The sequence below is a fragment of the Henckelia pumila genome, chromosome 2, assembly GCF_033568475.1.
Source record: "Henckelia pumila isolate YLH828 chromosome 2, ASM3356847v2, whole genome shotgun sequence".
Classification (NCBI taxonomy): domain Eukaryota; kingdom Viridiplantae; phylum Streptophyta; class Magnoliopsida; order Lamiales; family Gesneriaceae; genus Henckelia; species Henckelia pumila.
Genome location: NC_133121.1, coordinates 141216907 through 141288504, shown reverse-complemented (window position 1 = coordinate 141288504; position 71598 = coordinate 141216907). Strand labels below are relative to the sequence as shown.

Genomic DNA, 71598 nt, shown 5'->3' with positions numbered 1-71598 from the left:
CAAATTGAGTTCATTTAACAAATTTTGGAAGGTAAATCATTCTTTTTTTTTTTTATTGAGATAATGAAATATTGATATAGATTTTATATATTCAATTGAGCAAACTTCATTTTTTATTCTTTAAATATTTATTTTAAAAAAAATTAAAAAAAATAAAAGGTTGATCCAAACTCGGAACCGACGAGTAACCAGGCCCGGACCGCCGGTTCCAAGACCCGGACCGTAACCAGCCACGGTTGGGCCGATTAAGGGTTGGTTTTTTGTCGACCCGAACCCAGGCCGAACCCGGCCCATGGCCAGGTCTACCTCGAATTTTGCAGAAATAATCTTTCGTGTATGAATATTTTCTGGCTATATCTATATGGTTAAGAAAAATGAAGTTTATTATTTTCGAATAATTGGTTAGAAAAAATTTATTAATATGGGTATGTATTTGAAGATATATATATATATATAATTTATTTTGAGGCCCTTTTAAAAATAGTTTATAAGTCGACCGAGTCACTTCACGAATCTGTGTGCCGTGTGCGGTTGAGGTCGTATGATTGACTTAGAGTGTTCCAAATATCATTAATTGTATGCTCATTCCTCTCCAGGGGCGGCCGTATGTTGTTTTGTTTTTTTAAAAAAAAGATAAAAATAAAAATAAAATCAATATTCAGGAAAGCGATTATGAGTAATTTAGATATATTGTGCACATCGTTGATATCATCATGTATATTTGGATTGACTAATGTGAACTTAATAGAAAGATCATTTGCTTTGAGGAAGTATTAGTTTCAGACAGTAATTTCAACGACAAACATCTCAAATATATTTGAAATATGTCGCAATTTGATACAAAAATAAATTATGATACTCACTAAAATTTGATGATCGACTCCAACCTAAGTCCAAAGCTCCAAGTTCATAGGTGAAACTAAAACCAAGCAAAGATTGTTAGAGGAGTCCGGAAAAGTGTCCCGACGTAGCCCCTCCGACGCTCAAGTCAGAGTCGAAAATGAAAGTAATGGGTTGCAAATTAAGTGAACAAACCCGATATTTATAGAATAGAAAGTAAGGGACCATACATATTTCGTAGGGGACCACGTGAGTGAGACATCTCAAATATATTTGAAATCTGTTGCAATTTGATACAAAAATAAATTCTGATGCTCACTAAAATTTGATGATCGAATCCAACTTAAGTCCAAAGCTCCAAGTTCGTAGGTGTAACTGAAACCAAGCAAAGATTTTTAGAGGAGTCCGAAAAAGTGTCCCGACATAGCCCCTCCAACGCTCAAGTCAGAGTCGAAAATGAAAGTAATGAGTTGCAAATTAAGTTAGCAAACCCGATATTTATAGAAGAGAAAGTAAGGGACCACACATATTCCGTAGGGGACCACGTGAGTGAGACTCACGTGCTTGTTCATTCGAGACTCACTCTTCTAGGACGGTTCAAAGCATGGCCTCGCCCTTGAGACGAAGCTTAGGTTATGGGCTCACCCACCTCAGGTAGACTTTATCCTAGCTACTTTCCTCCGCTATTATCATTCTCAACTCCTAGACTCATCCCCACCTCTTTAGCACCTCATTTGCTTCTCAACTTCAACATGTCTCACCTCCACCACCTACCGTCATGGGTCAACCTTACCACTTAGACATGGATCCGAGTCTTGTTTCTTGTTTATGGATTTGAATTAAACTTAAACATGTGATTGACCCATTCGTGGGATATCAAATTCGAAATTCACTTCATTTTTATCGGTCCAATAAACAAGTAGAGGAATTTGAAAAATATAAAGTAAAAATCGATCATTATCGATCTGAGGACAATATATTAAAGATAAGAAAAGACAATCGAAAGTATAAAATGGTGTTTTAGGTATCTTAATGAAATCAAATGATCAATTAGATAATTGACATTTCAATAGAGTAGAATCCAACATGTGGAATCCATCGATCCAAGGACAATATTAAATAGAAGAAAATGAAATCGATAAAGCATAAAATGGTGTTTTAGGTATCTTAATAAAATCAAATTATGAATGAGAGAATTGACATTTCAATGGTGTGATGTGAGAAAACCGACTTAGACGAGAAGGTAAACACGTTTTCGGTTGTGTTGCGTCAGTTGGGTGGCAATATTAATCAAGAGACAATCCGCGAACTCAAAAAAATCCCTCTCACAAAAAGCGACATTAATATTGGCCGACACCTCAGCCCACATTTCTTTTAGCATTTAAAACGTGCAAAACGTGTTCGTACTATATATGGATCCTTTAAACACCATTTTGTGTGTGTTATACATAAAGCCCCAACCCTCGACCTAGTACGCTTTGCCACTTTATTTCTCACGCGTTGTTATATATGTCCAAATCAAACTAATTATATCCATCTAATTAATATATTCCAATGTAATGTATGTATACACATATAAATCTAATATATATTTATAGAGTTATTTGCATCAAACACCCCTGTGAAATATTGAAAATGCACAGTTCTTCCCTGTGAAATTTTAATAGGCATCTTCAACCCTAACCTTTTAAAAAATTAGCACACTCTCCCCTTCAGATGAGTGATTGTTGTGCACGCGCCCCTCATTCGACTGAGCAAAGATTTTGATATTTTTTTGCACCAAGTACCCCTGTAAAATATTAAAAATGCATATTTGACCCTTGTAAAAATAATTTTTAAATTTATTCAACCCATAATAAATAATTTTATTAAAATCTAATTATAAAATATTTAGCAAACAATTTTTTTTTTATTAATTTTATTTTAAATTTTAAATTTATTATGATTATATAATTATTTTCTAAAAAATATTATTATTTTATCTTGTTATCATTATTTTATTAAATTTTCTTCTTGTTTCCAATTTTTCCATTAAACATGCATTCATAAATAAGTATTTAAATAATTTCAAGTAACAAAATATTGAACTAAACCAATAAGTTCAAACATATTGCTTTTTCGATTTAGTATTATATATTATTGAACCAAAATTTAAATTTTTCGATAATATGCATTGCATAATTTGTAATAAATAATAAAAAAAATAACATGCTTCTATAATTTTAAATCGAAAAAGTACCATTCATGAACTTATCATTTGGTTCAATATTTTGGTATTTTTAGATATTTAAATTCTTATTTATGAATCATGTTTAATAGAAAAGTTGAAAATACGAAATGATTTGATAAAATAATGATAACGAGATAAAGTAATAATTTTTTAAAAATAAATTAATTATAAATCTAAAATTAAAATTAAAAATAAATAAAATTAAAAATGTTTGAAAAATATTTTATAATTAGATCCTAATAAATATTGTGTATTATTATTTAATGCAAATTATGTAATGCATTTTAAAAAATTTAGATTTTGGTTCAAAAATCTATAATCCTAAATTGAAAAGTAATATGCATGAAATTATCATTTTTAATTTAATATTTTGGTACTTTTAGATATTTAAATCTCGTTTATGAATGCATTTTTAATTGAGAAGTTGGAAACAAGAAGAAAATTTAATAAAATAATGATAACAAGATAAAATAATAATATTTTTTAGAAAATAATTATATAATCATAATAAGCTAAAAATTAAAAATAAAATTAATAAAATGAAAAGGGTTTGCTAAATATTTATAATTAGATTTTAATAAAAATTATGTATTATGGGTTGAATAGATTTAAAAATTATTTTCACAGGGGTCAAATATGCATTTTTAATATTTCACAGAGGTATTTGGTGCAAAAAAATATCAAAATATTTGCCCAGTCGCATGAGGGGCGCGTGCGTAATAATCACTCATATGAGGGGGCGAGTGTGATAATTTTTTAAAAGGCTAGGGTTGAAGATTTCTATTAAAATTTCACAGGGGAGAAGTGTGCATTTTCAATATTTTACAGGGATGTTTGGTGCAAATAACTCTATATTTATATGTGTATGTATATATATACATATATGAAATTAAAATGAATTTTTGAATTTGTAAAAAAAAAAATTATTTACATCGAAAGTAACTGTAAGATAGAAAATTTATACTTCATTTATCAAATATATATATATATATGTAAAAAACTTTAAAAACCATTTGAGAAACAAATTTAACAAACAAACTTCCTATATTATTTTTTGTTTGATTCATTTAAAAATGGTTGTTCGTTTTTAAAAACTTAGTTTATAGAAATATATAGATAAATTTTTTTTAAAAAAATACTACTAAATGTAGAAATTGTACTATATATCTTGAACATTTGAAAAGTAAATGAATGTTATATAATTGAGCTGAAATATTTGAAAAGAGTTAGAGACTAATATGAAAATTCTGGGATAATACCCAACTACGTCCTCAAAGTTTCCTAACTTTCCCAAAAATATACTAACACTTTATTCGTTCCTAATTATGTCCCTTATTTAACAAATAGTTTTCTTAATATGTCCCTCAAACTAAAAATTGCCTATAATACTTTTATTCTAACAATTATTATTAATATTTCCTTTGGGCTCAAAAAATGGTATCAGAGCCTAGGTAATTTTATTCAGACTTTATATTATTAATTAAATCAGACTTTTCTTTGTTGAGGAAGAGATTTTCAACAAACCATGGATTCAAACGAGAGTTTAAACCAGAAGGGTTTCATTTATATGAAATCTCATAAACAAGTGAATCTATTTAAAATAGATTCTTTACAAAAGAGAATTAGGTCTTTTATACTCTCTGAAGAGATTAAGAAATATGATTTTTAATTCTCAATTTTTAGAGATCACACCAGATTCCTTTAAACTCTCCGGAGATCTTAGAAAAATTCAAAAGACGGTACAATATTAAAGCAATCAGCTGTATGAAATACCTCGGCAGATTGGAGAAATCCTTAAGAAACAAGAAGAAATTCTTGTAACTCTAAAGGATCTTCAATCCAAAATCATAAATCTAGAACACATTTCTAGTTCTAAGAAGGAAAACACAGGAGGAAGGTTACCACTCTCGTTTGGTACCGAACCTCTGTTACATCAGAAAGGTAAAACGAAAATGGTTCAAAAACCTTTAACTGATGATGAGATGATGATTAATCTTATAAAAGCAGTATCAGAGAAAAATACTATCTGATGACTACTTTAGAAAGATTAAATCTCGAGGATCTACAAGATCTTGCGGATTCGTTTGCGAATCTCAAAGTAGTAGATCTAAAAATGAATTCCCATGAAGGTGAACAACCTATAGGGAATCCCCCTAGATATGTTGTTAAAACAGAAGAACCACATAGTGAGTTTCATGTAGGAGAAAATTCACATCCAGCAGGAACTAGATCAAGAAGGAGTAAGATACCAATACATCAAACTCCTTATGGAAAAACTGTTTTAGACCCGATACATCCTTATGGGGTTATGTTAAACCTGGATGTTCTGGACTTCAAAAATAGAGAAGATCTCATAGATGACTGGACGTCAGCTATGAGAATTGCAGCAGGGACATTGGATCTCAATAAAGAAGGATTCATTAAAATTCTAGAAATGAGTCTAATGGGATCTGTTAAGATCGCATGGGAGATGATTATGCCAGAAACTAAGGAATCAATCTTAGCAGGAGAATCCCTCAGCGAGATTGGAGGAAGAATGATCACCCTATTTAAAGCACAATTCATAGGGGTAGACTATTTCAATAATCAAGATACAGAGAAAAAGAAAAGATATGCTCAAGCTCTGTATAGCCTCGAATTACATGATATCTGTTTAGTTGATGAATACATTATGTTATTCACTAAATACAGATGGAATTCGGGAGTCGAGAAAAATATAGCTATTCAGCTATTTTTCGCAAAAATGCCAAGTCCCTGGAGAGAAATGCTGATTAAAGAATACGTTCCAGGAAATCTTGATACTTTGGCAAGACGAGCCTCTTTTCTGAAAGGAAAATTGGCAGAATTGTGTCATATGGCAGCATTACAGAAGAACTACAAGAAAATAAGAGGTATAGATAAGCGTACACCTTTATGTTGCAAAGAAAATGATCTTCCAACAATCATTGGAAACAGATCACAGAGATTTAAAAGGAAGAAATTCAGAAATAATCCCTATAATAAAATAATGAGAAGTTCTTGGAAACCAAGAACATTTTGGTCCAAACAAAAGGCCAGATCTTATAGATCAGGTAGAAGAAGTGGACCTACAAAAACATCCCCAGCAACAAGCTCATCACAAAGCAGGGGAAGAACACCATCAAGAAGAACTTTCAGAAGAACTTATACAAGAGCAAGTGAAAGTTTCAAGGATTGCAACTGCTGGACATGTGGAGCAAGAAGACATATATCTACAAATTGTCCAGAAAACGAGAAAAAAGTAGTTAAACTCTTTGAAACAACAGATATGGATGATGCGGTCTTTTTTCAAGATCTAGTCCAAGTATATCAATTTGAGGATATCCCCTCAGATGAAAGCATATACAAAGAAGAGATATTGTTTAGTCAAGAAGATTTCGAGGATGAATCAGAATTAGAATCAGAATAAAGAGAAAGTGTTTCGGCATGAAACACATGAAAGTTTGGCTGGATTCTTTAGCCAAACCACGATATCTCATAATATGGTCCAAAAGATTATGAGAGAAAATCCAACGTTACAAAAGTACCAAGAATTTTCGGCAGGACAAGTAGAAAGAGTCTTAGGCAACCTAGGGCTTAGACAAAGAAGACATCATTTGATTTACAAAGTATCCAGAAGGGAAATGGCAATCCCTATGGAGTTAACAAGTAATCAAACAGAGATGCAGTTAATTCTTTTTGAAGAAGTAAGAGAGGAATTGCAGAAGCTGAAAGGTGAGGTTGCAAGAACGATGTCTTGGATTCATATTGGAGCAATCCAAATAATGATCAAGGCAACTTTTAAAGAAGGAATAGATTCACCCATAGATATCGTAGTATGTGATAAAAGAATGGGGAATATCCAAGATGTTGTTCTAGGTACGATCTCAGGAAATCTATGTGCAGGGAAAATTGTAGGAGTTATTTATCCAAGAATAGCCTACAATTTAACTGACAGAGATTTTAGTCAAGCCTTGACGTTGCACCAAAACTTCAAGGAAAAAAGATTAATGAAGGAAGGTAATAGACCATATTCTATTACTTATCAAATTTCATATACTCTTTCTAATACTCATCACTCTGAATTATTCATTAGAAATGAGTTTATTGAAATTTCAGAAATCTTTGGGAAAGTTGCTCAAGCAATATACCCGGAAAGAATCGAGTTTTCTTTAATTCAAGAAACAGACATTCAAATACAAGATAAACCGGTTCTATACAGAGACCTTAAAATAGAACCCCGAAGGTTATCTTTCCAAGGCGACCGAATGACAAGTCGATGGTTGGAAAAATCTCCAATTCAGGAAATTCCACCAGAAGAAAATGAGTTTTCAATAATAGAAAAACTTAGATCTCCAGAAGGATGGAAAGAAATCAAAATAGTATTCGAGATTACAAGTCACAGGAACCAATTTCCTTGTAACTCGATTTACTATTTAGAGCAGCAGGTAACATGAACTTACCAAGGATTAATAAATATTAGAGAATTGGAAGTTCAAATCTGTGGAATATCAGGAAAAGAAGTGGATCAGCTCATTCTTGGCCTAGAGTTTCTAGAGGACCATAAACCATGGAAACGCCTTGAAAAAGGAATAGAGTTTATGGCAAAAGAAAAGACTTGGAGAATTCAATAATAATTCTACAAGATGGAAAACCAAGAGAATTGGATAAGGGACAATCCCTTAATCAGATTCGAATTAGTAAGTCATGAACATGATTTACTAGAACGCATTGAAGAAGTGGAAAGGAGTAACCATACTCTACCTTCTGAGGCCTTAGAAAAACTAAAGGTGAATAGTCTTAATCGGATTACTGAGTTACAACACAATATGATAAAAATGGCAGGGCCATTTAGTAATCCTTTTAAAAAATGACAACAAGTCTTTTCTCCATATACATTCCGATAGGAATGTTGTATGAACAATATAAAGATGAGTACTTTGCAGCTTATATTGACTAGGGAGCAGGAATTTGTACAGCAAAAAGAGGAGTTTTCCTGAAGAATGGGAAGAAGAATTGCCAAAAATTGCTGGACGAGATTTCTCTCGAAGAATTTTAATTCTTTGCAAAGGAATAAAACAAGCAGAGATCCTTATGGGAGAAGCAGGTCAAACACTTTCGTACAAGGTAAAGACACCACCAATCTATTTCCATGATACAGGAGCTGATATCCTATTAGAAAATAACTTCTTACAAATGTTTAAGAAGTACACACAAGACAATGAATCAAGAAGACTTATGTTCACTACAATTTGTGATCATAAAATTATCGTTCAACGACTCAAGGTTGCTTTCTATCGACAATTGTCGATAATATTTCGCAGCCAGCGTGGTGATAAAGGACAATTTTTCCACCCAAAAATGAAAGATCCAAGAAGGTTTGGAGAAACCATGTTGAAAATAACAACAGAACAAGAACTCCAAACAGAGGATATGGAGTTTCTCAAGGTAACTCTTAATCACAAAGATATAGAGTTAGAAAATAAGGTATCCCTTGAAGATGTCAAAAAGAGGCTCAAAGAAAGTTACAACGAGCATTCTTTGATATGGTGGGATAGAAATCAACTCAAAGTCAGTCTTACTCTAAAAGAAGGCAAAGAGTATGAATTCTTCAGATATAAGCCTATCCCAATGAACATAACAGATCAAAGGGATATGAGAATGATTATCAAGGAACATTTGGACCTTGGTCTAATCAAAGAAGGAGTTTCACCATATAGCAGCCCAGGATTTTTGGTCAGGAATCATGGTGAAATAAAAAGAGGAAAACCTAGGTTAGTTATTAACTACCAAGGTATTAATAAAATCCTGGAGTTTGATGGGTACTTCATACCCATTAGAGAACATCTAATTAGTTGTGTACGAAATGCTAGAGTGTTCTCAAAATTTGATTGTAAGTCTGGATTTTACCAGATTCGAATGAAAGAAGGCAGTAAGAAATTCACAGCCTTCTCTACACCACAAGGACATTATATCTGGGAAGTCATGCCTATGGGATTGGCTAATGCACCCCAAATATTTCAAAGAAAGATGGATAATCTTTTTAAAGATTATTTCAACTTCATGTTTGTTTATATTGATGATATTCTTATAGCATCAAAAAATATAGATGAACATGTTAAACATTTAGAGATTTTTTCTAAAATTTGTAAACAAGAAGGACTGGTTTTATCTGAAAAGAAAGCAGTCATAGCAACAAGGAAAATTGAATTCATTGGAATTGAGATTGATGAAACTGTAATAATTCTACAACCCCATATTGTGAAAAAGGTAAAGAATTTTCCAGATAAACTCAAAGATGTAAAACAACTCCAAAGTTTTCTAGGAGTAGTTAATTTTGCAGGGATGTTCATAAACAATCTGACAATGTACAGAAAGGTGTTCAGTCCTTTGTTAAAAAAAGATGCAAGGTTTATATGGACCGATGACCATACTAAAGGGGTGAACCAATTAAATGAGATATGTAAGAATCTTCCAAAAATGGCTATACCCGTGGATGAAGATGATCTGGTGCTATTTACGGATGCTAGTGACGAATGGTGGGCAGCAGTGCTTACTAAAATCACTCCAGATGGAGAAATACCATGCAGATATTATAGCGGTCTTTTTTCATAATCTGAGGGTATGCTATTTACGGATGCTAGTGACGAATGGTGGGCAGCAGTGCTTACTAAAATCACTCCAGATGGAGAAATACCATGCAGATATTATAGCGGTCTTTTTTCATAATCTGAGGGTATCAGATGGCATATCAACGAGAAGGAATTTTATGCAGTTAAAAGGGCTTTCGAAAAATGGCCATTATTTTTACTTGCTAAAAAATTCACTTTGAAAGTTGATAACACTCAGGTAAAAGCTTTCTTAAGAAATAAGATTGAATCTAAACCTGAGAAAGCTAGGTTATTAAGATGGCAAGCTTTATGTCAAAATTATATTTTTGATATTGTTATTATTAAATCTCATGAAAATATTCTTGCAGATTTTTTAACAAGAGATGGAAGGCAGTGACGTAGATTCCATCATGAAAATGCAGAGGCATCTCAGGGAACACTTTGGGTTGCTTCAAACCGAGTTCAACCAGCTTGTCATAAGTGCTGATATGGCGGGCAGGTTACAATAAGCTGATCGGATCAAAGTATCCAATCGAATCACAGGATATATGCAAGCTCAAACTCAACTATGGGCTGCTATTCAAGGGCCAATTATGCGTGCCATAGAGAAACCATTGGTTTCTCAGAAACAAGAAATGTTAAAACCATTGGTTTTACAAGAACAAAAAATACAGCCACCGGTTATAAATCAAGAAACAAGCGCTAATCTATCATCATCTTTTGATGAGCTAGACAAAGCAACAATCGATGAGGATAACTCATCAAGTCAACCATCCGCCTCTGGGGTAAAAGAGGAAGAGATCAATCTTAGGCCCAACACTGACAAGGGTAAATCTAAGATTGATACTAACCCAGCTGTCATTTCTCCATTTCAGGTTTATCAACAAAGATGGGAGAAATTAAGTACAAGAAGTGAAATCAACCCAATCACTTGCAGGGTTGATGTTGCAGGAATATATCCAAGGGTTTGGCTAAAAAACAATGTCAATCCTAAGGATGTAAAGCTATGGTATGAATTTGGGGCTTTAGCCTCAGTTTATACAACTTCACCAGGCTTTCAGAAAATATCACAGCTACCAAAATGGATTCAGGAAGCAGTCCAAGAAACATGGGCAAATAATGATCATTTGTCCAGAGGAGATGTGCTCGAGCTATACTTCTTTAGTGCAGCTCCAGAACCAACAGGGAAAGGATCATATGAGCCCTTTCATTTCATCAAGCTAAGGAGACCTGACATAAATAATCAAAAATTTATCAAGGATCCTATATCTGAAGAAATACCATTGGTGTCCACTTTTGGAGAAAATGAAATCTCAACCAGAAGGGCATGAGGTATTTGGGTTTGTCTCACCGAGATGGACAAAGTCAAGTTTTCGTTCAAATTTTATCATAATTCTGTGAATGGATCATTCCTGTTAAACACAATGACAGGAAAAACTACGGCTTTTGCAGAAGAACTCTTCGAAAAGAAGAGGAACTTTTTGTGGAACAACAAGCTGCCGGGGAGTAAAGAAACTCGCCGAAAATTCTGTAACATGGCTCACATCGGAACATGGTCAGAGAATATCTGCCCAGAATGTCCAAACCAGAAGGAGCCAGAATTCGGAAAAACCTTCAAACCCCGAACGGATCGAAAGGATTTTTCCGAGACAAGCAAAGGTGGACAGGAACCACCAAAACCGCATTTTCCCAGAGGCCCACTGCAAAAGCAAAAGATGCCCCAACAACAATAAAGAAGACATGTGAGGAGAATAAATCCAAAAGAAAAATTCAAGCATGTGACTCCTCAACTAGTAAAAGATGTCATCGGGCATGTGACTTGCCCACTAGCAAAAGATGTCATCAATAATGGCATCAAGAATCCAAGACAGCTGTAAGATTCCCTGAAATTTCTCGGTGAAACGAGTGGAACTTCAGCTATAAATACAGGCTCTTAAGAAAGCTGAAGACATCGATCATTCCTTTCAGTTTTCTTACAAATAAAACATTGTAATATTTCTCTTTCTAAGTTTATATTAAGTTTTACTTTTATGTATTTCATGAACAAGGCTACTATGAGTAGCTAAACTAGTTATCTCCTCCTCTTCAAAGGAGGTTGATTTATGTAATAATATGTTATCTGAATAAATTTTCTAAGTCTCTTGTTCATCCATTCTCATATTTTATAATTAATTTTATATACCATACGTCTTAAGGTAGAAAACGAATTAAGGCTGTGTTGGGTGTCGTTGAAGGAGCTTGTGCAGAAACCATCTGTTGCGACTGCGTGGTTGAGTGTGAGGAGCACTTCGTAAAACTCGACAGGTATGACCCAACGACACTATGGTCAAAGAGGTATTTAATTTTATTTAATCTTACGAAAGCATGATGGGCTTATGCACTATTTTAATTAAATAAGAAAATAAAGGGTAGAATGAGCATTATTTAAAAATACAAGAAACTGTTTAATGAATCAGTGAATCAGTTATATATTTGGAACATGAAAAATGAGAGGGATATAATACGGAAAATGAAAAAGATATAAGGACATATTTAAGAATTATCCCGAAAATTCTTGAGATAAGAAAAGTTATTATGTCTCAAATTCGAATAAAAGACAGTTTTTTTTTTCAAAAAAATGCAATGATATTCTATTTTCCGAAAAATCCAAACACATTTTCTAAAATTCAAAGAAACGTCAAATCAATTTTTGAAGGAAAATAAAACACGGCTTCAAAATACTTCGAAAGTTAATTACTTTTGAAGTTTTTGAAATTACATTAAAGAAAGTAAAAAAAAAAAAAAAAAAAAAAGAAGAAGAAGAAGAAGAAGTCAAATCATCAGTCTCATTTTTAACATCTCGCGAATTAAGAAGTTTGTAAAATTAGTTACAAGTTCTTACATTAATCTCAGCAGCCCACCTGCAGGACGAAGAATTTGACTTATTATGTACAATGTTAATTAATTAAAAAATTTTAAAGAGGGTTATATATGGATATTAATGTATTATTCGTCTCATTAAGTGCCCTCACTAATCATTGCGAGTAAGGACTTATTAGCTCCAATTCGGGCTAGTTTCATAGGTTAAAATTAAATAATTAATAACCAAATTCAATCCATTTGTTCGAGAAAGTGATTGACACCTAAAAAGGTCATAAAAGGAATCTTTATATAATTAGTTCAAGTTTAATTATAATTTATTCACTAATATTAGTAATTTTCAATTATAGAAGAGTATAAACTATAAAATATTGGAAGACTAGTTGTGAAATTTTTATTTTTAATATGAATCATATATGCATTTTTTTTAAAAAAAAAAAGAAAAAGAGATGAAGGAAAATGTTTGGATTTTTTTAAATCCAAACAGACAACGCCTGTGTTTCTACTTCCTGATATATTTTAATTTATTACCCAATTTCCTTTTTATTTTTCCTTTCTCAAAATTAGATCATACTTGCAAAAAAAAAATGATTAAGTCATAAAACACAATTAAATAGCATAATTTAGTTTTTAAGATTATAACGTACCATCCTTATTTTTAATAAAAGACTACGCACACTTAATAAAATAGTAAAGATTATTATAATAAATTGCTAACATCTATATATGTATCTTGAAATAAATTCGAAAAATCATTCTGAATAACAAATAAGAGTCATCTCATATAAATTTTTTTTAATAGTATAAGTACAAGTAATCAATTATAACAATGTAATGAAACTGCCCGCACAACCGACGAGACTTGAGCATTGACCCGAGACTTGCTTATCTCAGGCAAACAAACTACTTAAATCTACCTAAATAAATTAGGAAACTACTCGCAATCAGCGGGAATCGAATTGGTCTCAGGGCTTAACCCTTAGCCAATGTTCTAAAAAGCTCTTCTAAGCGACGCTTAATCTCATTTAAGCTTTAATACGCTTAACCTCGATTAAGCGAAGATTTCATTTGTTTTTTAATATGAAAATAATTTTATAAATGTGTATATTATTTATAGTTTATAACTTGAATTATCTATTAAATCTTAAATTTATGCTTAATCTAATATTTTATTTAATATTTATCTTAAAATAATAAAAATTATAATAAAAATTGAAAATATTTTTTCACGCTTAAGCTCGTTTTAAGCTCACTTAAACTTGAAAAACTTGACATTCATGTTTCAACGCGCTTCACTTTTTTTAAAACATTGCTCTTAGCCATTGAGCTAAGGGCTCATTGGCCATTTCATATAATTTCTTAGTTTCACTTGACATCGTCAAAAATAAAAAAAATGAAAAAAAATCAGATAAATCTTGTATGTTCTTTTTGGAAACCGGAAGAAAACAAGAAAAAAATGACAACTCGTCGTCACTCATCAAATACATAGAATGAAATATTATAATATCATTTTCCATTAAAGTAATATATATATATATATATATATATATATATATATATATCTTTGTAACAAATTTAATATTATTAATATATATGCACACACACACACACTTATGTATATATATGTGTATCTAGATAAAGAGATGTAGCTACGTGTCGACACATGAAAGAGGACGTTTTCAATGAAATGTTGGATTTTGATTGCATATATATATATAATTATTTAATAATACCACATGTAAAAAAGAAAAAAAAAAAAAAAAAGAAAAAAAGGTCGTGAGAGAAATCAAGAACATATGTGGAAAATGAAAGTGATTTGGACTGCATGTCGCCGCTGGATTATTACAGCTTTTGTTACGTACGCCGCAAGAGTTGGGTGCTTTGTCTAGAACATCCACGCACGTGCGAAGAAAGACTCGATAGCCCATAATTGAATTGATCTTTTCTTTTGCGTACGCCTAAGGTTAGGATAACGAACAAAAACATCGATTTTTTGGGATATTGTACCAAAATTTTTTCGATATATATACATTTTTTTTGGTATATCAAAATTTTTTCAATGTCTATACGATATTAATATGGATTTTTTTTTACCAAAATTTCAAAATTTTGATATCGATATCAGTATAAATTTTTTTCATACCAAATTTTTTAATACGGTATACCGAAAATCCAATCCTACACACGCCTTACTTATGCTCCAGCTTATTAGTCGTTCCCCATATGGGACCAGGTCTACATGTCTTCATTTCAATGAAAATACACCACAATTCTATAAACAGCTTGAAACAATCAAGCGCCCAAAATTGATTTCCCCGCTCCGAATCAAATACTTCGAGGTGGTGTAAATGAAGTTTTGGTCGAGTATTGTTTGAGTCAATGATGATCATTAGGTCTACGTCTATCGTTGAAATGAGAGATTTCGTTAGCATTTTGTTAACCTAAAGTTCAATGGTATTTTTTAATGCGTGAGAAGAAAATAATATAAGATTAATGTTAAAAGTACATTCAATATGGTTTAAATCAATTATATGGTGAAATTATGAGATAATGTATTTAATGTATCATTAGATTTAAATAAATAAAAATTTGTGCATTGAATATTGTGATGTAATAATTGATATACATGTGGCATCGCTTTGTAAGATAAATGTTATTAGTATTGAATATTATGTCGAGACACCAGAAAAAATGAGAAATTTTATAAAGAAGGTTTTTCATCCACATAATAGCTGAGAATTATAGAGGTTAGAGCCCAATCGCAACCAAAACATGGTTCTTTCTTGTATATATACTAGTACTAGTATTAAAAAGAACTTCAGTTATTTTTTTAAAGGGTTCCAACATAAACTCAGTTGAAAATATGGACCCAAAAAAAAAAAAAAAAAAAAAAAGAACTATGCAATTCATCTTTAAGATTATAATTTACCATCTCTATTTTTAATATATTGCTTAAATAAATTTTACCATTATTCTCAATTCTTTTTTTATACAATGGTGATGGAGAATTACCTAGCTTCTACTAGAAGTGTCAAAACAGGCTAGTGGAACGGATCGATCCATAACCAGTTGTAACCCACCATTAGGTGAGAGAGGACAGTTCGACCATATTTTAGGTGGATTGAGAAAACGCCAACCAATTCACCTATTTTAGGTGGCGGAGCGAGCCAATTCCAATGGGCCAACGTATAATTTGGCGGGTTGAGAAATTTTCAACGCAACTCATCTATTTTGTATAACGGAGCGGATCAACCCGACGGACTTAGCTCATTTTGACACCTCTAACTTCTATCCACAAACGTGATATTTAAAATCAAAAACCCCATGAGACTTGAGACATTATTTTTGCCACTAGATCAAAAATTCGTTGGCAACACGACATTCTCAATTCATATCAGTCACTGTTTTGCATTTAATTAACAATGTCGACTAGAAAAAAATAATCAAATATATATATGGAAGAAAATGTTATATATCATATCTAAGCTAGCACAATAAAAAAAAAAAATCCCGCCCACAGGGGCATAGGCGAGTTGATAAGGCCTGAGGTAACGTGGGAAAAAATTTTCCAGCGTTGCGGGTTCGATCCTCGTGTGGAGCATATTTCTTGCTGAAATATTGTGGGGAGTATGCTCTGGGGATTGGGCCATGTGCTCCCTCCTTCAGGTCCCTGCCGCTCGTGCACATCCCTCGATTTACCCTCCGCATGAGCCAATGGGCCTCTGACTCATGTGAAATGGGGTCCCCTTCGGGGTCAACCCTTTTAAAATAAAAATCCCAATCCTAATTTTAACGTCAAATATTGAAATTCATTTTTCTCGCACGTTAATTTTGTGAAAAAGTTAAATATCATAAATGTTACTGTAAAAATCGAAATCGAAATTTTAATGTCGACTGAAAATGTCTGTCGTGTGGGGATACATCGGCTAATACTTCCCCACACGCTTCTCCAAAATTACGAAAAAGTACAGTCGATCCGTATAAAAGAAAAGCCCCCACTCTCAATCCATCTCACACAACTCGTCTTTAATTTCTATGATCCTCAGTTTCTCTCTAATCCATCTTTGTTTATTTTCTCTTTCGCAGTACTAATGGCTTTCGAATCTCCTTTACAGTTGATTCTGGGCTTCGTCTTCTTCACCTTCAGCGCCGTTTTCTTTGTTTTCTCGGTGTTCGGTTTCGTTTTGAGGCTGAAACCATGGTGTGGCTGTGAAATTTGCCAGAGCTTCCTCACTTCCAGCTGGTCTTTGCAGTTCGATAATCTCTGCGATTGGTACTCTCATCTCCTCGCCAATTCTCCGACAGGAACAATTCACGTTCATGTCCTGAACAATGTGATCACCGCTAATGCCGACAACGTGGAGCATATGCTGAAAACGAAGTTCCACAATTACCCGAAAGGGAAACCCTTTTCGACCATACTGGGGGATCTTTTGGGCAGAGGGATTTTCAACGTCGATGGCGATTTGTGGAAGTTTCAGAGGAAAATGGCCAGTCTTGAACTGGGCAGCTTTTCCGTAAGATCGTACGCTTTCCAGATTGTCACTTCTGAAATCCAGTCCAAGCTCATTCCTTTGATGTCTCATCAAGCAAGAAACGACAGTAGTACTCATGATTTACTCGATTTGCAAGATGTTTTCCGACGATTTTCATTCGACACCATTTGTAGATTCTCTTTCGGGTTGGATCTTGGTTGCTTGAATTTACCTCTACCCATCTCGGAATTCGAGTCGGCCTTCGATCTTGCGACGAGGCTCTCGGCGGAAAGGGCCATCACCGCATCTCCGATTGTTTGGAAAATCAAGAGGTTTTTCAATTTGGGGAAGGAGAAGCAGCTCAAACAGGCCATTAAATCAGTCAACGACCTGGCAAGAGAGGTGATAAAGCATAAAAGAAACCACCAAGAAACCTCGTCGAACGATGATCTTCTGTCCCGATTCATGGCTAACATTGATGACGACGATTTTCTCCGCGACATAGTCGTGAGCTTTCTCATAGCAGGACGCGACACGGTGGCATCGTCTTTAACCAGTTTCTTCTGGCTATTGAGCAAGAACCCGAGCGTGATCCAATCCATAATCCAAGAATCAGACAGGATAATGGGGTCGGCCGCAGCTCGAAAATGCCCCAGTTTCAATCAGTTGCGAGAAATGCATTACTTGCAGGCGGCGGTGCACGAGAGCTTGCGGCTATTTCCGCCGGTACAATTCGACTCCAAGTTTTCCGAGGCGGATGACGTTCTGCCAGACGGGACGATGGTCTCGGGAGGCGCTCGGGTAACTTACCACCCCTATGCAATGGGGAGAATGGAGAGAATCTGGGGCCATGATTTCGCTGAATTCAAGCCCGAAAGATGGCTGGAGAATGGGGTTTTCAAGCAGGCGAATCCCTTCAAGTATCCCGTTTTCCAGGCCGGGCCAAGGGTTTGTTTGGGCAAGGAGATAGCTCTAGTAGAGATGAAAACAGTGGCTTTGTCTTTGATCAGGAAGTTTGATATCCAAGTAGCTACGGCGGATCGGGCTCTGAAATTCGGGCCGGGCATCACGGCCACGGTCAGAGGAGGATTACCCGTCATAGTTCGGGAAAGATATTATAATTAACACTTGTATATGGTGAATTGCACATATTTTGTATGTATGTATGTATTCATTTATTTGGCCGATCGAGCCAGATCAATTCCAGGGAAAAATACATATTCCAAATATTAACCTGTAATTTCACGCCTGGTCGAAAAAAGAGATGTGTATGTTCATTGAATCCGCCAAAAAAAAATGTTGAAATTGACCTCAAAATGTGTCCAAAATGATGGAGTAGGTGAACTTTTAGCCATAAGTCAGGAGTTTGATTCCTCCCGCCAATACCTTTTTGGACTAGTCTGTCACAAAGAGCTTGTCTAGTGTTGTTTACCTGACTAGCGTATTTTGCAGGCTATTGCGTTAGTTCGGGGTTTTACCCAGAACGTACCAAAAGATAGCGGCTGCGGGTTCTCATGTCACAAAAAAATGTTGAAATTTAATGTACAGTTCTACATCATAACTATGATGGAGTCTTCAGTCTTCTCGTGTGTTCGTTGAACTAAAGAACTAAAGTAGTGTTTTGTAGAGCTTCTAAGAAGCACTTTTCAGCTTTTTTTAACAAAGTTTTGAAAGCACTTTTCAGCTTTTTTTAAACATTATTTTGAAAATATTGTTAAGAAAAAGTTAAAAAATATTTCTTAAAAGCTCTACAAAATACTACCTAATTAAAGAACGTCATTCATGACTTTTCAATAAATCTAGATCCTTTCTGTTGCCACAAACTTCAACCGACGACACTTTAATTTCACCAAAAAAAAAACCATTCAATTTGGTGTGTTGGATTTTAAATTCAATTATAATAAACATTTTCGTTCGTCAGGCGAAAAATCAATATTGTATTTTGCCGTAATAGCTGTGAATAAAAAATAAGCATTTTGCTAATTTTTTTAACTGGATAAATTCAATCTTGTTTCACTTAACCTGTCGACCGGTTGAATCAAGAATCGGGAGGGTGATCAAACATTAGAGCATGCATGAGATAGAAAATAAAAGGTCTTGAATTCATTCCCACTAGGAAAAAAGAAATATTTAATTTGAGAGACAACTTTGAAAAATCAAAGTTATATTGTTGTGCTTTTCTTTTCTTTTGTTTTATTTTTTTCTTTTTTTGGATAAAACGTCGTTCAATAAATTATGCATTCAACGATAAATAAATGAAATATTATAGAAATCATGAAATGATAAAATAAAACCCACTAGGCGAAAAATTAGTTAAGGAACTATTGACGGATTCTGCGTGTGTGGATATTATTCATTCATTGTTGGTCTCATACTCTCATTGACTCAAAACATGCGCTCAATAATTTTGACGGGTTATTCGTGTATTATGAAATTTGGGTGTTGAACGAAAAAAATTCAAATAATTGTTAGTTTTTAATATGAAAAATCAAATGCTCTCGTATACGTTTGATAGTTTGAAACATATAAAAAAAAATCATTATAACTATTTGAGCATTCTTCACTTTTGAAATCATTTTTAAAACTTGCTTATTAATCGATATGATCGGAATAAAATAGAGCCATTTGAAAATGAAATTTATTGATTCCCTCAAATTTATAAATAAATTATAATTGGCCGATGGTGGAGTTGGGGACTAGAGCAGTATATATACGTGCAGATGTTTTGTCCTCTTCATCTCATCTTATCTTATCTTAAAACATAATATCATAAATAGTTTAATTTGAATCTCTGGTTTATATTTATAGATACACTAGCAACCGTAATATGTGATTTTCACGTGCTCGACAATTCAATTATTTGAGAAAAAATGTAAAAAAATTATAATAGATAAAAAAAAGGGGAATTTCATATATTAACCTTGTGAAATCTCGGGTTTGCTGATAACCCCCTATGAAAGTTTTTTAAGCTCATAACCCCCTGTGATTCTAGATATGTATCATGCACACCCTTTTAAGCTAAAAATAACGAAAAAATGACGAAAATACCCCTACTTAAAAAATGAAAATATTAATAAAAAGTAATTATCTATAATTTTCATAGTTATTTAACTAAAATTTTATTATTTTATTCAATTAAATATAAAATTATAAAAAAACATTAATTTAATCATTTTTTAAGTAGGGGTATTTTCGTCATTTTTAGCTGTAAAAGTTTGCTTGCTACATATCTAGAATCTCATGGGGTTATCAGCTTAAAAAACTTTTATAGGGGGTTATCAGCAAATCCGGAATTTTACAAGGGTAATATATGCAATTTTCCCATAAAAAAATATGTGAGTTTTTAAAAAGTAAAAAGAATTTGTAAAAATGTATTTGAATAAATTAATAAAAATGGATAATGAAATTTGAAAAATAATATAAATAAAAATATAAGATAATGATGTTATAGAAAAATGAATATATACATTAGTAATTATACACCAAAAACAATTAGTATAAAGAACTTATCAATTATAATATATAATACAGATATACAGTATAATGTGATATAGCATAATTAAATCCATGACATTGGAAAGGGGAACACGTGCAATTGCAAACGTACATGTTTTGCATTTTTTTTCCTATTATTATCATTAACAATTATTATTAGATGCGTATTCCTGGGATGATACCAGTACCGCCCCATGTTTCTCGACTCTCGTAATACCATCCGCCTCCTAATTTAGTATAGATATTCAAGACATAATATAAAATTATTATTATTTAATAGATATATGTGTTATTTATTATTATTTTATATTTATATTTATATTAAATATATGTGTTGGGTTCATTTGCAACAAGAAGAATAATCGTGTCAATTTGCAACAAGAAGAATAATCGTGTCATAATTTACTCCCCGTCACCGACTCACCTAACTGGCTAACTATAGTGGTATTTTTAGCAAGGTCTTAATTTAATTGTTTTAGGAATTAGAATATATAAACTAAGATGGACTAGCTACTGCCTACTTCTCACCTGTAAGTATCCACAGCTCATATTTAATCATATAAAGATCATCATCTGAGTTTAATCAATAATGTTATCTCCATCGATTAAAACAAATACTAACATTAAAACTTTTATTATAAACACTACTCAAGTTCATTTTCATTGAATTTTATGACCCAGCAAAAAAAAAAAAGAAAAGAAGAAGAACTTCTCTATCCCGGAGTTATTATATTAATTGTACAGAGAACTGGTCACTAGTCTATTTAATTAATTGGGTGACTAATCATGCATGCAGACAGTATATATGTCAAAGGCAAATTATCAATATTATTATTATCATTATCATATATAAAAAATATATTGATACTATTATAATAACGAATGCACGTCTTGTTGACTTCACGAAGAGTACTTAATCGTTGTCAACTTAACTATACATAATGACTTTGATTATTATTATAAACCAAATATTAAAATAAGAGTTGAAGTTATTATTATAATAATAATAATAATAATAATAATAATAATAATAATAATAATAATAATAATAATAATAAGAGTTGAAGTCTGTGCAGGCAGCAAACATCCCGGGGCGGGTTCCAAGTGCTGAGATCGCGACCGTTAATAATAATATAACATAATTTATATGTTTAAATAGGACAAATTAATTAAGTCACACATTGGTTTAATATCTCATCCACAAATGACAAACCGCCCAAATGTCATTTCTCTTGTATGTATTTTGCAATTTTATATTGTTGATTGATGGAGTAAAATAGTTGTTTTTTGTGCATACTTCATACTTGTTAGATCCAAGATCTTTCGTCCGATCAAAATTGAAATCAAAATCGAATTAATCTCATCAAGAGTAAACAATACTCTTTGTACTCGTCTGACTGCATTGAAACTTATTCGGTACCAGTTCCATTAATTCACTTATCTTCTTCTTATTCACTCTTTCTGTTCTCAGGTGTTAGCAGTGCACGAATTCAAATTCGAATATTATTAACGAGATTCAAAAATCTCTACTAACACTGAAAATTCAATATTATTTCTGAATTCAAAATTTTACTCTTAGTCCATCAATAGAATTTTACCGCAAAAATTTCTTAAATTCCCGAACAATCATCACAAAATCCAAAGAGCAAAAGATAAATTTGATATCACTGATTCATGGGTGAATCCTATCAATTGTTTCTAAAATATCTGAATGTTCTTTAAAAACCCAAATTCGATAAATACTCATCGATGCGCTGTGTTGTCGATCGAGTTGTATACATATCATATGTGCTGAATAATGTGCATGTTTACGTACGCTAATTGACTCGTTACAAAAAGAGGAGTGTCTATCTTGCTCTGAAGTTGATTATTCAAAAGTTTATAGTTTATTCGAATTATGTTACATTTGCATTGAATGTTATTCATTGGTTATACGTTGCATTTGAAATTATAAAATTATTTTAAATGATTTTTTAAAGAGCTTTTTGAAATAAAATATAAGAATATATAATTTTGAAATTTCAAACAAATGTACCTGTTGTACGTAAAACATTTTGCTAGCGGTTCGTTATCATGAACTAGTTCACGAGTCACGACCACTTGTTTTTCCAATTCTAGCTATTATTAAATTTGATAACCTTTCATGTAAGATTGATTGCAAATTAAAAACCAGAGTTATTTATATTATTTTGGGAACAATTTTTTTTGTTGGGTTCCTATATATACTTATCTTTTTTGTGATTTAATTACTTATGTTGTCAACTTTCATTCGTAGTTTATTATTTTTTAAATTGTAATTAAATTTAGTGTTTTTCCATGATGTATAGCGACGTGGAGCTAACATGACGTTGAAATGTAGAGTGTCGTGTCAACATTTTAAGTTTAAAAAAGAGGGCATAAAAGACCAAAACTTGAATGATTTAAGAGTAGGACTGTAATTTGACAAGATAGATGAACAAACTTGCGAAAAAATGAATGTATAGAAATAAAAAACATATTTTTATTTTTTTATATCATTTTTTAATAGTAAAGCTTTCAAATTTATTAACCAATAAGCAAATCTCTAGTTACAAATCTACCAACGAAACATGAAAAATTGTGTATCATTTCAAGTGAATAATATGTATACGTGTGTGTCTGTGTGTGATATACACACATACATTGGGGAAGATGTATTTTTTTTATATAATCTAGGAAATAATAACCCTAGGAATTCTACTTAATTACCGTGTGTTTGGATGGAAGGATTTTCATGGGATTTGGAATTATAAATATCATTTTAGTGTTTGGTAAAATGAGATTTTGAAGCGAGATTGATATTTGATGAAATTTCATTTAACTGAATGAAATTCTTATGAAATAGGTTCGATTTCGTAAGATTTCATAGGATTTGAGTTTTAAAAATAATAATTTTTTAAAACAATTATATTTATATAACTTACTCCTAGATTTCAAGTCTTTTTTACAAATTTTACAAAATATGATTTATCTAAAAATTTGAAATCCAAATTAAATTCAAATTCCAAGTCCAATTCCCATTACTTATCAATCCAAACACTGTTAGAGAGCTGTTATTGGATCGGAACCATCATGCAACACCACACGGCTCGGCAGATGGATTCAGGCCGTATGGATATTGAATTGGGCCAATACAGTATCTTTACGTCCAATTTCAAGGCCCAACGTGTTTTAGGCCAGTAGGCCAAGTTCGGATAGTAATCTATTGTCCGAGTATTGCTATTATCAGTTTCCTTTTCTTTTCTTTTTTTGACAGGTAGTTTCCTTTTCTTTTTAAATCGGTAGATCAAAATTATATCACATAATCAAAGCTGTACAAAATATTTGGACATAGTCAGGCGATCATATAAGTATCAAATGTCAAATTGCTCACACTAATATATCACCTATGACACAAACACAAGGATATAAACTATTCATACAACAAAATAAAATCAATTCGATTTTAAAGAAAATCACATCTAAATTTGCAGAAGGCTTTTCAAACATCTTCGTACTCCCAACCGATTGACCGTCCAAATAAAGTATATAAAGGCAAAAAAAAAAATCCAAAGATCAAGCCTTTATAATCCGAGTTGTGTCACGATATGTTTTATTGAACTACTTCAAATTACTCCACAAAGATGTGAAAATGGAATTGCTAAACTAATAAACAATGCTGCTAGATGGATGAACAAAAAAACAGGTGATTCACAAAGCATTCATCCCTTCTTGAAAATAGAATATCGATTTTCCAATAAAAATTAATAGTCGAAGGATAAATTTCATTTTTAATATTCACATGAAATATTTGTAGGATTTTTCAATTTATAATTTTTTTTTAAAATTTTAATTTTAATTTCAATTTTAAAAATTTAAAGCTACACGCGACACGCCTACACCTTATCCCGGAATCCTTGTTAACCAACCCAACCGTGGTAGTATACCTATCAAGTGGCAAAAACTGAGACAAACACCAAAAATGGCAGCTGCGGCCATGTCTGTCCATCAAGCCATGTCAAATATCTATGCTTCTAAGACCTGCGTCTGTCATGGGCGGTCGAAGGGAGTGCGCCACGGGCTGTTGCGTTGCTGCCAGGCTGCCGTTGAGGTGGCGGAGAAGAAGAGTACTACGGTGGTGAAGAATGGTAATGATTCTCTCGAGATATGCAGAGTGCTCAATGGCATGTGGCAAACCAGCGGCGGATGGGGCAGAATCGACCGAGACGACGCCGTTGAGGCTATGCTTAGCTATGCTGATGCCGGTCTTTCCACCTTTGACATGGCTGACCACTGTATGACATTTTACTGCTCTTGATTTGTTACTTTCCCCCTTTGTCATCTTCCTCGAAGCCCGAAGCTCTGCGTGCAACTTGTTTGAGTCCATGTGTTGTGGATTCATGAACCCTAACTGAGGGGCGAAAAGAATGAATGGGGTTATCTAGTGTACCTTTCTTCCTCCCATTGAACGAACACATTGCCATTTTTTTGGAATAATTTAAACATTGAATTGAATATGGTTTAACCCCTTCCACTCTAGTCAGAGATAATCTTGTTTTAAATGGCATTTTGGGAGCCAACATTTTGGGATTTATGTGAAACAAAGTCTTATTGATCGAAAATTTAGGAGTCACGGTCGCAGTCTCATTGTCATGAACATGTAATATGCAACAATATATGGAAAAGTTAGATCACTGATTATTTTCCTATTGAAATACTATATGGAAAAAAACACACGAGCCAGTATCTTTGAACTCCGGAAGCCATATGCTACCACTAAATATCAGATTGAGGTACCATTTCAAACATGAGATATGGGTGCTTCGATTTGATCTAGATAAGGTCTAGGTTCATCAGGCCGTGGATGAACGATGGTCGGAAGGATGATCCATCTTCAAATGCGAAACATTGAATTTCATTTGTATTTTTGGAAACATAAATTGTTGTACAAAATACAATGTTGCTCACTAAATAAAAGTTGTTAGATTCACCTTTGTTAATCAAGGGTATTGAATCAAGAATACCAATTGCAAGGTCATTCCTTGCTTGCTAACTGTGCACGAGGAGAGAGTGTGGGAACGATTCATTAAAAATAACATAGTTGTTAATGGGATTTGACAGACTAAGGCAGAATTGATAGAAACAGGGCAGTCAGAGGCACACTTCGAAATGCTGGTGCTTGGCTTCCTGTTTTGTTTTGGCTGATGCGTCAAAACCACATAATTAAGTAACATTTTGCGGTTTTCAAGGAGTCTCTTTCATGCCACAAAAAGCTCAGTTACAGCACTGTTTACTATACCATATTTGCAGCACGATTCGCTAAGAAATTAGGAGTTCACATATCTTGGTATAAGATAGTTGCAATAGCGATAGCCACATTTCTATGTGAAAGAATATTATAGACTTATCCTCTCTTGTTTTTCACAGATGGACCTGCAGAAGATCTTTATGGTATTTTTATCAATAGAGTACGACGAGAGCGCCCTCCAGAATATTTGGAAAAGGTCAGAGGGTAAGTGTAAAGTGGCAATATTTTGATATTGATGTCATTTCTCTGCAGTTATATGAGTATCAGATTAAATGAGATCCTCCGTAAAATCATGTGTAGAAGAATATTGTTTATAAATTCAGACCATTATAGCAACTCAATTTGTTTTTTTTCCTGCTATGTAGTCTGACTAAATGGGTGCCTCCACCTGTCAAGATGACTAATAGCTACGTTCGCCAAAGTATTGATGTTTCACTTAAGAGAATGGATGTCGCCTCTCTAGATATGCTTCAGTTTCACTGGTGATTGGGTTATACTCTTCTTCTCTCACCGAACTTGCCAAATTATTATCATGAAAATTGACATTCATTGTTGTTTATTTCTGAACCATCTCTATCGTATAATTGAGGGACATCAGGATCAGTTAAGCTTGTTTCCTATGTAACTTTTTCTTTTATTTGCTTCAACTAGGTGGGACTATTCTAATCCTGGCTACCTTGATGCTCTTAAACACCTGACGGATTTAAAAGAAGAAGGTTTATATTCTCACCTGTATCCCGGATTTATAGTATTGCAATTGACTATTGATTGGATTATTAAAGCAATTGGCGCGCAGGTAAGATTAAGACTGTTGCTCTGACTAACTTTGACACGGAGAGGCTACAAAAGATCTTGGAAAATGGGATTCCAGTCGTTAGCAATCAGGTGAGAGAATTTTCTTTGTTGTTTTAAATTTTATTCTTGTTTTTGTGTGTGCTATGTGCGCCACATCCATTGTACTTTATACTTTATTTTTTCAGGTACAACACTCGATTGTGGACATGCGCCCTCAGCAGAAGATGGCTGAGCTTTGTCAGCTTACGGGAGTAAAACTTATAACGTCACTCTCTCTCTCTCTCTCTCTCTATATATATATATATATATATGTATATATATATATGTATATATGTATATGTATATGCATTATTCTTATATCTCTCAATTTTGTTGCTTGATGTAGTTCATTTGTAAAATTTAAATTCTGTCCCTTTCTCGATGTTTTTTCCACGTGGCTTAGAACTTGATCCTGGGAAGTCGTGAATTTTCTAACATAAAAGGGTGAATAAGATTTGTATGTGTAAATGTATCCGTTTAACCGTTTTTACTTTCACAACTGGCTGTTTCTGCATTTTATAGAAGTTACCTAGTCAATACAAATAAGGAAGTAAAATACTTAAAAAGTGCTGTTTAAATATTTTTGCTGTTATGGTTAAAGATGTTTGAGCTTAGTGTTAGCTTATATCTTCGAAGTTTTCATGCCTTGTGGTGCTTTATTGCAGGTATGGAACAGTGATGGGTGGACTACTGTCTGAAAAATTTCTTGACACCAATTTGACCATTCCATTTGCCGGCCCTCCATTAAATACTCCTTCACTGCAGAAATACAAAAGGGTAAGTCACTTTATGGCTAGCTGATTAAAGTCATTTGGAATTTGTGTTTTTGTCGCGAGGAATGACTCACAAAAATGCCCTTGCTAATTTACCACTTAGTGCTTGATGGTTTGTAAAGAAACGTATGAAATGTGTTGTCCATGGTCGATGGATTATGTGAAAACGGATTAGATGTTCCACAAATTTAAATCAAAGGTTAAGTGTTTTTCTCAAGTGGTAAATTGTTCCCTTACTCCAATCGGCAATCGTTCTCTTTAAATCCCTAGAGACCCTGTATGGATACCGACTGTTACAAATTACCGGAGAACGGGATGTTATTATTTTTATTTATTTATGTTGTGCCAAATATATATTTGATAGTGTGTTGACACTTTTTTGCCTAAAACCCATAGATGGTTGATGCTTGGGGAGGATGGAGCCTTTTCCAAGTTCTGCTTCAGACCCTGAAAACTATAGCTTCAAAACATGGAGTTTCTATCCCAACTGTTGCTGTGAAATACATCCTCGACCAGGTCGAAAGCGATAACATCCATTCCCTGCGCTCTTTCATTACTTCTCTTCCGGCATATGAATTGCTTATACTACTTGTATCAATTGCAGCCAGCTGTGGCGGGATCAATGGTTGGTGTGAGACTTGGTCTCTCAGAACACATCAGAGACTGCAATGCTATCTTTTCCCTCGTTCTTGACGAAGATGATGTGAATAGCATACTTGAAGTTTCGAAAAAAGGCAAAGATCTGATGAAATTAATCGGCGACTGTGGGGATGAATATAGACGGGTGTAAGTTGGGTTGCTGGTTTGGCTCTGTCACTTGGAAACACACATATTTAGTATCTGATACATTCTGAGATTATCATTCCAGATAGGGCCGAATTTCACCTGGGATGAAACGCCAGATTATCATGTTGTATGTAGAAAGAGAGGTGCACATTATGTTGAGCTGATAAAATCCACACAAGGAACCCAAATTTTAGTCATGAAATGTACACAATTATAGCAAAATGTCTCCTTTTTTTTTTTTTTTTTTTTTCCCAAATGTATCGACACTAAACAGTAAGCCTTTAAAAAATGTTTTGGTGGCAAGTATTCCTTCTCATTTTAAGGCTTCAATCCCATTTCTGCAGCTCACCTAATCATGATCTGCTATAGTGCATCTACACAATGAATATTGCTTTGTAGTTCGTGCATTTATCCGATTGTAAACATATTTTTTCCCGATGCTTCAATGAGTCAAGAAGTAGCTCGTTAACCAACCATGTTACTATGTTAGCTTGTTAGTCATCGGTTGCTGGAAGGGGGGAAAAGGAAGAAGGAGATGATTTATCTACGCCATAGTCATCTATAACGTATATAAATCAACAGTGCTCTCTCATTGATATTTTTAATTTTATTTTCGCAAATAAAATCAGAAACGATAATTCAAGAAATATTAATCACCTAGTTTTTCATGAAAACTTCTATGAAAAAAAATTAGAATTAAGAGAAAAAATTCAGCAGAATATGAGATTTTTCAGAAATTTCTTTCAAGTTTAAGAGGATTTCTAAATCATTTTCGAAAATTTCTCAATTATTAACTATAAATATTAAATTAAAGTCAGGAGAATTTCTTCACTCTTTCTTCACAAGTTTCCCGACTAAACAAATTTTGATGAATTTACAATTCTAATTATTTCATTTCTAAATAATAAATATTTGTTCGGACTCCGCTCAAGATAATTAGCAATGCTGTCATAAATATAATTATATCTCTTTTTCAAGAACGATAATTCAATATCATAATTCAAAAATAGAGAAATATACAAGGTCGACTGACCCAGAGGTCCATATAATATTACACAAAACGCAGTGAAAAATAGATATCAAAACAATCGCGAAAACATAAAAGACTATGATCTTACTAAAATAAACAGTAGAAAGGCTACTAGATCACTAGACAAAACCAAAGGCTGGCCTAAGTGAAAATATTTATACTGGGTCAGTTTCTAAAAGGAGACCAACACGAGCAGATGCAACTCTATGGCACTGATAAAAACAAAACTTCCTACCTGAGCCGCCTCAATAAAAATTTACAAGGCTAAGAGCTTAAGAAATGAAAGCTTGACGCTTAGAACCTTCAACATTTAATGTTTGTTCTAAAATTCAATCCATTCAGCGATAGATCTATAAACAATCTCTAGTTCAAAGGTCCACTATTGTTCAAATAACCATAAATTCCGAGTTTTCCAAGCCACCATAAAATATAAAGTGAAACATGTAACCTGTCGACATAGTGATGTGCATTTTGGATAGAGCTAATCGTCTTCAACATAAATATAATCATATCGTTCCCCACATTTTTGTTGGTTTGGATCTCAATTCATATAATAAAAGGTTCCGTTTGGACATGTACTTATAACACGTTTTTTATAAAAAGATTTTCAAGAGCTTTTTAGAAAAATATTTTAAAAGTTAATTTAATAATAAATATGTGTTTGAACAAATATTCTATAAAAAATATTTATTTTCAGAGTTTATTCTATAAACATCTAAAAACGTCTCTCAAATAGTCAAATGTTCTTTAAAAATTATACTTGAAGAATGCTAAATATTTTTCAAAAAATTTTACAAATTTTTTATCCAAACGCACACTTTAAGCTTTTTTTTTAGTTATTAAAAATAATTTTTTTTTAAAATATATGTCAAAACGAAACCTACAGCTTTTTTTTTTTTTGGATCAATCCCAAAACAAACCCAGCCCACAAGGACGAGCATCGTGAGATATAAGGCTATGCAAGTAGGCCGAGAAATGGGCTTCAAGACTCAATCGGTCCGGATAATCGGCCCACTTAAATCGAGGGTGCAAAAGCGCGGGAAACATTTCGCCTAGCAGCAGAATGCATGCCCGACTACCTCCCAAAATTCGCTTTCTATCCTCTCAACGTTGTTTCTACGCAAATCCATCTCAGCTCACACTCACCAGGTGATCGGAAGTTGTATTTGGCCAAATTCTGGTGGAAAAGATGAATGGCGGCGATAATTGGAGGAGAGATAGGAAGGATACTCGAATTTCGAAAAAGCAGAAGCTGATTCTTAGCGCGGAGGAGCAGCTTGAATCCAAACTCGGCTTCAATCTCTTCACTGAAGGAGATAAACGCCTCGGATGGCTACTTACTTTCGCTTCTGTTAGTTTCACATTCTTTCCCCAATTTTCCATTTTTTTTTCCTTTCAGCCAATTTTCTCTGATACGAGTTTCTTCAGTATTGATTTTTTAACTTTAACGTGGTTTGTTTTGTTAGTCTTCTTGGGAGGATCAAGAGACACGTAAAGTGTATAGTTGCGTTGATGTTTATTTTGTTTGTCAGGTAACTTGCTGTAGTGATAAGTTCGATCTTGTTTGATTTGGAAGAATTATTCTACTTATTTGTTTGATGTTCGAATCTTTGACTCTAGGATGGTTCAACATTTAAGGCAAAATATAGGTTCCGGCCATATTTTTTTGCGGCCACCAAGGTTAGTGAATTCGGAATTGAGTATCAAAAACTTTGGATTGAATCGTCTGTTTCCCACGCTTGACCGTGTTACGTTATGTGATTATAGGATAAGATGGAAATGGACGTAGAGGCTTATTTGAAAAGGCGATATGAAGGTCAAATTGCAGACATTGAAATTGTGGATAAAGAAGATCTTGATCTGGTGAGGCATCATTTTCTTGGGAGAACTCGATTCAAGCACTGATGATTTCTGCTCTTTATGCTTCTAGAGTCTAAACTTATCGAATAAGTTGAATTCCTTGCAATGCTTTGGGGGATTATTTACTGGTCCTTTTTCTTAATGTCCAGAGGTTAAGTGCGCACCATCAAGTTTTCTCAAAATATTATTTCTGACGCATTTTTCATTTATCCCAGAAAAATCATCTGTCTGGCTTGCACAAATGTTATTTAAAGATCTCTTTTGACACCGTTCAACAATTGATACAAGTGAAAAATGATCTAATGCATGTTGTCGAAAGAAACCGTGCAAAGTTGGATGCTGAGGATGCTTATGAGTCTATATTGACTGGGAAAAGGTAGTCCGCTAATGTTGAACAACTACCTGCAGTTTTTGTTTATAATCAATAATCTCATCATCCATATTGATAGTTTACAGTTGTGCTAAGATCATCTTGCATAATGCTTCATGAGAACTTATTTTCTGAATTTCTGATTGTATTTTAGCAAACAACGACCACAAGATTTCATGGACTGCATTATTGATCTTCGCGAGTACGACGTACCATACCATGTTCGCTTTGCCATTGACAATGGTGATTACTTTCCGCAAAATAAGTTTTCAGGGATCATTTTCATTCTTCCTATAAATTTATAGTCACTGATATATTCCTCTACCTCATTATGTTTTTCTCACCACTTAGATGTAAGATGTGGGCAGTGGTTTGATGTGAGTGTTTCTAGTTCTGGTGTCACAATGGAAAAGAGATCAGATCTATTGCAACGTGCAGAAGTTCACGTCTGTGCTTTTGATATTGAAACCACAAAGCTCCCTTTGAAATTTCCAGATGCTGAATATGATTCAATCATGATGATTTCGTACATGGTTGATGGTCAAGGTTACCTCATCATTAATAGAGAGGTAAACAGAACATAAGTTGACATCTGTTGCCTTGGAGTACCAAATTCTTTATTAACATTTGTTTCTGGAATCCATGATATTCTCCCAGGTTATTTGATCGAATGATTTAATAATTTCTCTTCATTTTTAACAAAACTTGGTCTTATCTAGGGTACACATCTGCTTTTTTTATAAACATTTTGGTAGAAGTCAGAGGATGATTGACAAAGACGTGGTTATTAGAGGTGCAAGGTGCATGGTACCATAGAGGTTAGGCTCAAAGCCTTAGGGCAAGGGGGGCATGACCCTCATTGAAACAAAGTGCATGAAGGCATAACATTTAGGACCTAAATATTTGACTCATAACTTACTGAACTATAATAATATATAAATAAACTAAATTTATTTAACCAAAAAAATATTATGGCTCCGCAATATGAATGAAACATGTTAGATACGGATTGCTTTGTGGAGTAGAGCGTTTAAAGAATTTCAGAATTTTGCAATATCGGATTTACTAAGGGATTGGTCTTTTGTCTTTTGTTGATATGATTAGGGAGTCGTTAATTTCTTTTGTAATTAGCGGATATCTTGTCCGCCTCTTGTAAGATCTTATTCTCGTATATATAAGATCTTATTTTGTAAAGCACGCACTTTACGGCCAAGGTGTCATTGGGCCTTAGCTTGTTTTCAGGGCCACGTGTGCTTTGCAATACTTTGAGCATAACTGCATGGGCCATTGGAATTTGGACATTTATTAACTATGAAATAATGAATGCAAAATGGATCCCAAAAGTAAACTCTTCTTTCACAGCCCACAGGTTATGTTTTGAATTTTTCTAGGGTCCTTATAAGACATATACACCAATCTTTTCCTATTCACCAAAGTAACAACAATGGATGGTCAATGGTGTAACTATTTGGGTCAATGGCAGGAATATTTACGTTTCAAAGGTGAGGTGAGGACTAAACAGTTACATCTATGCTGATATGAGTTCTTTATGAGCCCATGATACTTCATGAATCGATCAATCAATTAACATTCGATAATTATTACTGCTGACAGTTAAATTTTTTTATTGTTTTTGTGATATTTGATGCGGAGTGTCATTTTGTTACTGTTACAGTGCGTTGGTCATGATATAGACGATTTAGAGTATACACCAAAACCAGAATTTGAAGGGTATTTTAAAGTGACAAATGTGAAAGATGAGGTAAATATTGTTCTTCTCATACATTCTATTTTTTCTGGCAGACATTAAATTTTCTACTTTAAATGTCATTTTTATTACAGAAAGGACTTCTGGGGTTGTGGTTTTCCCATATGCAAGATGTGAAGCCTGGGATATATGTCACATACAATGGAGACTTCTTTGACTGGCCATTCTTGGAAAGGAGAGCAGCTCATCATGGTTACAAGATGAATGAGGTAGGTAACCAATTAACGCTACCACATCAAGTGTCCTGTGCTCTAGCCTATCGTTGCTAGTATGGTAGTGCCTTGTGCTTGTTATAATTAACCGTCAATGGAAGTTCCTTTATCATTAGTGTCCAGGCTACCTTTTAAGTTTTAACTTTAACATGACAGTTTTTTTGACAGGGTTGATATAGAGTTGGGAACATTATGACTTAATTTTCATGCTAGTGTTGTAGTCACCAAATGGGTAGTTTTCCTGCCATCACTTGGAATGTTTCTGGGTTGTACCCTCATGCTTAGTACAATTGAATAATATGGACTACTGTTTTGTCAACTATGTACCTCAGCATTAAGGGTACAAATTTAGTATGGACTACCGTTTTTTCACTTTTGCGGCTTCTGTCTAATCCATAAAAACAATTAACATGTTTGACAGAAATATGAAAACTGCTTATTTGTTTGGTTATATTGTCTTGGCGTTAAATGCATTTTCTAATTAGATCAAGTCTCGACTACTCCAGGTACTTATTCTCATTAGCTTGTCTACATTTTCATTTTTGTCAGACATCTGAGGATGCCAGTTTTGTTAATACAATATAAATTTAGTCCACCGAATCCATCCTGAATTATTTTTCTGTGCAGATGAAATTTTAACTTTGTCTTTTAAAAATTCTTTGTTTCACTTTTGAACCACAGGAACTTGGATTTGAGTGTGATAAAATTCAAGGTGAATGTCGTGCCAAATTTGCCTGCCATCTGGATTGTTTTGCTTGGGTGAAGCGTGACAGTTATCTTCCCCAAGGCAGCCAAGGGTTAAAGGTACAATTTTTGCTTCATGAACTTGTAATTGCTGGGTTTTAAGAGCTTACTTCATAGATTCTCAATTTTTTTTGTTATAGGAAACAGAGCTTAGTTTTCTTAAGTTATAAAATTGAAGATATTTCCTACTGGTGATTATGGCTGTCGTTTCCCGTTCTTTGTGATTAAATGTTTATTCTAAAATTTTTCCTGCAGACCACCATAATTTTTGAAGCACTTATTCTACAACATTTCCTTCTTAATCATAATAGAAACATAATGTCATACTCAAGGTTTCAATTAACAAACTGAAGAAACTGATAATTTTTAATCGAAAAAGAGCTAAAACTATGAGGTATTCGTTCTTGGTGAGGTCAGCAGTGTAAGGTATAATTATAAATAACAATTCATTTTTTCTGATCTTTACATTCAAGCATTTCTGGATTCATCTGTGGATCTAGTGAGATTGTGTGATTTCTTTTTGTGTTAGTGAACAAATTATTTATCCACTGCTTTCCTATATTGCAGGCTGTTACCAAGGCAAAATTAGGTTATGATCCGTTGGAGGTCAATCCTGAGGATATGGTTCGATTTGCCAAGGAAAGGCCCCAGGTATGATCTGTTCGACAATGGAAATCAACATATTGGTGTTTCTTCACTGAGAGATTCAATGATGATGAAGTACTTGAGTGGACGACTATGCCTTATAACCTGATGATGTTAGTAATAGTTAGCGGGGAAGGATAATGTTTTAGTTTTATGATTTTTGGTCAAGGGCAAAAGAAGTAGTCAATGCTTGTTGATCCAAAGAGTAACAGCACAAACAATTAGGGGTAAAAGTGGATGTATTTATGTAAGCTTTTGAAGGGGCTGTGTTTTAACTAACGACTCTTAGATTTCATTGAATCAAAGGCGGACAAAGTAACTCGTAGTTTGAACAACCAGTGTTTTTTGACTGCTAATCTAACGATTGTATATTCTTAATTTATTATTATAACCTATTTTTAATAGGAGTACTCCCTTTAAGGTTGAAAGAACATTATATTCATGTATAATATCTTCTCCAATCCAAAAGATGAGTTTTCTTATGGTACAGTAACTTGTACTTTCAAACTGATACTCCAACACTCAGATGCCGTGAACACGAAAATTTAATGCAAAATTTGAATTGAGGAGTTGATGACAGAAAATCATTGTTTTCTAAGAAATACTAATGAAAAAACTCTGTTTGAGTGTGATCTGGATCTACAATATTTTCCTTGTGACAGAAATAACATCGCCGTGAAAGGTGTCCACAGTATATGTACAGTTTATGTTGGTCCACACCAGCACTTTTCACAGTGATCAGATTTTCGTCTTAAGAGTACTTGTAAGGTTTACGGATTTTCAGCCTCCTGATATTTTAGGTTGATCAATTTGATTTGGGAGCCAAAACACTGCTTGCACCAAGTGCGCAGATAAACTGACTATTGACTATTGGGTTTTACCTCTCGTAGTAGGATCGAGGCATTTAATGTTTTTGGCCGCCAACAATTGGGTTAGCATATCTCATCAAGAATGCTGTTGCAAAATTAGTCACCTTCCATCTTTTTATATTGTTAAGAGCTAATTCTTCAGAGTTTGTTACTTGATGATATCTGATTGACATTTTTTACATTTAGTTAATTCATATCACAAAGTCTCTGTTTGTTAAGGATACTCTAACCACGCTCAAAATTCTTACTTTTTGCTATGACCATGCAGATGATGGCATCTTATTCTGTATCCGATGCTGTTGCAACTTACTACCTGTACATGACTTATGTTCACCCCTTCATTTTCTCCCTTGCTACTATAATACCTATGCCACCAGATGAGGTTCTAAGGAAAGGCAGTGGGACTCTCTGTGAAATGCTCCTCATGGTTCAGGTGGATGATTGGTGTGCTATACAAATGAATATGTGTTAAACCTTTTTATTTTGCCTTCTTTTCCTGATCGCTGTTCTACAAGTTGAAATCTCGATGGCATCAATATTTTTTCTTCTCATTTACTGCTTTTTTTACTTGCCTTCTCCCATGTCCTATCCTCATCAAACGTCCCAGAAGGGTAAAAATTGAAGGAGAAAAGGAGGAAAAATATGGCAAAAATGAAAAGATACAGCTGAATAAGAATCCTATAACCTCTCCAGTCCTTCCTCAATTAGGTTTATTGAAACATCAGTTATTTTTGTGTTTATCATTCTTGCAGGCGTACAAAGCAAATGTAATTTGTCCTAACAAACACCAATCGGATCCTGAGAAGTTCTACAATAATCAACTTCTCGAAAGTGAGACTTATATTGGGGGGCATGTGGAATGCTTGGAAAGTGGTGTTTTCAGATCTGATCTTCCAAGTAGTTTTAAACTTGATCCAACAGCATATGAAGTATGATTCGCATCTCCTCTATGATAGATATTCAAAATTCCATTGTGATTGAATTACTAATTTTTGAAGTTCACATCTATCAAAGGTTCTTAAAGCTCGATGAAAATTTAAAAAATCTTTGTAAATAGTTTTAAAATTATACATTTATGAAACTTATTTTATCTTTTGCATACTCCAGAGTCCAGTGGTGGTAAAGGTACTTTATGTAACATTCATGTGTTTTGCGTGTCTATCTTCTCAGTCTCAAATGGTTGGTCATCACATTACTGTATTTTTATAGTGTAAAATTACTGTACTAGTCAATTCAGAATCAGCGTATCTGGGTTTGTTCTGAAACCTTTTCCACCATGTTTTGGTGAGGGCTACAGTTTTTTATGGTGGAAATAGTGCACTTCGTACCAGTTATCAATATGTTTAATCTATAATTACCTCTTAATTTATTCGGGTAATTTTTTTTAAGGGAATGCATGCTTTAAAGCTACCGTGCTTTTTATTTTCCCTGGTTTATCTTTTCCTAACAGTTGGAATACTTTATCCTACAGCAACTACTTGATAACCTAGACCGTGACCTGCAATATGCTATTAGAGTGGAGGGAAAAATGAACTTGGAATCAGTTTTGAATTATGACGAGGTGAAGAATTCCATCATGGAAAAGGTACGGGTTAACCTTCATAATGTAAATAATTTCTGGTCAGCTCTTTGATAAATGTCTTATATATGTTTATACTTTACCTGTTTTTAGATTGCATGCTTTTTGGCCATATTCAATATACAGATTTGAAGTTGGCAACTGTTAACAATCAAAATAATATGTTAAGATCATAAGGATTTTTTCGTGATTTTGTAGATTCCATTGATTAGTGAAACTGTTAAGAAATGAGACTTAGACCTAACTCACCTCAAAAGCTAGCTCTCGAGGTGAGTTAGGCCCAAGTCAATTTCTAACATGGTATCAGAGCCGGGTTCCACTATGTGTTGGACTGCCCATAACTGGATATACCTGTCCCATAGTTGGGCCACCCGTTAATGTCTACACGTTCCAGTCATTTCATTTCTGGACGTGCGAGGGGTGTGTTGGTGTGTTTAGTTTGTCTCACATCGGTTGGCTAAATAACCTGGGAGCCCTTAATATAGACAAGAACAACCCTCACCTCTTGAGCTAGCTTTTGAGGTGAGTTAGACCCAAGTCAATTTCTAACAGACACTTGTTGTTATTGTTCATACGTACATGGAGATGAACATTGGGATTTAAAGTAAGAAAGAAAAATTAAAGTTCCTGAGCCATTTGGGCATTCTTATGTGTTATGTGTACCTAGTCTCACCGCATTTTGGCGATAGTTTAGCTTGGTATTGAAGCATTTACAGACTTTCTTTACTTTCATTTCATCAACACTGTGATATTTATTCTTTTCATTTTATATCTTTGTTTGCATGTTAAAATGGTGCATGTGACATACATTATTGGTTAAGGAATGATGTTTGTTTCCTTATTAACTAAGCGGTAGATGCAAGCTGTCGGTCACTTGAAGTACAAATCCTTAGTTTTCTCCTCGAAAACACTTCAGTTTCAAGCAAAACACTTCCTTTCATATTCGAGTTTAGAGGGACTTCTTGGTCATAACATTTGGCACTGGTAAGATTATGTGAATATGTGATTTGATTTTATGTATTATGATATGGACCCGATTAACAAACTCCCTTATGTATGTGAACTCCTCAGCAATGGGACTTACTTTTTGATATACACCTGGACCATGCTCTTATGCTATCCAAGTAACCATTTGCTACGACAGGATGGGTTGGCCTAGAAAGAGGTTCACACCACATGAATGCATGCGCTGTTTAGGTTGGGCGGTGATTGATGCTCCCAGTCTACAGGGGTTACAGGATAATTTATGGGCCAACTTATATTTTATATATCCTTCCTCTAGAAACTGTCGTTTGGGTCAAGGATATATTAACGAAAAGTCTGTATTTTATTAAATTAAAATGAAGGGTACACTATCTGATTTATACACTTTCAATCTATCTACAAAGAAATCTAATCCAGCCTATTTAAAATGAACTAGATAAACACTGATCTAGCTACCTAATAATTTAAATGCATAATCGTATATTCTATCTAATCTTCAAAACCTCCCCTCAAGTTGGGCTGTACATGTTGATCATCCTCAACTTGCAAACCAAGTTTTCAAAGTTAGGTCGATAAAAGTTCTTTGTTAAAATATCTGCAACTTGTAGCTGAGTAGGGTATGGTTCAGATTCACAATTCCTAGTCAATCTTTTCACTGATGAAGTGACAATCAACCTCAACGTGCTTGGTCCGATCATGATGAACTGGGTTCTTCCCAATGCTGATTGCAGCTTGATTGTCACATTTTAATTCCATCGACTGATGACCTTCCTGTAACTCCTTTAGTAATCTTTGGAGCCATATCTCTTCGCAAATCTCGTGAGCTAGATATTGCAGTACACGATACACAACCTCCGTATGTTCCTATGTAGGATTATTCATGAATCGACTGATGGAACTCACAACGAATCCGATGTCTGGCGTCACTCTGGCCGCATGTATAAGATATATCAGCTTGCCTACTAATCTTTGATATTTTCCTTTATCTACTAGAGACTATCATGTTTTATACATATCTACACATTTGGGTCCATAGGTGTATCCGTTGGTTTGCATCCCAACATGCCTGTTTCTTTCAAGAGATCTAAGACATTTTCTTTGGGAGATTGAGATTCCACACATTGATCTAGCCACTTCTATGCCTGGAAAATATTTCAAGTGTCATATATCTTTCATCTCAAATTCTTTTGAGAGCAACAATTTCACATGCACCGTTTCATCCTCATGGTTCCCAGTAAGAACAATGTCATCAAAGTATATAATGATAATAACAACTTTACCTTCTTTGGAGTGTTTGACAAAGAGTGTATGGTCAGATTGACTCCGTGTGTACCCATCTCCTTTTAACACATTGGTGAATTCGTGAAACCAGGCTCGAAGTGATTGTTTCAGACCATACTGTGACTTTTTCAGCCTACATACTTTGTTGATACTGGTTTTTGATTCAAATCCTGGTGGTATATCCATGTGTACTTGTTCTTCAGGTTCTCCGTTTAGGAGTGCATTTTTGACATCCATGTTATCAGCGAGTAATCTAGATTTGCAGCAATTGTTAAGAGAACACAGACGGTATTGAGTCTCGCCACATGGGCGAATGTTTATTGATAATCAATCCCATATGCTTGAGTACACCCTTTTGCTACCAATCATGTTTTAAATCTCTCAATGCTTCCATCAGCTTTATGCTTAACTTTGAAAATCCATTTGCACCCCAACAGTTATTTTTCCAGTAGGAAGTTCAGTGATTTGCCAAGTATTGTTCTTCACAAGTGCTCGTATTTCATCAAGGTGGTCTTCCATTTTGGATCTTGGAGAGCGTCAGTGATGTTTGATGGGACTTGTACCTGGTCTAAACTAGATACAAAAGCTCTATGCGCCGGTGATAAGTGATCAAGAGAACAAAATGATTTATAGGGTGCCGAGTGCAACCTCTGAATCCTTTCCTTAGTGCAATGCTCATTTTAAAGATCATGTTCAATCATAGGCGAGTCAGAGCACCGTGTACCTTGATTATTTTCGGCTGTGAAGAAATGTTATTGGTTGGCTATTCTCGTGCCGGGTCCTGATGACTCCTAAGGTGAAGTGGCCTTCTGCGAGAATAAAGATAATGAGGGTCAAAGGATGGGGCAGGAGGATCGGGATGAGAATGGGATTCACCTGGTATGTTGGTGTTGGCTGACCTGAGTGCTGGTTGAGGCTGGGAGTCACGTGGTGTATTGGTGTGGATTTACTCGAGTGCTCGTTGAGGCTGAAAGTCACATGGTGTGTGATTTGATTTGGGGAATGGTACTGTTGTCTGTTGGAGTGATGAGATCCCAATTGAGAGGTTCATGTAGAGAATGCTCCTACTGAACCGAGGAATTAAGGAAAAAGGGTTCGGCCTCGACAAATATGATATCCACGGAAGTATAGAATTTTTTCGTAACAGGGGATTCTGAAGCTGAAGGAATCTGCCCGAATAATATGTGGAGGAGATCAATTTGTTCCTTCATGAAAGGCAGTGGATCAGACGATGAAGTACCAGCTACAGCAGTAGCGTTGGCACGATGATCACGCGAAGGCTTCCAATCAGCGAGCTGGCCACGAATTCTCCAGCAGGTCTCAAGGTTATGGTTTGGTTTTCTGCACTTTGGACACCAGAGGCGGCCGTGGCCAAATTTGTCCTTGTTAAATCTCGGGATTTGCAAATTCCACATGTCATTGGTTGTTTGATGATCAACAGTACCCTGGCGCTCAGTTGCAAACTTGCAATGGCTGAACCATCCGAGACAGAGGAATTTAGCGATGGTCTCGACATAACCTTTCTGCGGCTTTCTTCCTGTCGAACAATGGAGAAGGCAGCGCGGTGGTGTATTGCCAAGAATGCGCCCCCGGACATCATCGAGTGTGCTGTTAACCATTTCTGTTCTACAATAAATTTATAGATTTGTTCATCATCTGTACACTTCCAATCGTAGACTTCGAACAAGTCCAGCTGTTGCCAAAGACGGGTGAGGCAAGTGAAGTAGGCAGCTACAGTTGTGTCGCCTTCGCGTAAGTCATGGAGAATAATTTCTGTTGCAAAAAGTTAAGCAGTATTGTCCTTGCATGAGCAAGTGTGACGAGCAGCTTCCCAAATTTCTTTCGCTGTGGAGTAAACCAGAAAATTTTCATCGACTTCAGGGGTTAATAACGAGCAGCTTTCCAATTTTCTTAGGATGATTCCAATTTCCATGTATTGCAATTTAATCACGCAAGCTATAACTGTCCACCACTCTATTGTAGTGATTTTGTTAATTTATAATTTATAATAAATAAAAATTGCAATCATTCAGCCCTTTGGGTGTGCATCTTTGAGCTTAAGCAGTGCCATAGGACGACAAAGCTCTTCTATGTTATATCTATCTCCTTTCACTATCTTAATTCATGTAAAAATTTAGCCAAGTATGCATACAGATATGCAAGGCAGGCTCCTGGAGAACTAGTGATAAAACCAATAGACTCGTAATATTTGTGTGTACTGCATGCTCAATCTGTTGGATGTGAAGCCTGGTCATGAGAAATAGAGAAAATTATAGATGTCTAGTAGGGTTGCACTTATCTTTCTCAACTGAAGGATGCAGGCGTATTGCAATACCTCATCAAGTATATTATTATATCTGTCTTCCCTCAATACTGACTTGCATTACTGTGTAAGATATTAATCATTGCATTATTGTGCTTTCTGTGGTTTTCTGACTGGTATGTGCAAGAGATGATTTCTTCAAAATATACCATTGAACCAATTTGCCTAGCATGTATCAATGTAACTTGTTGTAAAACTTGCAATGTTTTATTTCTTGTGCACATCAACATGCAGCTTATGAGATTGCGAGACGAGCCTATACGTGAAGAGTGCCCTCTCATTTATCATCTTGATGTTGCTGCAATGTATCCAAACATCATTTTGACGAATAGGCTTCAGGTACTCTTCATCTGGTGCATATCTTCTAATGAAACATTATTTATTGTGAACTTTTAAGTATTATTTACGTTAAAGAGGATATTAACGGGGCCAACATATAAAATCAAGGTTGATTACGGTTTTATGATACTATGACCTATTTGGGTGTCCAGTCCCTCTGTTTTGTATCATTAAAAGCATGTAATATCTTGTTAGCTAGTATTGAAATAGGGTGTTGATTATTGATACTTGTACGTACAAAGAACATAAACCTAAATTCTTCGCAAGTGAGTTATCTTCTGAATTTTCAAGCTCCGAATTCTCTTGTATCTGTAAATGGCTTTAAACTTTTAGTTTGTGTTCTAGGAGAGCATTTAATGGTAATATCTCTTATGCTATTGTTAAATTGGACTTCATGTTTGATCAGACACAAAAAAGTTACGTCGGGATTCCTTTTGAATTGGGTAATGCAAATGTGATCTTCAGAATAGTGTTCTTGGGGAGTTAGGTATCAGTGGCTTCAGCCTGTGAGCCAATAGGCTTGACCACTCTCCTGTTATTCATTTTGGGGTTCAAGTCTATGTTTGAGATGCCAAGAGATGGATTAAATTTCTCTTTGTTCAAGATTTTGAACTTTGCATCGAGAGTCAAGATCGAATGAAGCAATGGCCAGAATTATAGATTCGAGTTATTTATTTTTTGCCGGTTTTCTTCATATTAATTGCATTCTCAAATATTTCACTTGCGCTGACATTTTCTTAATTAATCATCATTAGAAACATTCAGTTGTTGATGAAGATATAATTTCAGACCTCTGTACTATTAACCTGAGTATGTGCTCCTTCCTATTTCCAGCCACCATCAATAGTTACGGATGAAGTATGCACTGCATGTGATTTTAATCGTCCAGGCAAAAACTGTCTCCGGAAGCTTGAGTGGGTTTGGCGTGGGGAAACATATACGGCTAAGAGGAGGTTGGATTTCATGGTCTATTGCCTTTGCGACATTTGATGTGAGACTTTTACTGAAATACATATATTCATCAAGTTTTTGGCATTAACATGACCACAGTGACTACTACCATCTGAAGAGACAAATCGAGTCTGAGCTTGTAGATAGCATGAATGGGCAATTATCGAAATCTTTCCTTGAGCTGCCCAAAGCAGACCAACAAGTGAAGCTCAAAGAGCGGCTGAAGAAATATTGCCAAAAGGTTAAGTGTTCTTCTTCCTCCTTTATCTTGTGAAAAAAAGTGTCTTGGATAAAGTTTACAGGGTTGTTCTTCCCTTTTCCTAGGCATACAAAAGAGTACTTGATAAGCCCGTTACTGAACTCCGTGAAGCAGGGATCTGCATGCGCGAAAACCCTTTTTACGTCGATACTGTTCGCAGGTAAGCATCTAGAATTTCATCACTCTTTTTGCCGGTATAATACATATTTTCAAACCTATTGTCCAGAAAACTGCTCAAATGTCCTAATTTAAGTTGATAAACTCATGCCAAGTCATCTCATTAGTAATTTTCCTCTTTGTCTCTCTTCCCCGCTAAAGTTTTCGAGATAGAAGGTATGAATACAAAGGCCTCAATAAAGTTTGGAAGGGAAAGCTATCTGAAGCCAAGGCCAGTGGGAATTCTATTAAAATACAGGAAGCACAAGTATCTCTTCCTCTCTCTTCTCTCCTATGTAGAGAAAAAGGTCACATTATTATGAGTAAATTATGTAGAAGAATTTACAATTTTTACAGGACATGGTGGTCCTCTATGATTCGTTGCAACTGGCCCATAAGTGCATCCTCAACTCCTTTTATGGATATGTGATGCGCAAGTATGTACTATGAACTACCACCATCTTTCGTACTTTTGGTCCGTAGCAAATATTTTTGACATACTAAAATCTTTAAATTTACAGGGGTGCAAGATGGTACTCGATGGAAATGGCTGGAGTTGTGACATATACTGGTGCAAAAATCATTCAGAATGCTCGTTTGCTAGTTGAAAGAATAGGAAGGCCATTGGAATTAGACACAGATGGTATCTGGTGTGCATTACCTGGTTCATTCCCTGAGAACTACACATTCAAGTCTAAGTATATAGATTTTTCCCTTTTTTTGTTTCTTTTGTTGCTTTTTTCTTTTTGGGTAAAATATTGTTGTTTTTGTATCTTTAAAGCCAAATATGCTTGATTCTTCAATCATGGTGCATTTAAATAGTTGTGGGCATGTTGTAGAATAAAACTTGGTAAGGTATTTTTAGACAATAAACATATTTTCCAATTGTTTTCATGTTATCAAGAGGTTCTGATGATCTTCTTTGAAATTTATGCATCAGAGACTCAAAGAAGTTAACCATATCATATCCTTGTGTCATGCTTAACGTTGATGTGGCTAGGAACAATACCAACGATCAATACCAGGTTGTCTAATGAACCTTTGCTATATTTCTGTATCATCCATCCTCAGATTAATTATGACTCTGCACTTTATTGGTTTGTCTTAAATTTTGTGCATCAGAAAAAAAAAAATAAATCATACGAATGAGAAACTAAGAACTACTGTTTCTCGCAGACACTACAAGATTCTTTTCGCAAGACCTACATGACACATAGTGAGTGCTCAATTGAGTTTGAAGTTGATGGTCCGTATAAGGTATTGCAGCTGGGCCTCACTCAAGCATTTGGAAACTATATTAATTTTTCATGTGATTGACACTTCTGATTGGCTGGTTTCTTTGGTGATACTAAATTTTCGAGCCTTGTGTTTTAATTTTGATGTTCTTAAACATGAATTTAGGCAATGATTCTTCCGGCTTCCAAGGAAGAAGGGATATTGATAAAAAAACGTTATGCTGTTTTTAACGATGATGGTACCCTGGCAGAACTGAAAGGTTTTGAAATCAAAAGAAGAGGTGAGCTAAAGCTCATCAAAGTTTTCCAGGTAGTCCCGTGGATACTTATCCCTTTCTCGAAATTCAAGAAGTGAATTTTTTCTGCATCAAAAAGTGACATTTTGTGAGTTGTAACTGTTGAGATAAATGAGAGGGCTTCTGACTTGCATTTTTGTTAGAAAGTCCTTGATTTCAGCTGGGGATGCCACTTGACTTACTGTTTATTCAACGTAAAACAATCTAAGGAGTGGAGGCCAGGGGCCAGACTTCTATTATACAAATTGCCACCAAAAACTATGCAATTACTATCACGTATTTTTGGCATATAAATTGGAGTGAAATGTTCTTTTTTCATGTGTCACTTGCATTGTTCTCTTGCAGGCTGAGCTATTCGATAAGTTTCTACATGGAGAAACATTGGAGGAATGCTATTCAGTTGTTGCTTCTGTTGCAAATCGTTGGCTTGATCTTCTTGACGTATGATGCTTAGTCCTACTTGAGCTTGTTCTAGTTTTCTGATTTCGAATGTTTGCAACATCACGCGCTAATCAATACTAGTGTTGTTTTTCAAGTACCATTTATATATAATTATCTTACTTGAAGAGGCTGGAACTTTAATTGAGTGCCTCTATCTATTTTTTTTCCTTTGTATATTTTGCATACGATTGGGAATTTTATGTGAAAGGAGTTGGGTTTGAGCATATACTGAAGTGTATAATAGGATTTCATGAAGTATATAGTAAAATGATCCAACAATTTGATACTCTTCAAAGAGAATATAAGCATCAATTTTAAAAGCTGCAAGTGCAATCTTTGTAATTGCCAGTGAATCAATTGCACCAGTTACTGAAAGTCGATATTTACAGCGAAGTTACACTGGTATTTATAATATTTTATAAATTCAGAATCAAGGACAAGACATTGCAGACAGTGAATTACTAGATTTTATATCCGAATCAAGCACAATGAGCAAGTCTTTGGCAGACTATGGCGAACAAAAGTCATGTGCGGTGACCACTGCGAAACGTCTAGCAGATTTTCTTGGAGATGCTATGGTTAAAGATAAAGGATTGCTCTGCCAGTATATCGTTGCATGTGAACCAAAGGTACAAAGTTATCTGAGGTGTAGTAAACTAAAGGATTTCTGCTTCTAGATTCCAATTGACATGTCAAACTAATATTGCCTAAGAAAGTACTTGATTGGATTGTCACCAATTATCAATCATTCACCAGTTGCTTTTTTTATGGTATGAAATAAAAATCTGTTGTCTCCTCAAGCAGATGTTGGTGAGTTTGTTTGTTGTAGAATTCAATATACCTCTTTGAGTTTCATTTGAGGAATTTCCACAACATTAGTGAGTTTTAGAAAAAAGTCGACAACCTCCCACAAGTTAGTTTCTAATTACTTTTTCATCTCTATTTGTTCGAAATTAAATATATTATTTATTTTTTTAAAAATAAAAAATGCAGTTAATTAAGATAGGTAAATGATTCTCTTTTTTTTTTAATGATTCTTATAATGCCAATGTCTAACACTTCGTACTTTAAGTCAAAATTACCAACAACTATTGAAGAATAAAATCAGAATGGAAAAACTAACAGGTTATCCAATAGTTTTTGGACTAGTGAGAAATGCGGGAGTGTTATTTTATTCTTTTTAATATTAAATTTATATTTTGTTTGTCAAATGGAAATGTATTTGAATGCTGAACGCATCTCATATTGTTGGAGATTTCTTGGGTGTATTTTTATACTGCTTGGCTGTTTTGGGGCCAACTGGCTTTTAAACTAGGTTGTTAAATGTTATGGAAAAATGACTCCTGTATTCAATTCAGATATGACAGACGATTGAAGTGTCACTTTTATAACATTTTACACCTGGAAGATTATGAACGATGTGGACTATTGGTATTAGACATTGTTGTGCCACTTTAACCTTATAATACGTGTCTGACATTTGTCAATTTCATGTTTCTCGTGTTATTTATGCTCTATCCCGGTACTTTTCTTCAAGTAGATGTTGATATTATTTCACTCATGGTTTCTTCTATTTCAATCCATTTTTTGAACCTTAAGACTATTTCATCCTACATTGAGCAGGGGACCCCGGTAAGTGAGCGTGCTGTTCCTGTTGCAATTTTTGAAACTGAAGCTGGTGAGTTTGGTAGCAGCTTTCTCATAATTTTTTCTTCAACAGTCATTGCATGCATCAAGTTATGTATGATAATGTTTCCTTTCACAAATTCACCGTGGCCTTTCAGAAATTATGAAGTTCTATGTGAAAAAGTGGTGCAAAGTCTCATCAGATGTTGGTATTCGGTCCATTATTGATTGGTCCTACTACAAACAAAGGCTTAGCTCTGCAATTCAAAAAATTATAACAATTCCTGCTGCAATGCAGAAGGTGGAGATGCTGTTTATTAATTGACTATCACTTACTGCAATTTTCTGGTTCCTCATGTGGAGTTGCTCATTTGTCAGGTTGCAAATCCTGTCCCAAGGGTGGTTCATCCTGATTGGTTGCACAAAAAGGTTCGTGAAAAAGAGGAGAAATTTCGCCAACGAAAGTTGATTGATATTTTCAGTTCACGAAGGAGGGATGAGGCTGCAAGAATGGATAGCGATCCCTTTGCAGATAAGAGTAATGTTACAGACATGGAAGACTTTAGGAACGCTGAAAAAGCACCTCTTGTTGGTCCACAACCTATTGTTTGCACTTATGGAACCAATCACAAACCACATCAAGTCAAAACAGGTCAACCAGTAGAAAGTTCAAGGCTACATGATCGTATTGAAAGTGGGCATAAGCACTTACAGCAATTGTTTCAAAATGATTTGGAGGAGAATATTGACAGCAATGAAGATTATCTAGGTTGGCTCGAATTAAGGAAAAGAAAGTGGAGAGAGACACGAGAGAAAAGGAAGCGTCAAAGGTACTTCTACACAGACTTTATTACTTCGATTGAAGTTTATAGTTGCTGCATGGGGAGGGGGCAGGGATATCATGTTTGATGGGTGCAGCATCATTCGTATGTATTGAGTCAGTTCAAGTAAATTAACGACATCAGAGAATCTTTCATTATTTCCTTTTTTTTTTTTCAGTTATTGCCACGCCACTCGTTGGTGTTCATCCTTGCAATGTTTGTTCCTATAAAGACCTTGCTGTTAATTGTGTTGGTTGTTGTAATAATCACCATGGGATCTGTTAAAATGGCAGGTTGAACCTGGTTAATGGTACTGATATATTGAGCATTCCCAATCACAAACGAACTCAAGGCAGATTTGGAGTCAATTCTTATTTCCAAAGACACGACTTAGCACTTACCCGCTGCCATTGGCAGGTGATAAAGTTAATAGGAATTTAAATACATTGTTTTTTGGCTTCTAATTTTGTATCTTAATATGCTGCATCTACCGTGAAATAAATCTGTATCATTTTTTTCATCTCAGATTATTCAGCTTGCAGCAGGTTCACAGCATGGCCAATTTTTTGCTTGGGTAGTTGTAGAAGGAACAATGCACAAGATTCCCATATTTGTTCCCAGAGTATTTTATCTGAATTCCAAAGCTCCTGTAACAGAAGAATTCCCTGGAAGGCGTGTGAATAAGATTCTTCCTCATGGACGACGAAGTCACAACCTGATTGAGGCACTTCTCTTATTTCTTACATGATAATTATGTCTAGCTCATTTGGATCAGGAGTTTTGTGATTTTTTATTGTTTAAATTGTTTCTCTACAAAGGTTAAAATTGATGAGGACCACTTTAGGGCCGAAAGCAAGAAATTGGCAGCTCATCTTGCAGATCCTGAAGTCGAGGTATATTTTCTACCCTTGATAATGTGTAGCAGAAAACCTTTAATATCTTTTCTGATTCTTTATGTGGCTGACTGGCTGTAACTTGGAATATAGTAAATATTTTAGTTATTCACTTAGAAAACTTGTCTCATGCTGTGGTCCAATTAGATCTACTATAGTAATCCTCCAATGTTATTCAGAGATATTTATCAAAGGTCCACCTCAAAGTGTAACCGAATCATCCAGTCAATTAATAACCAAAGCACAACCACCATGAGATTTACATCATTCTTTCTCTGATGTGATTTTTCTCACATCAACGTGTCACATTAGTGTAAAATGCTATGGCTAATTTTCTCATTTTGCAATCCCGTATAACTGAAGCTTGAAAGAATTGTATCTACCTTCCGAGTTTGGTATGTGGTGTGACCCTTGAGTCGTAAGACAGAGGCAGTGCAGGGGTCATTGTGTTTTTGTCTAATTTGTTATGGTCATGACCTCACTCAAGAATAAACCATAATATGACTATGCACATCTTTTTCGCGTCATTTACAAAGGAGATTGAGGGAATGACCCTCACTATCAGATCAACTGTTTCCTCAGCATCAGGAAAATAACTGTTTTCGCATTGAAGCTTTGACCTTATTCCTCTATAGTGTGAATTATTATTATTATTATTATTATTATGAAGTAAAATACATTCCAATAACCTTGACAAATTACATCAGTTCGGACGTTAGTGTCAATAAACATAGGAATACAATATACAAAATCCACACTAGATTTCCTAAAAACTAAAGAGCATACTGGGCCAAAGCGTGAGCTACCGTATTAGCAAGTCTACGACAAAAAATAATGGTACTCCCAAAATGAGGTTGGCAGAGCTTTACTATACGATCAACCAAGGGAGCTTCAGGGGCTCTTGGGGCAGGGTACTTAACAGCTTTAACAACATTGCTTGCATCCATTTCTAAAATCCAAGGCTTATTAAACAGTTGATTAGCCACGAGACACGCGTGAATTTCCACAAGATGTGGGGTGAAATGGCCATTAAGTTAATGAGTACTAGCAAAAGTGACAGCTCCGATTTCGTCCCTCCCAACTACACCAACTCCATAATGATCAGAGCCGATTCTGATTGCAGCATCCACATTGATCAAACCTGGAGGGGGAGCATACCAAGTGGAACTAATGTGAGTTAATGATGGGCCTTTACTTAACATGACTTGTGCTAAAGTAAATGCTCCCCGCAATATATTGGCAATCTCCCGAACTTCCTTAGCCTCCAGCACCTTCTTATCATACAGGAACTTGTTACAAGCATACCAAATGCTCCATGCTCACATGCAAAAGCCTCCACATCCTTTGGTCTCCCATTCTCCACCACCCAATGTTGTAAATGGCGGGAGGCGGTGCCTCGGCTGCTTAGGCGGTTGAAATTTTTTAGCAATATTTTATAGGTAATTATATATAATCATGCAATGGCGGTTGAATTTTTTTAGCAATATTTTATAAGTAATTATATATAATCGTGCAATGCAATTACAAATAGTCATAATTTTTTTTATGTAATATATGTAATTAAATAATGTTTATGCGTAAAGAAGCTTTATATCTAAACAAAGTGCAAATAAATATACTAAATGCAAACTAATAAGATAATTAAGGTGGTGGCTGATGGGCGACAGAGGCGGCGAACGGCTGGAGGCGGTTTGAGGCAGGTGGTGGCTGATGGTGGGGGACACTTGAAACCAAAATTAAATACAAAAGAGGGTGAGATGTGTTTTTATTATATCTAGGGTATTTTAAATTGATTGACTTTGACTGGTTTTTAAAATTATTTGACTTTGATAATTGACTGGAATTTTAAAATCATTCGCCTCCTCGCCCGCCTCAGCCATCTCGACCGCCGGATGGCCTCGGGCCGCCTACTGAGACCGTCTTAGACAAAGGCGAGGCGGTTGAGGGCCGCGGTGCCTAGGCGGCCGCCTTGACCGTCATTTAGAACACTGCCACCACCCAACAAAACAGGTCAAAAAGCCTACCTCTCTTAAAAGAATTTAAGAGGGGCCAAATAGCAGATAAAGACCATACCTCTTGTGCTTTGATGCAAGACCAGATTGCATGAGTACTATCCTCGAAATTGCATGAACAACGAGGGCATAAGGGATTGATTTCGAATTTTTGAGTTGCCAAATTCCCAGTAGCAGGGATAGCATCAAGTAATGCACGCCAAATGTGGATCTTGACCTTTGAAGGGATTTTCAGCTTCCATAAATGCCCAAAGTGTTTCAGTCTCATTCTAGAATGTCCTATATTGCTGTCCCGATCAAATTCTAAAGCCAACCTCTACCCAGATTATTTTTGGAGTAATTAGTATGTTTTTTCTTATTATAGTATACATCACATATTTTCATGATGGTGGTTAGCAACAGGCCATCTTTTGCATTTCATCTTAATGCAAAAATGGCTTGTTGAATATTACTGAAATATACTCTTACAACTTGCTCCATTATTATCTCTTGAATCCTTTCACATGTGATAATACTCTAAAACTTTGATAGGGAATATACGAAACAAAGATCCCACTGGAGTTCAACGCCATCCTTCAGATTGGCTGTGTCTGTAAAGTGGATAAGTCAGCAAAAAAGCGAAATTTCCAGGATGGTTGGAGTGTGAATGAATTGCATATGAAGACAACAACCGAATGCCCATACCTGGAACAGTCAGTTCCTTTCTTCTACTTGTATCATAGGTACCATGTTTGCTTGACTCAATACTCAACTTTTCTGGTACAAGACTATAATCCCAGGTTGAAGTGTAAAGAAGGCGTTGCTATTCATTTGATTCTGTACATCATTTTGTTGCATTATATGTTTAACACCTAATATTCTCACTTTCTGCAGCATTTCTGATGGCCGAGCTATGTTCGTTGTATATTTTCCTGTATCAAGCCAAATTTTTGTTGTGGTTGCTAGTCCTTTCCTAAGTAAGGAGTTATCAACTCAAATTCTTGAAAGGCAATTTCGTGAATCTACCCAAGCGTCATCTTTTCAACCTCCCATGCCAAATGAAAGAATTACTTTCAAGGTAAATTAACCAGGTAATAAATATAATTTCTTATCTAATATTGCACTTCTATTTTCATTTCTTTGAATTTTCCATGATTTAGGTGGATTACACAGGCAATGTAAAGGATGCTCAAATGACCTTGCAGAGGATAATAACTGAATATAGGTGTTTCTTCCACTTTTTCAATATCTTATTATTTACCTGTCAAAATTCGGTGGCACTTTGTTTGGATGCTTCTTTCATAGTTTGCTATGTTTTTCTCTGAGTAATAATCTTAACTCATCTTTGAGGAGACTTTGTCACTCTTCTACTTCTATTAAGATAATTTTGCCATTTAAACCAATAACATAGGTGAACTTCTGAGTTCTGATGGCCGTATGAAATATGGATAATACAAAGTGGTAAGTTTCTGAAATTTTTAATGCTTGCATGGATCTTAAGAGCAAAATTTTTGAAGGATGCAGCCATAGTTGTCAAAGGCGAGCGCCTTGAGGCGAGAGGCACCAAACGAAGCCCTTGCGCCTGGGATTATCCCAGGCGCAGCGATTCACTAACGCCTGGGCTCGCCTTTGAAGCCCACTGAGGTGTGCTTTAAGCGCGCCTCAGTTCTTTTTCTGTTTTTTATAATTTTTTTTGTGTTTTAAATTTTAAGATAAGAAAGGAAAGTCTATCAAACCCTAGAATAAAATAAATGGGCCTAAGGAAAGTCATATATTTTCCCTTTTTTAATTTAAAGAACATTTAATTGAGGTTCTATTTCCCAAAATATTCAAAAATTACATTTATAGATAGATTGATAACAACTATAAACTAGGATCTAAATTGTCAATCTGTCTTAAACTAGAATCTAAATTGATTGACGGGACAAATTAGTAGAGAAAATCCCTACACTTATTATGGTAAAAAAGAAAACTAAAAGTAAAGAAAAAATCTGCTAGTGATAGCAGATTTCTTAACTACACACAACATCCTAAAAATAATATATCAGTATTTTAGATTAGAAAAGTAAAAGTAACGCATAAATATACGAATAATGAAAGATTTTCTTACTGCATTATCAAAATATATGTACTTTACTATGAAATAGCAGTAATAGATAAATATTTTTTGTGATATGATATATTTTTGCTTAGATTAATTATTTCAATAATAGTTTTTTGTTATATAATAGCATTAAATAAATATATTTTTCTGAAAAATTAATATTGCGCCTTGCTTCGATAAGGCGCGCGCCAAGCCTTGCGCCTTAGTGCGCCTTGCTCCTTTAAAAACTATGGATGCAGCAGTGGGAGATGTAAATTGGCTACATTTTTTTATATGTTGTGCTTGCGCTATTATTTATTGCTATCAACTACTAGAAAGAGGTGTGTGAAATGGAATGCACCTGTTGATAACAGATACTTGATCGAGTTTCAGAAACCTTGTATATTGAATAGGTTTGTAAGTTTTATTTACAAGTAGCCCTGCTACCCTCATGGAATGGAAAAGTGACCTAATCATCCCATTTGAATTTATGATTGGCATTCAAAATGCAATATGTTTATTAAAAACTCGAATGGAAAACCATGCTCAAATAATTGGATTGGTCTTGGGAGGACATATGCCATTGGTTGCTATCCCTTGTTTTTGTGTAATTCCATGCATATCTCTGTAAAATAATACTACATGAACCAAATTGATTCTATAATATAAAGTGGTTTTCAATATTGTTATTGGGATAAGTTCATAAAGGTCGAGCGGGTTTGGGTACGGAACAAGGCATTGCTAGGTAAATGGTGGTGGCGTTTTTCAAGTGAGAGGGATTCACTATGGAAACGGATTATTATTAGTAAATATGGACTTCAGGATAACGGTTGGGATGCGGGGCTGGCTAGAAATACTATGTTGAGGAGTCTGTGGAAATTTATTTCGAGGATTTATCCGGCTTTCATTCAGTCAGTGAGAGTTGTGGTCAAAGGGCGTAACGAAATCAGATTTTGGGAACACTGTTGGGAAGGATATTCTTATTTTAAGGATATTTTTCCTTCTCTTTTTCAGATTTCTATGGTTCATAATCGTTCTATTTCCCATTTTTTTATCAAGATTTTTCATCTCCTTCTGCTACTATTTCTTGGAATCTGCATTTTCGTCGAGATCTCAGGGATGATGAGTTGACTGATCTAAGTGCTTTGTTGGATATTTTGAGTCGGGTCAGTTTGGTCGTGGGGGGTGAGGATGTCGGGAAATGGGTGTGGGACGCTTCTGGTTTGTTTTCGGTTAAATCTTTCTTTGGTTCATTCTTTTCAGATGTTTTGTTTCTTCATTTTCCTCTTTTCCAACCAATCTGGAAAGCTCCGATTCCTTCTAAGGTTCAGGAGTTTTCATGGATTGCTGTGATGAGAAGATTACCGGCTTGTGTGATGATTCAAAAGAGGAATCCGAATTGTCTTCTTAATCCAAATTGGTGTGTGTTGCATAAGCATGAGGAGGAGACTCAGGAACATTTGCTTATTCATTGCTCTTTTACGAGTTCAATCTGGTTCTCGGTTTTAAAGGAATTGGGTTTAAGCTGGGTGATACCGAAATCTACAAAGGATCTGTATGCAGCAGATATATGAGTGTTGTTGGGTAAAAGGAGCATAGTATTTTTGTGAAGTCATTGTGCATTGTGTGTGCTGGTCAGTGTGGCTTGAAAGAAATAGGAGGATTTTTTAAGATGGGGAAGAGTCAGTGGAAGATCTATGGGACAAGATAAAGTTCAGAGTCCCTACTTGGGTGCATAAGATTACAGATTTTCAATCTTTTACGGTTTCAGATTTGTACAGGGAATGAAGATTAGTTTTGGGTTAACTTACTTGGTGGCTTTTCTTCTAGCTTATTTGTGTGGACCTTTGGTCCGCTTTTGTAATTATCAAACCCTTTATTTATATAATATTATCATTTAAAAAAAAATCTGCCAATTAGGCTAGCACTTTTATACCTATGGACTCTTTGGTCATGGATTCTTGTCACCTCGGTCGGTGCAAGACTATTTCATTCGATCAAGTCTTTTGTTCTCCTGCTGCTCCCCTATTTTGGAAGTTGGATATAAGGGCCTTGCATAGAGAACTTAGACTATTGATGCATGAAGAATTATGCATTGTATTAGTTATAAAATTGGACATAAAATAACAACTAATGAAAATCTGACGAACCAAGAAAAAACTAAACAATGAAGTACAATTTTAACTTCTTTGTAGTACTGTTTAAATAAGTAACTCTACCAATCATCAGACTAGAATCAATGATATGGAGGCCACGGAGTATATGCTGAGATGGTTTGACTGATAACTGGTTGTCTCAGTGCTCAATCCTCTCCTCCAATGGAGCAAAGATGGTTCAAAGCAGTGTTTTCAAACCGAATAGGACCTGCCGGTTCAACTGGGAACCGTTGAGGGGTCTGGTCAGACTAAGTCTATAAACCGTTTTAATGGTCAAACCGGTCAAAAACTAGCACCCTTTTTTTTTATTTGTTTCGAATTTGATTATTTCTTATATTTGTTCCAAAAAAATTATTTATATCTTATACTTAAAATTGAATTTTTGGTTTTATATATATGATTATTTGGATTTTGAACTTTGTTAAAAATAGTATTTTAGTAGTATTTGAGCTTATTTTGATTTATTTTTTTAATTTATATACACATTTAAGATAGTTAAAATTTAAAATATATTATTTACTATATTATATTATTATTTTATATAATATAATAGTGTTCCGGTCCCACCATGCGGTTGAACCCTTTTTTAAGGGTAGACCGGTTCGATTACTGGTTCGGTTATGAAAATATTGGTTCAATTGTTAATCTTGGAGGTCTTCTGTGATTTTCTGAAGTATTTCAAGTCAAATTGTACTCACATTTTTGTTTTTGGGACCCTGTTCTCTCGAACCAGTAGATTTTTGTCTATATATTGGAAAAGAACAATGTGAGTAGATCTCTCACCATTATCTTGGTATTAATTTTTGGCAGACAACTGCATCATGGGCCTGTAATTGCTCTTGTCGAATGTCCAAATATCCAGTTGTTGAAGTCGGGCTTACGGGCATTAGAAGATTTCCCCTGTGTCACCATCCCGGCTAATCTCCGTGATAGCCAGTATCAGGTGATCCTAAAGTATTAATGTCGACCATTCTTTAGGTTTGTAAATGTTGCTGTGAAATGAAGTAACAAGATGTAGCTGCACTCTATTGTCTAGGCAATTGGTTGGCAAGTAATTGCTGCAAAAAATGGAATTCTACGTTGTGCCGCATCCTCCCAATGGCTGAATGCAAGAATTTTACTTTCCCGATATGCCCATGTAATACCTGCTATATATGTTTTTGATGAGCTTCAGGTTGTGTAAAGAATCTTTTTGGTAACTATACACAATAATGATGAATAAGCAGGTTCCGTTGGGAAATTTTGAAAGTGATTGGATTATCCATACAACAGATATCTTCTTGTCGAGAGCCCTACATGATCAACAACAGGTTTCTGTTTTCTTCCTAGCAACATTTAAATTTTCTTTACTCGCTTCTAATAGCTGGATTATCATATTTGCAACCTTTTATATCTTCCAAAATGTTGTTGAAAAGTTGGATGAGAGCAAAATATGTTCTTGATGCCAGTAAGTTCTGTTAAGGAAGGTGCATATCAAGGAAGCTGTTAAGATAGTACTATATATCTGAGAGCAAGAAGAAGTGTATAATGTTAAAAACCAAATCAAAAGTGTTGTACCCATATGGGACAAACATTAGGGGAGCTAAATGTAGTTATCCTATTGAATTATGTCATCAACTAATAAGGCAACCTAAATCAGTACTTAACTGTCTCAAGCAGGTTTGCTTATTTGATGAAATCATATTTACCCTAACAGGTCCTTTGGATATCTGATAATGGCGTTCCAGACTTGGGAGGCATTGACGAAGAAGTACCATGTTTTATAGATGAGGTGAGTGATTTGGGCTTTGGACAATTTTTTCTTTTCCTGGGTGCGTGGTTTACTTTCCACCAGTTCTAATTATTTTAGCAAGATATAACAGAGGGAATTTTTTTGTCACATTGTTGCAAGGTGTGTGAGTTAACTACTATTTTTCCAACCAGGTCACTCAACCCGTTCTCACATATCCTGGTGCATATAGAAAAGTAACTGTCGAGCTTAAGGTCCAAGTTTGCACATAATATCTCTCCTCTTTTCTTTTGTTTGTGGTGCTGTTTAAGCATATGATAAAATAGTTTATTTTGTACAAATTTTAGATTCATCACCTTGCAGTCAATGCTCTGCTAAAAAGTAACCAAGTGAATGAGATGGAAGGAGGTGCTTTATTTGGTCTAGAGAACGAGTTGAATCCTCCAGCATCTACTTCTGATGAGCGTTATTCCTTTGATGAGGCAATCTCATGTGCACCTGCATTCCGTGTCCTCAAACAGTTGACGCAAAGATGCCTTGCAGATGTTGTTTCATCTAGAAATTCCCTTGCAGATACTATACTGCAGCATTTGTACCGATGGCTTTGCAGGTTGCTGAAAGTTAATCATTTCAAAGTTACACTTTTCTTTTCAAATAATAACACCTTTTCTTTTCTGAATGCAGTCCAAAGTCTAAACTTCACGACCCTGCTATTCACCACATGCTCCACAAGGTAACATCTTATTCAGGAAAAAAATAATGGTTGTTTGAGGCTAAAAAGAAATATTGGTGTGCCTATGAATTAACGAACAATTGTTATCTAATATCTGCTTTCCATGTTTCCTGCTTTTATTCAACAATGTTCAATTTTCTACAACTTCATAGTTAAATGATAATACAATATTTATAATTGTTTGTTCATTATAATGTCAAGGGTCGAGCATTTGTTGCCAAATGTTTCAATGAGAAAAAATAACATTGTGCTATTTTCTTGCATAATATCATTTATCAAAGAGTGTCAAAGAAACTTTTATAGCAGTTTCTATGCAATTGACAATAATGTATCTATTAACAGGTCATGCAGAAAATTTTTGCTTTGCTGATGGCTGAACTTCGTAAATTAGGCGCGACAATTGTGTTTGCAAGTTTCACTAAAGTTATTGTAGACACAGGAAAGTCAGATATATCCGCAGCCAAAGCTTATTGTGATAGTGTTCTCAAAACCTTGCAAACCAGGTTAGTCTTTTAAGAACCTGTGGAGTTATTATCTATTATTGCATGTTATCTTGAAGCTTCTTTGTGGCAGGGACTTGTTTGAGTGGATTGAGCTTGAGCCCTTCCAGTTTTGGCATTCCATACTCTTTATGGACCAGGTTTGCACACTATGCTTAAAATTCACCTCCACAACTTTGAATGCCTATTTTTTTTATTGATAACATTTGGTCCTGATTAATTCAATGGGGGAGGGAGATCCTATTAGTTAATCATTTTTAAGAAGTAGCAGTCTCATGCACAGGTTGTGTGCCTATGTATTTCCTTTTTATGAACAATTCTATTTGGAGATAAGTAGGATAAGTTGTTTTATTTTACAATTTATATTAATATTTTTCATTTGAACATAACGATAAAAAAAATCAAAGAGAAGATAGTGACAATTCACAAAGAAGTTGAAAAAAGCAAATTTGTCGAAACTGCATAGTTTGCAAAAGAGAGGGTTGTATAGAAAAGAGATAAGATGAAAGTTTCTTTAGAGCGGGTACACAATGAAATTTGAGGGAAATTAGCGGTGAATTTAAAATAAATATGATTAAGTACGGTTATTGGGGGATATTTTAGGAAATTAATTTAAACATACTGAGGAGACCATGGGTAGCTGCTACGAGTATCTTTGCTTTGTAACTTGGTAAAAAATGAAGAATTGCCTTGAGATATCGTATGATGTATGTAACCTATCAAAGCTTTGGTTTTTTTTTTTAACGTAATTGTGTCATCATTGTGCGATTTGTTCCTATATGGTTAAGTAATTGGTATGGTGGAATCATAACTATGCCTCTATATCAGAGCTAGACACTTCCCTTAGCATATGCTAGGCTTTTTGTGTTTTATATCAATCATATGAAAGGTACTTTAGAGTTCATTTTCAGCATGTTAGATAGACATATTTATGAATTAATTTTTAACTCCTTTTTAAGCAAGCATTGATGTTCAGTGCTGACCAGAAAAAAAGAAAAAAAAATGTTCTCGGGTGAATTCTGGGTGGTTGATGTGTTCAATGTGTTAAGATAGGTTTTTTTGCATCACGTGCTGCTTATTCTTTTCTCAATCCTTTTTGATTGGTTGTAGATTAATATTGGGTCTATTTAACTATGTTGTTGCAAGTGTATAATTTCAAGTTTCAACCCAAAGTAAATCACTTTATCTAATTTTTTTGTTTCATGATTTTGTGTTCCCCTCTCTGACACAACCTTCTCCTTCTTTTTCTCCTTATCTTCTCGATTTCAGTACAACTATGGTGGAATTCAAGCAAGATTAAAAGATGATTCCACAGAAGAAGATTCAGAAGCAAGTATAGACAGCATGCTCAACAATTCACAAGTAGATATTGTCTCTAGTTGGACAATTGCGGAAAATTTACCTAAATCATCCCAGGTGGGTCCTCCATTCATTTAGCAAATTTACGTAGCTATTTCAATGTTCATACTGGGTCCAAAGATTTTTCACCTATATGCCTGAAGTACATTGCATGTCAGAATATTTTCCCAAGTCTGTTATAAAAAAGCATATGAAAGCCTGCCATTATTGGGGCCATGGCAAGTTGGAAACGACCACACCTTGCTATGAGTATATCATCAATGTGCTAATCTATGGTGTATGTTTCATGAAGAAAATCACTGGCTCAAGCTTCTCAACCATCATTGTAAAAAATAAAAAATGCACAAGGTGCCTTTCCAAAAATGGTGAGGAATATCCTACTTCAATATACAGTCAATTCTCAGCAATCTCAGCTAATTGCCTCTAGAGGTTAGCAACCAATAAGAATAGGAAAAAACCTTTTGAATGGGAATTCTGACAATTCTCTTATTCTAAGGGAATTTTGACCCTACAAACCTTTACCCTACAGTTGGGGCAATACCACAACTGTAGGGTCGAAGCTCCCTTGTTCTAAGGTGATACGTGGAACGAATAGATCATTTCTTCTTGTGATTTAAGACCATTTCCTGTATTTTTCTTTCTAATTTGCCTTGTTAAAAGTTTCTCTTTCCGATCTTTTCTTATAATGCGAGAAATGTAACTGTGGTATTTAATTTGGGGTAATGTTTGATAAGAACAAAGCTTTTCCAAAAAGTCTAACATTAAAAATTTTTCAGAGAACCAAACTTTTCGAAAAGGTCGACTTTTAATTTTTTTGGAGAATGTATGCTAAATGGCACTTTGTGTTATCTCACTGATGACATGGAATGAAAAGTTTTTGAGCTCTCTAAACAAAATTTAGAAGTTGCAATCAAACATCAAGTTTCAATTCTCTGCCTTATAAAATTCTGTTTGTTGCTTTATGCAGGATCACTTCATCTTGATTGTTTCTGAATTTTTGTACCTCCCATGGAAGTATGCACTAGAGGAATCTGAGAAACGAGCATCTGCAGTGGGCACTTTATGCACTCCATCAATCACAGCATCAACTGCTGAAATTCTTGAATCACAGATGACAGAGTTTCTGAAAATAAAGGTAGTGATAGATTTTAATTTTCAGGACTTCCCTATATTCCTTTCTTTCTTTATCCGGACAATGTGAAGGCTGACTCAATGTTTTTGTATGTCGTACAGATCAGATCTCACTTTACGGAGAGACTTCTTAAATTGGTCTCTGATCCAAGTCTCCATATGAATGGAAGAAAAAAGTCTCGAAGTGATCACAACACCTTGACTGGAAGTTTGCAATCTATAAACAGTAGTTATAAGGGGGATTCCGCTTTAGATTTCATCAAGTATGTTTGTGCAGTTTTGGCACTTGACCAAAAAGTTCAGCATGAAGTCCTGGTAACCATAGATCTTAAACTTCTTTATATATGCATAAATATATGGGTATTCCTGTATATTTCCCTTCTCTGATGCAGCAAAGTCATAGCAAGGTTCATTTCACCTGCTTCTGCTAGTTCAGATTATCAGTTATGGATATTAGAATCAGAATTAATTAGATATCTAATATTGTGTGAAACTAGAGGAATTTCATTTGTGAGTTCTTTTGATTTCTTCCCTCGTATGCATTTTCATAATCATAGCATCTTTATTTCTTTGCAATACTTGACGTGGTTAAAAGTCCATATTTGCCCTGAATTTGAAATATCATTTGAAAGTTATAAAAATTTGTTGTCTCTACATAAAAAATGAAAAACATTAATCCTTTTATTTTTTATGCCCGTGGTCTTTGGTCATGTTTATATCAAGAATGAGAGACATCTCTCTCTACACATGATCGAATTCAAGATAATTTCTCACATTGAGCTCTCTGAAAACCATGAATTCATACTGTAAATTCTACGATTGTTTAGTTACTTCTAATAACGTTTTGGTAGTGGATTGAGGATCTTTATTGTCGTCGTCATTACGCAGATAATGAGAAGAAATCTTTTGAAATTGGTGAACATCAGGGAATTTGCTCCTGAGGCTGAGTTTCATTATCTATCTTTGTCTTTAACACTGCCGAATGTCATTTGCAGGTAAAGTTATCACATTAAATATGTAGTCAATAAGGCCATGCTTGTTTGTTTGTTTGTTTTTTTTTTTTTTCCAAATGATATTTTTTCTCTGAATTCAATTTCTTTTTCTGTCTGCCAGTCACTGCAACTGCTGCAGGGATCTAGATTTATGCCGTGACAGGACCCTAACATCTCAGGAATGGTGTTGTACGGCGCCTCAGTGTGGGCAACCATATGACCGCGAAATGCTGGAGAATTCTCTTTTACAGATTATTCGACAAAGAGAACGACTCTACCACCTTCAAGACCTGGTATGCCTCAAGTGCAATCATGTCAAAGCTGCGCACTTGGCTGAAAATTGTAAATGTGCTGGATCCTTTACTTGCAAGGAGGATTCTTCTGATTTCCACCGAAAAATGCAAGTTTTCTGGAATGTTGCAAAGGATCAGAAATTTCAGCTACTCCAAGAATGCATCTCTTGGATCTTAGAGGGTAGATAATTGTGAAAAATAAATGCGCATCTTATTTGACTTTAACAGCCATTTTAGGTTCCGACTCTTCATTCGATGAGGAAATGTCTTAGCTACCACTCAACGCCAGAATACTCCGATGTGGGCGTATTTGAGATCACTTAGCTCATTTTGTATGAACTTGAAAATGCTGAATCAAGTTTGCAATGTCAGTGAACAGGTTGGTCTGGAGCATGAAGATCTTAATGCTGGCACGATGCATAAACAGAAGGGTCCAAAAGCAAAGCATTTTACTCGGAAGCTATCTGCGTTGGAGATCAACAAGGAACTATCAACATAGATCCTTACCCCTTTATATATACCTCGTACTTAAAATTATTAAGCTCATGGGGAGGTTGATTGTGAATAACTTGCTTTTAGACATGTAGTGTTTCGTGCAGGCTCAAAGAAATACATGGAAACAATAAAAAGACAAGGAACTACTTGTATAGTCCTGCATCCTGAGATAATGATAAGCTGCACACATTTTGATGTTTGGTTGTAAATGTACAAAGCTTTTGCATTTTAATTTGCAATCTCTATCTCTAACATCATAGCAACCTAGTATTGAGATGACAATTATTATGTTTAGACAAACATACACATTGAATATGCACAAAAACTTGTTTCTTCTCACATTTTATGATCCACCAATAATTTTGTTCAATCTTCTCAAAAGTTATTTGACAAACAAGGACTGCTAAACTGCAGTGCCCTAATAATGATATAACATGACATCGCAAATAAAAGCATAAACTGATATACCCAAACAAGCTACATTTAAAATTCCAAATGCTGGTAACGATCACATTAGCTCAGAAAGAGGCAACATGGCAAGTAAAATTAAAAAAAGGGTTCCATGTTCACCAGAAGAACCATCTTTTCTTGGTCGTCAAATCTTGAATTGATTCATCTTTCTTTCTGTCCTCCAAGCCAAACTTCAGGGCTTCCAATCTCCTCCTACAATATGACGCACACATACAAATGATGTCATGGAATTTCTAGGATGAGAATGAACTACTGTTTTCCTTGTCTTTTAATAGAGCAGATGTAGAGGACTCTTATATAATTTGGCACATTCTCTATGCTACCACCTATGACACTTTAAAACATGAAGATCACTTTGTACTACTTTGTATCGGTAAGGCGACCATGCAAGCTCCATCTTTGTCGAAATCCTTCGATGCCTTCAATCCCACTTGCCAAAATCAGGCGTCTGAAACAACCAGATATTTTTACAAAGAGTCAAACAACTATGCTAATCAGTTTTTAAAATGTATTAGACATTGTAATCGAATTTTGAAATTCCGAGCGTCAGGGAAATGTAATTGTAGTCATCAATTTGCATTCATCAAATAAATATTCCATTTATTTGAAAACGCATCAAAGTGTGCCTGGAACAAGTAATATTGAATGAACATAATTGATATTTGATCATTTCACAAGCTTCATTAAACACATCACATAAAAATAGAAAAAACAAACAAGGACTTCAATCAGTGGGAAAAGTCATGCATTTCTAAAAAAAACCAATAGATGTTAGACGGCTGAAAGTCATATAGATGACTTCTAATGATTTAAATCACCATCAGAGCTGTAGACAATCCATGCTAGCTCACCAATTGTTTCCGTAGTTGAGTGACCATACCTCTCCAACAATGTGGCTTCTGATTCCAACTGATTACATCTATCCTTTGCTTGTTCTACAGGCATAGACATCCCTAGTTTTCGCTCACTATCCTCAAGCCGCTGTCTTAATTCCTTATCCTGCATAAAAGAGAACCAGCCCCAAAGAACTGGGGAAGTTAACTACACAAAAATGGAAATAAGCAACGGAGAAACATACAAGGCAGTGTTGAAGCTGACCCTCCTCTCTGCACATTGCTGATATAACACAATCTCGTCTTGACAGAATGGCTCGACATCATTGATGTGTAGACCTATTAACCATAACAAACAAAACCAGACAAATGTGCATAAGATTACCCCCCTCGCAATCCTCCCTTGTCCTCTGAACATATAAGGTGAAAATAGTTAAAGAGAAGAACACTTTACATAGAAACAGATTCCGCAAAATCCCATCACACAAATCAACACCTTCCAGAACATGAGAAGCTATTTCGGGTGGAATTATAGGTGATGGTGGACCCATCATCAGATCATCACCCACTAATACAGTGTCCTCCATCGTTTGCTTTGAGTCCACTGTACACACAAACAAGGAAAAAAAAAACCCACAACCCACGAATTAATCTCGAGCCATTTCTTGAGAACCATGCTTAGCTATCTGAACAGAACATTCAATTTAAGTTCATACCATCCATGGCGTTCTATTTTCTGTAGACTACAAAGTGCTCGACGAAATCACTCTTGAGAAAAAGTCCTCACTGCGATATCTCCAACAAAAAGAAATTCAAATTTCACCATTAATTGAAAAAATGGGAATTTAAAGTGTGCATGGATTAAGAGAGGAATACTAACGGCTGCAAGATGTTGTCTATTTGTTACCGCTGTCTGCAATGGGATGGATGCCTTTCCCGTTGAGAGATGAGGAGAGCGAAAAAATGGGGCTTATTTCTGATGGAAATGGAAATGGTGCTTATTGGGCTGGCAAAAACAGTTTTGTGGACTAGGTCAGTTTTTACCCAATGGGCTATTAATAAATAATAAACCATGGGCCCATGACACCTAAACCCTAGCTATAAGCTCTAAATATTTCGCTCTTCTTTGTGTTGCATCCAATCGCCTGTTTTTTTTCGTAACCCTAGCAGGACGGTAGTCTCAGAGATTCGTTATTCCAAGTAATTTCATCTTCCTTTTTCCTTGATAATTCATCTAATTTTGTATATTCCTGTGATTTTTGTGATTCTATTTTGAGTTTATTATTGAACGACATACAGATGAAGGTAATAGCAGCTTATTTGTTGGCTGTGTTGGGCGGCAACGCCAGTCCTTCCGCCAAGGACTTGAAGAAAATTCTCAACTCAGGTTTATCTCTATCTATCTCTGTATGATTCTGTCTTCTGTAAAAAAAAAAAAAAGTAGCTACATTTTTCAATTATTGAATCTTCATATAGAATATGTTATTTGATCTGATTATGCATATCGGAGTTATTTTATGATTCAAAATACATTTAGAATTTTAGATCTGGTTTAACTTTTTGTTTGATAATCTTGTAATCGCTTGGAGCATAGCCCTTTTTCTATGCAGCTTTTTAACATTGAATTTGGAAAAGCTTTGTGAACTCATTTCTGTTAATTTTGAAATTTGTAGTTTTGACTAATTTCTTTAGTTGAGTGGTTATTGGATGGCAAGAGCCAAGAAAAGGCTTTCTTTGTTACATTGAGTAATGTTCGAAGTTCCAAGATTGGATAGTTCCAAGTTGAGTGATTATGTACATCTCTCTGGTCTTCCATTAGGCCATGAAAGAGGAATCTTTTGATTTTAAACAACTAGCTAGTAGCTGGATAGTCCATGTAAAGGATAAGAAAGATTGGAGGGTGTTTATCACATTCACTGTTCACTGTTGGGTTCGTACGAACTTCTCATTAGTCATTATGAGAATCTTTTGGTTTTTTCCCAGCTCTGTGGGAGAGGGGAGGCTTGTGCCAAATCTTCTAGAGTTTAGTGTAGTTGAGGCCAAACTATCTAATGAACTTTGGAGCATTCTTGTTTTACGCCATCAAGATTTGAAGTATGTAGTTTCAGTGATATGAGAACTTGTTAAAATTAACTTGTAGGTTTAGTTGCTGATTATGTAGTTCCAATTATGCAAACATTACACTTTATTTAAACTTCTGGAAAATAACTAAGTTTGGTCTTACCACTCTTTGTAGTGGTATGTGTTTCCCTTTTATACGAGTCTTTAGACATTAATATTTTTAAAATATCGTTCTGCCATGTGTTTTTAATTGATCGGATTTTCAGTCTATTGTGTTTAACACTACGTTTGTGAATTTTATTCCATGCACTAACTCTAATTTTATTTACCTACTGCTTTCTCGGTTTCAGTTGGAGCTGAGTGTGATGATGACAGAATCACCTTGCTATTGTCTGAAGTTGAGGGAAAAGATATCACTGAATTGATTGCTGCTGGAAGGGAAAAGTTGGCTTCCGTGCCGGCAGGTGGTGGTGGTGGTGGGGGTGCAGTTGCAGTTGCTGCTCCTGCTGGTGGTGCAGCTGGTGCGCCTGCTGCTGCTGCTGCTGCTGAAACCAAGAAAGAAGAGAAAGTAGAAGAGAAAGAGGAGTCCGATGATGTAAATATCTGGACATGACCATATTAAGACTTATTTATTATGCAAAATTTGGACAAAATTTCTCGTGTCTAAACATATATTCTGTTTGATTGCAGGATATGGGCTTCAGCCTCTTCGACTGAGAGTGGGTGCCACAATCTCCTTTTGCATGAAGCCGCCAACTTCAAATCTTGTTTTTCCATTTCTGGTATTAGGGAATCTTTATTTTAAAGAAACTGATAGTTTTAAAGTGGTGCTGTGTGATTTTGATATCTAAAAGAGTCGGGGACAAAACCATCAAACTTGATTATTTCAACATGATTTTAATCTTGGTGTTGTTTCCTTATTATGCTTCTCGATACTTGTTCACATAGTGATTATTCACGTGACAGTGCCATGAAATTGTTGCTTAAAAACTGAAGTCCATGTACACTTGTAGTTGTGATCAAATAATCCCCTTTTAGATACATGTAGCAGCAACCCCATGTAAAAAAATTATTTAGCGACTAACAGAAGATGATTCTAAGTTTCAATGGAGAACATGGAGAAAGTAAATAAATTCGAGAACTGTTGTTTTCTGGATAGCAACAGGCGTTTTCTGAAACAATTGAGGAAGAGCGATATAAACAAAATGATGAGGCGTTTATTGAAATTAAAATCAGAAAAACAGCCAGTGAACTATGCAACAGACGGATTCTGACCGTTGAGCGTCGAATCAATGCATAAGCATCGTGTGGCCATGGCTTCTTTTCGCCTGTTAGGACAATACCAATGCTGCACGCCTGCACGCGCAGTAAAACCCCACTCCAATGGGGGTGTCATATTAACGGTGAATTTACATTTTTAATTCTATAAAATTGCAGAATTTTTTTGTCATTTTTATTATCGATATCTGTCTATTTTCTTCCAAATGAGATTATAATAATATAACGACACGTATGCAAGTTTTCTTCCAAAAATTTGTAACTGAAAAATTAACTCAAAATTATGACAATTAAAGACAATAAATATGAAGTTTACCGGTTACAATTTTGCTTATAAATAGCAGTCAGTTTATGAGAAAAAGTTTCACAAACTTTAAGAAAAAAAACACAGCATAAAACGAGATATTCAGTTGAGGGGTCCAGTTGGAAAAGTAAAGAAAACCTCCAAGGACAACCAAGATATTTAAGCAATATCATGTATGTAGGCGTTTTAAAGTACCGAATTTCTGTTTTTATATTTTAAAACTGATTTCAGCGTGCTATTGTATTCAAGATCTTGATTTCACGAAAGCTGAATTACTGATTTCTGATAAACTGAATCTTGTTGGCGCATGGCCTGGTGTATGGAGTATTCCTCAGCTGTCAAAGAATTAAAAACATGAGTATTATAATTATTTTCTCTGTATTTGTTACCTGTTTTGTCGGGTTGAACCAAAAATCAAGAACATTTCAGAAAAATAAGAATATTTAATTGCTGAAAAAGAAAATGTATGAAGATTCAATTTTTAATTAATTACTAGACGAGTTTCCGAGCTAGACTGAAGACATCCGATCTAAACTGCATACATCAACTCAGTTGACCGTTGACAAAGATCAACTGAAGATATGAAGTAAACTGCATTCAGTTTAGGGAGCTAAACTGAATCAGTTTCTCTAAGCTAAACTGCACCAGTAAACTGAACCATCCAAAAGACTGCCGATCAACACATCAGTTTAATTCTTATGGATAAGATCAACCGTACAAATTTGACGCCGCAAAAGCAGAGCACAACACTGTACTATCATGTCAGAGAATGTACACGAAAAAACAAGCTAACGATCTCGATTTGAATTTGAAAGAGCCGTTGTCGGTCAAGTATAAATACTTATCAAGAAGCACTAGGCAAATCATCCGACTCATAAGAACTCGTGCATACATAGAAGCTATCAGAGGTAAACTGAACATTCTCAGCTTACCCACACATATTCAGTCGAGCAGCTAGAAGAGAATCTCAAAGCTTATAACTTTCACGAGTCGAAGAACTCAAACACACGCTTCAAGCATATCAGATCAAGTTAGGATCATCTTGTGCAAAGTGTTGAGTTGTAACACTGCTATTGTAACAAGAATCAGTCGAGGATTGAGTTCTTAAGTCTAGGACTTCTGGGATAGACGATTGTGTATAAGTCTTAGTTTTCGAGTGGGCTGTTGCAAGGTGGTGTAATAGTCAAAGTCTACTAGAGTGAATTCTTCTGAAGTACTGGAAGAAAGAGTGACGTAGAAGATTGAGCTCCGAACATCCATAAAAAAGTCCTTGCACAATCTTACTTTTAGTTAAGCACTCTCACCCACTTTCACGATTCCATTTGAGCATTAGTTCTAATCTGTTAGTCAATCTCATTTCACACTTAATTAAGCTGGTTGATTAACATAAACACACAAAAAGGAAGAAGTTCAGTTGACCAACTACAACTGAACTAAACTTGTAAGCATTTAAGGGTCAACTGCTATAGTGTTAGCGAGAAAGCCATTTACACACCTCTAACCGATCCTGACATTAACGCACAAATAGAGTCATGCAAATAATTGTCAAGCATTGCACGAATAAAAATTTTTTTAGTAATATTTGATTTCTTATATATATAAAAGTTAATAATATGAAGGTGGATTTGTACCAAACCACTTATTTCTCACACTAGAAACTCAATACTTTCCCATCTATTTTCACGTTTTCCGGATGAAACAAAAAATTAGCTAATAAAAGTTATTTTCATATGAATATTTTAAGGTTCCAAAGAGATTTGTAATTCTTCTTCTAAAAGATATCCAGAAAATCTTTTCTAAGCAAGTGTTTGTGATTGGTGCAAATTCAAAAGGTGGCGAATTACAAGTACCCTAATTAGCTTGATGATGATATTGTATTCATGAATAGACACTAAATAAATATTTTATTCATCCACAATTACATTTTATAATACAATTTCGAACAAGATCCGGTTCCGATAAAAAAAACACACATAAAGTAAAAAAAATCACCCACAAAAATTTCAAAACAAATATTTTAATATTATTATCTGTTTGAATGATTCAAAAGTTTCCCTTAATTATATATATATATATATATATATATATATATATATATAAAGTTCACTTAAGCATATGAGGAGGTGGTGGATGGAGGCTGGAGCCATCGGAGCATTTCTGCCTTTCCCGTACGTTTATAGTTATATAAATGTCATTCCCATTCCCCAGCTTACATTACGGTGACTCCTGCATATATAACATGCAATATTAGTATATATATATATTTATGCATCGGCATAAAAAAATTGAAATAAACATTAATGTTATGATATTAATAAATATTGCATGCTCTCTCAAAAGTTTTGAAGTACCTGGATTATTTGCCTTGAATCGTATGGCCGTTGATGTTGTATTTCTTAGGATCTTTGGATTTGGACCTAACGAGATCAAGAGAGAAGCAAGGTTGTCATTATGTATATGTTAAACTCCCGAGATATTTAATTATCTAATTAATGCGGGACACATGCAATTAACAGGAACGAACACCAATTAACGTACACAAACCTTGTTTTGAGCACAGATGAGAAAACATCAGAATTATTTACAAGAAATTCGTGCATAACCTCCTGGCTGTATATGATCAGCTTTCCACCACACTCCCCTGCGAACACAAAATCTTACATGTTTTAGTGAACGCGTACAGATGAGGCATGCAACATTATATATTATCCAATATACGTACCGATTAAATTAAAGCCGGCCGGGGAATTCGATCTGCGAACATGCCCTTAATTCCTAGCTCGTCGGAGAGTTGTACAATTAAATCTTTCGCCATCCCCCTGAATCGGACGATCGAGTTGCAATCCTTATATATAATCCAAGAATGAAAATAATTAATCAGAGTGCCTAGAAAAGAAAAAGAAAAATTAAAGAAATCGACCTTGAAACACTTTTACTCGAACAAGATTCTTCGCAAAAAGAAATCGACCCTTTTAATCTGTAATTGTACGTCGAAATCGAAGACCACCGGCAGCTTTCCTTTCCTCAGTTAATATATATTCTTGATTAATATGATCAATAAGAACGACAGGACCTTCGTCTCTGCCCCTCGTTCATCGAAATTCGACACATTCAATTTGCCGATATCTTTTCGCAACGAGTGGCAGAGACGAGGGTCTTGTCGTGCTCGATCTCCAAACATTTTTTTTTTTTTTTTTGACTGAAAAGAAAAAAAAAAAAAAAGAAAAAAAGTGTACTAATTGACTCCGTCGATCATCAAATTTCTTATTTATTCAACTATCAAGCCCATAAACAACTCTAAAACGGAAAAAAGCCCAAGAACTCTAGAAGGGAAATTGGATGTCAATAAATATTTAATTATTAATTTTATTTTTTTAAAATTAATATTAAATAATTAAGTAATGATTTATAAATAATATAATTGTGTGATATATATGCAAATAATTAAAATCAAAAGAATATTCCGAGAATATATTTTTGGTGTAAGATTTGAAATAAATGGGCTGAAGATGGATGTTGTATTTGTTGCAGAAATTACACTATTTCAGTGCAAAACTTGCACAAAAATGATGTTTGTGATTGCAGATGACCTTAAATGGTCATAAATTACGTCACAAATAGGTTGATTAAGAAACACTAAGCAAAAAAATTAAGAATCCTTAGCGCTTGGATGAAAGTATTTCAGATCTATGGATTTCGATTATAATTTTAGTGTTAAAAATTAAACATTGACAAATCTTAAATTCATAACTTGATTATTTACATATTAGTTAGATGGATTCCAAATGACCACTTTATTGGATGAATTTAAAATACGTCATAATTATTATGGGTCAAGTTAGTTTGGTCCGGGTTCGGGTTATATTAGTTGGACTCGAGTATTTTATTTTAAAGTAATTAAGAGTTTAAGTTAGTATTTAATGGGCTTGGGCTTGAGCTATTTAATTACTTGGACTAGTCTAATGGTAAATATGAGCTTAATTAATTAATAAAATGAGCCCACTAATTTGTCATGGGTCGTGTGATCCATGAGAATCATTGGGCCAAGTTACGTCGAGCTTAGTAATTTAATGGTATAATTTTTAGGTTAATGAACTAATTCATAATTAATTAACTTGATTGTATGGATATTTCATGAATTTAATAAAAATATGTTTATTTAGGTTAATTAATTTTTTTATAAATATATCTCATCAAAACAAATTTGTTTAATCAATCAAATTTTTTTAATTAATCGTAAATTTTTAGTTTTGTTTTCTTAATAATTTTTCATCCCATTCATCAAACTTGAAAATTAGAATT

The 71598-nt window shown here is 34.8% G+C and overlaps 5 protein-coding genes and 1 long non-coding RNA gene across 8 annotated transcripts; 4 read left to right on the top strand and 2 right to left on the bottom strand.

Annotated features, from left to right (window-relative positions):
- The first annotated feature begins 16544 nt into the window (after positions 1-16544).
- On the top strand, positions 16545-18241 carry LOC140881586 (cytochrome P450 94C1). The gene has a single exon (XM_073287007.1). The coding sequence runs from the start codon at positions 16629-16631 to the stop codon at positions 18135-18137; it is 1509 nt and encodes a 502-aa protein (XP_073143108.1). The 5' UTR covers positions 16545-16628; the 3' UTR covers positions 18138-18241.
- A 6282-nt stretch (positions 18242-24523) lies between these two features.
- On the top strand, positions 24524-28638 carry LOC140881587 (flagellar radial spoke protein 5). The gene is given in 10 exon segments (XM_073287008.1): positions 24524-24713; positions 24715-24799; positions 25932-26016; positions 26178-26294; positions 26464-26528; positions 26609-26697; positions 26793-26872; positions 27312-27423; positions 27816-27935; positions 28024-28638. Coding segments are annotated over 10 exon segments (981 nt in total). The 5' UTR covers positions 24524-24671; the 3' UTR covers positions 28210-28638.
- A 1675-nt stretch (positions 28639-30313) lies between these two features.
- On the top strand, positions 30314-62052 carry LOC140884011 (DNA polymerase epsilon catalytic subunit A-like). The gene is made up of 49 exons (XM_073290671.1): positions 30314-30586; positions 30702-30767; positions 30856-30915; positions 31003-31098; positions 31311-31471; positions 31620-31708; positions 31817-32034; positions 33141-33227; positions 33308-33442; positions 34127-34249; positions 34757-34840; positions 35972-36136; positions 36456-36632; positions 37175-37288; positions 42105-42209; positions 43044-43162; positions 43260-43401; positions 43485-43579; positions 43738-43843; positions 43933-44012; positions 44097-44273; positions 44516-44600; positions 44752-44832; positions 44977-45120; positions 45452-45547; positions 45976-46176; positions 47171-47225; positions 47332-47474; positions 47552-48003; positions 48288-48411; positions 48521-48718; positions 48813-48887; positions 51431-51621; positions 51773-51956; positions 52039-52103; positions 55928-56060; positions 56154-56255; positions 56344-56427; positions 56814-56888; positions 57041-57100; positions 57194-57456; positions 57531-57579; positions 57922-58082; positions 58153-58219; positions 59349-59495; positions 60406-60573; positions 60672-60884; positions 61458-61564; positions 61683-62052. Exons 1-49 carry the CDS (start codon positions 30425-30427, stop codon positions 62041-62043), a joined length of 6645 nt encoding a protein of 2214 aa, XP_073146772.1. The 5' UTR covers positions 30314-30424; the 3' UTR covers positions 62044-62052.
- Positions 62053-62190: 138 nt separating this feature from the next.
- Positions 62191-64637, bottom strand: LOC140884012 (uncharacterized). Of its 2 annotated transcripts, XM_073290673.1 has the most exons (8): positions 64534-64637; positions 64370-64439; positions 64108-64257; positions 63919-63992; positions 63701-63819; positions 63185-63268; positions 62920-63012; positions 62191-62318 (listed from the first exon to the last, which is right to left on the bottom strand). In XM_073290673.1, coding segments are annotated over exons 2-8 (528 nt in total). In that variant the 5' UTR covers positions 64377-64439; positions 64534-64637; the 3' UTR covers positions 62191-62317. The 2 variants fall into 2 exon arrangements, with proteins under 2 accessions (XP_073146774.1, XP_073146773.1); XM_073290672.1 differs by lacking the exon at positions 62191-62318 and having other exon boundaries at positions 62325-63012.
- A 116-nt stretch (positions 64638-64753) lies between these two features.
- On the top strand, positions 64754-66634 carry LOC140884013 (large ribosomal subunit protein P2-like). Its single transcript, XM_073290675.1, has 4 exons — positions 64754-64853; positions 64953-65040; positions 66065-66309; positions 66405-66634. Exons 2-4 carry the CDS (start codon positions 64953-64955, stop codon positions 66429-66431), a joined length of 360 nt encoding a protein of 119 aa, XP_073146776.1. The 5' UTR covers positions 64754-64853; the 3' UTR covers positions 66432-66634.
- A 2632-nt stretch (positions 66635-69266) lies between these two features.
- On the bottom strand, positions 69267-70459 carry LOC140885340 (uncharacterized). 2 transcript variants are annotated; one of them, XR_012150879.1, is made up of 5 exons: positions 70217-70459; positions 70019-70115; positions 69841-69937; positions 69648-69713; positions 69267-69522 (listed from the first exon to the last, which is right to left on the bottom strand). It is a non-coding gene; the product is annotated as an uncharacterized lncRNA (long non-coding RNA). The 2 variants fall into 2 exon arrangements; XR_012150878.1 differs by having other exon boundaries at positions 70019-70063.
- Between the last annotated feature and the right edge of the window lie 1139 nt (positions 70460-71598).

What these genes read in the sequence shown, in the direction of transcription:
- LOC140884013 (XM_073290675.1), top strand. Translation starts at nt 64,953, where the DNA reads ATGAAGGTAATAGCAGCTTATTTGTTGGCTGTGTTGGGCGGCAACGCC. An exon ending in GAAGAAAATTCTCAACTCAG is followed by an intron (nt 65,041 to 66,064) that starts GTTTATCTCTAT and finishes TCTCGGTTTCAG; the next exon opens with TTGGAGCTGAGTGTGATGAT. An exon ending in AGAAAGAGGAGTCCGATGAT is followed by an intron (nt 66,310 to 66,404) that starts GTAAATATCTGG and finishes GTTTGATTGCAG; the next exon opens with GATATGGGCTTCAGCCTCTT.
- LOC140884012 (XM_073290672.1), bottom strand. An exon ending in AGCAATGTGCAGAGAGGAGG is followed by an intron (nt 63,820 to 63,918) that starts GTCAGCTTCAAC and finishes TCTTTTATGCAG; the next exon opens with GATAAGGAATTAAGACAGCG. An exon ending in GGTCGCCTTACCGATACAAA is followed by an intron (nt 63,013 to 63,184) that starts GTAGTACAAAGT and finishes GTCATATTGTAG; the next exon opens with GAGGAGATTGGAAGCCCTGA.
- LOC140881586 (XM_073287007.1), top strand. Translation starts at nt 16,629, where the DNA reads ATGGCTTTCGAATCTCCTTTACAGTTGATTCTGGGCTTCGTCTTCTTC.
- LOC140884011 (XM_073290671.1), top strand. Translation starts at nt 30,425, where the DNA reads ATGAATGGCGGCGATAATTGGAGGAGAGATAGGAAGGATACTCGAATT. An exon ending in TTTTGACGAATAGGCTTCAG is followed by an intron (nt 42,210 to 43,043) that starts GTACTCTTCATC and finishes TCCTATTTCCAG; the next exon opens with CCACCATCAATAGTTACGGA. An exon ending in TTAAAATACAGGAAGCACAA is followed by an intron (nt 43,844 to 43,932) that starts GTATCTCTTCCT and finishes CAATTTTTACAG; the next exon opens with GACATGGTGGTCCTCTATGA.